Source organism: Diadema setosum, chromosome 8, assembly GCF_964275005.1.
Source record: "Diadema setosum chromosome 8, eeDiaSeto1, whole genome shotgun sequence".
Lineage (NCBI taxonomy): Eukaryota > Metazoa > Echinodermata > Echinoidea > Diadematoida > Diadematidae > Diadema > Diadema setosum.
The window spans coordinates 21,723,389-21,784,336 of NC_092692.1; the positions used below are offsets into that span (position 1 = coordinate 21,723,389).

At 38.0% G+C, this 60,948-nt stretch overlaps 4 protein-coding genes across 6 annotated transcripts; 2 read left to right on the forward strand and 2 right to left on the reverse strand.

Moving 5' to 3' along the window:
- Nucleotides 1–6,842: 6,842 nt before the first annotated feature.
- LOC140231479 (uncharacterized) lies at nucleotides 6,843–25,820 on the forward strand. Of its 2 annotated transcripts, XM_072311610.1 has the most exons (11): nucleotides 6,843–6,944; nucleotides 10,456–10,786; nucleotides 15,098–15,221; nucleotides 15,859–15,942; nucleotides 16,484–16,572; nucleotides 17,142–17,321; nucleotides 17,984–18,121; nucleotides 19,316–19,371; nucleotides 20,016–20,152; nucleotides 20,582–20,745; nucleotides 23,223–25,820. In XM_072311610.1, the coding sequence occupies exons 2-11, from the start codon at nucleotides 10,784–10,786 to the stop codon at nucleotides 23,367–23,369; spliced, it is 1,122 nt and encodes a 373-aa protein (XP_072167711.1). In that variant the 5' UTR covers nucleotides 6,843–6,944; nucleotides 10,456–10,783; the 3' UTR covers nucleotides 23,370–25,820. The 2 variants fall into 2 exon arrangements, with proteins under 2 accessions (XP_072167711.1, XP_072167710.1); XM_072311609.1 differs by lacking the exon at nucleotides 10,456–10,786 and having other exon boundaries at nucleotides 6,857–6,944.
- A 5,380-nt stretch (nucleotides 25,821–31,200) lies between these two features.
- LOC140231615 (thymidine kinase, cytosolic-like) lies at nucleotides 31,201–39,937 on the reverse strand. The gene is made up of 7 exons (XM_072311766.1): nucleotides 39,828–39,937; nucleotides 37,535–37,566; nucleotides 36,382–36,495; nucleotides 35,346–35,439; nucleotides 34,325–34,414; nucleotides 33,263–33,382; nucleotides 31,201–31,396 (listed from the first exon to the last, which is right to left on the reverse strand). The coding sequence occupies exons 1-7, from the start codon at nucleotides 39,891–39,893 to the stop codon at nucleotides 31,205–31,207; spliced, it is 708 nt and encodes a 235-aa protein (XP_072167867.1). The 5' UTR covers nucleotides 39,894–39,937; the 3' UTR covers nucleotides 31,201–31,204.
- Nucleotides 39,938–40,155: 218 nt separating this feature from the next.
- On the forward strand, nucleotides 40,156–52,025 carry LOC140232407 (cilia- and flagella-associated protein 184-like). 2 transcript variants are annotated; one of them, XR_011901484.1, is made up of 11 exons: nucleotides 40,156–40,178; nucleotides 43,072–43,198; nucleotides 43,490–43,819; nucleotides 44,319–44,672; nucleotides 45,399–45,484; nucleotides 46,043–46,196; nucleotides 47,047–47,240; nucleotides 48,223–48,435; nucleotides 49,677–49,814; nucleotides 50,420–51,655; nucleotides 51,708–52,025. XR_011901484.1 is itself a non-coding variant. In XM_072312537.1 (10 exons), the coding sequence occupies exons 1-10, from the start codon at nucleotides 40,164–40,166 to the stop codon at nucleotides 50,663–50,665; spliced, it is 1,857 nt and encodes a 618-aa protein (XP_072168638.1). In that variant the 5' UTR covers nucleotides 40,156–40,163; the 3' UTR covers nucleotides 50,666–52,025. The 2 variants fall into 2 exon arrangements, 1 of the variants encoding a protein (XP_072168638.1); XM_072312537.1 differs by having other exon boundaries at nucleotides 50,420–52,025.
- Nucleotides 52,026–53,250: 1,225 nt separating this feature from the next.
- On the reverse strand, nucleotides 53,251–58,771 carry LOC140232408 (baculoviral IAP repeat-containing protein 5-like). Its single transcript, XM_072312538.1, has 4 exons — nucleotides 58,566–58,771; nucleotides 56,983–57,092; nucleotides 55,095–55,212; nucleotides 53,251–54,143 (listed from the first exon to the last, which is right to left on the reverse strand). Exons 1-4 carry the CDS (start codon nucleotides 58,692–58,694, stop codon nucleotides 54,063–54,065), a joined length of 438 nt encoding a protein of 145 aa, XP_072168639.1. The 5' UTR covers nucleotides 58,695–58,771; the 3' UTR covers nucleotides 53,251–54,062.
- Nucleotides 58,772–60,948: the final 2,177 nt, after the last annotated feature.

Here is a 60,948-nt window from a genome sequence, read left to right on the forward strand (position 1 = left end):
ACATGGGCACGTGGTGGACTCTATATAATGCACGGTATAAATTGGGGTTTTAGAATGTCCTATTTATATGGAAATGAAATGAAATGGATTAATTAATAAAGAAGAGCTATCGGTACTAACACACTACCAGAGGTTGCACTTGATATATAGGGGGGAAAGCATCAGAGAATGATGATAGGTTAGGTGTATAATTATTTACCAAGTCGGGAGTAAGGTGAACATTACTGGAACAGTGATAAAATTAATGTGATATTATAATTATAGTGGGTGGACACGAAAGGGCAAATTTATACTGGTAGCCTGTATCAGATACGAAACAGTATGTCAAACATCATACGCTGGCGTTGAAAGGGAAAAAAGCTGCACGTAGGGACCAGAAAGTGTTAGCGTTGAGTATACTACAATATAAGACTAATAATATGCGGGCAATGCAGGAATACACTTGCATGTTTAGAAATTTACCCAGATGTATTACATTGTATAGCCACAATCAGGCTTGGCCATCACCCGGTTGACATAATAAATCAAAAGTACGTTGTGACTCTTGGTTGTTTTGACTACTCTGTGTACTTAGATAGCTTCATTGCAAGACGAGTTGTGTTGATTTGACATGTTTTCGATTACAGCTGCTAACCCCCACCCCCCCCCCCCCCCCAAAAAAAAAAAAAATCAACTTATGGGTATTACCTGGGGATTACTAACTTCAAGAATATTCCTTCTATGTAACAAGTAAGGTATCACTGGAAAGGTTTTATTTTACTTTATCTGAGGATGACTTTCTTATAAGATGTATATAAGTGGCGCTTAACTGGTTTTCAATCAAATTCTATACTTACAATGTATTGCCTTTGATGTTTCACGCTTCTTCTGATATCGCAATTTATAGGCTACATTTTTTTTCTTATGAGTTCCTCTTATAGAGACAATTGCTATTATGAGCTCCCTCGTATTTTATCAGCATATAGGTTTGAATGATAATATTGTTTGATGTGTTTATGATATCGTTTTATATGAAATCAGTGCTGGCTGGGACAGTTATTATTCTATACAAAAAAAAATCAACAACAACTTTCACGGGGAGTTGCCTCTCTTGTGGTAGAGGGCGCACTTCATCAGGCTCTGAAGGTGGGAAGAGACCTCTGCACTAAGCAAAAACCAGGGTGGTGATCGAGACACCCCCTGCAAAAACCAAGCCCAAAAACCAAAAGGGACTCATATAGGCACTACCAGAGCCTTTCATTACAATGAAGGACTCTCTACATTGTGGGCACTAACCAGTACGTATATAGCTGGTGGTATTACATTCTTCAATATCTTTCTCAGGAATTTCGTTGTTACTCGAGGAATGGCGATGACTGGCATGTAAGTTCTTACCATACACATTTTTGATAGTATATTTTCTTTATACACCTTATTTACTATACGTTTGACAAAAACTCACAGCATAATTATGATGAGCAAAAAAAAATAATTGATTGGGGTGTTGTTATACTGTAATATTAAATGTTATAGCAAAACAGAATGATCTTGACGTGTTCGGCGCATTCAAAATCACGCTGCCCGAGAATTATTATCAAGAAGTACAGAGCATCTCCTTTGTAGAAGCACCTGCACTAGTTGCCTGTTGAGAAAAGAATTTCGGATACAAGGTTGCATTGATTGTATATAAATGTTTGCAGGTTCCCTACTACATAAATTTGCACCCGAAATTTTTATATACAGTGTAGTTTACTGTCCCCATCACACAGCTATCAAGGCGCCGGCGCTCTATAGTGGAGACACTTCACATTTCAAGGGTAATTGTTTCAAAAAGAGCAGAGGATAGCTTTCATTGTGTGTGTGTGTGTGTGTGTGTGTGTGTGTGTGGTCTCAAACTGTGGAATAGTTTTTCAGCACATTAACGGCTTTGTTCATCAACATAATCTTTATAGAAAATGAAAGACAGGGCCTATCATACCTATGTTTATTGGAAATTAACGATATGGAGATACTGCATGTAAAGTGCATATAGAGCGGTTTTGAATTGATAATGCGCTGAATAAGTTCCAGGTATTATTATTATTGTTATCATTATCGTTATTATTATTATCATTATTATTATTACTATTATTATTGCTATTATTATCATCATCATTATAATTATTATTGTTATTAATATCATCATCATCATCATCATCATCATCATTTCATTTCATTTCATTTATTTCATTTCCAACAACATTTTCATACACAAAATAACACAACATCAATACAATGTATAGTAACAAAGAAAAATACGTGAAGTTAACAATACTACGCATCACAAAAGCAAATGAAAATTAAATTAAAACTAAAGTTGCAGGAAATGGAGGAGACATGCTAAAAAGCTAAGCTTGTATTTTGCAGTCTCCTCGTGGACAAAAAGACTAAATAACATCAAAAAGCAATTAGCTTATAGACATAATATAAAAGGTGCAAAACACATACAGACCTATACAAACAAACAGACAAACAGACGGACAAACACTTGTAAAGAGAAAGGTAGAGAGAGAAAAACAAAACATAGTGAAGGAAAAAGAGGAAAAGAGGAATTTGTTTTGAAAGAAGAAACAGAAAGAGACAAGAGGACAGGAAAAAGGAAAAAGACAAAGGAAAAGAGATGAAGGGTCTATACCAGCACCATCAAGGCACATCACCGAGGTATATGTACATAATGTAGGAAAGGAATAGATAACAGAAAAGAATGAGTATATCGAATAAAAAAGAAAGCTCAAAATTAAGGCTAACTAAAATATAACTCATTCAACTATAGGAATTTATATGAACAACTTCTTCAGTTTGAATGTGAATGTGTTTAAACTTAGAACTTGTTTTATCGAGAGAGTTCCAAAATTTGGGGCCAGTAAAAGAAAATGTAGATTTAGCAAACATAGTCCTAGTTAATGGCAAATGAAATGAGTTGGATTGCCGGGTAGGATAAAGATGAACAGATCTATTTTTAGTGAACATGGACTCAGACACAAATGGAAGAGAATATTGATATGTTTGTACATGAATTGTCCTAGGTGTAGAAAATACAAATCTTTTACCTTTAAGATTTTGTCTTCATGAAATAACACATCAGTGTGACTTCTCCACGATTCATTGCAGGTGTTATTAAAAGATTGTTATTAATAGTTATTAATAGATTGAAATTTCATACTCCACAAAAAAATTACTTGTGTTATATTCGTCGTTAATATTGCCTCATTTGAATTATGGAGTTTTAGTTTGGGGCAACACGCATCAGAATTTACTTGAAAGAGTGTCCCTCTTGCCTTTGTCTTCTATTTGTTAATCGTGTCCATTCCGTTTTTGTCCCGTACAGCCTTTTCTTCAGTAGTTGTTTTGTTGTCTAGTCTTGTTTCATGTTTGTTCGCGTCTGTTAGTCTTGTCCATCCCGTTTTGTCCCGTACAGCCTTTTCTTCAGTAGTTGTTTTGTTGTCTAGTCTTGTTTCATGTTTGTTCGCGTCTGTTAGTCTTGTCCATCCCGTTTTGTCCCGTACAGCCTTTTCTCCAGCAGTTGTTCTGTTGTCTAGTCCTGTCCTATGTTGTTCACGTCTATGATAGTAAGTGTATTTATCTTTGAATCTAATTCTCAGTGGGCTTCCAGACTTCTTCCTCTCTTTTTTCTCTCCTTTTGTATTTATAATGCTTCAATTAATCTTTCCATTGATGTTATTATTCCAGAGGGGCCCACATTCTACAAGCTCTGTCTTTTTAGTGGGTCTCTCCATTTTTCGCACTTTAAGCAATGTTATACAGCACATGTACTTTATTTCGATCACTTCTGTTTTTTTTACTACAATGTATAATTACTATAAGGTCCTCCTCAATTGTTTTACATCCTTTTCGATACATAATATTCTATTTACCTTATTCTCTGTTGTCAAAAGAAGTGTAACTTATATGTTGTGTCGAAAAATGAAATAAACTTTGAACTTTGAACTTTGCAAATAATACGAAGAGCTTATTTCTGTAACAAAAGTATTCTTTCCAAATGAGAAGAATGTGTGTTTCCCCAGGCGAGTATACCATAATTCAAATAAGGTAAAATCAGAGATGAATATAACATTAAAACAACGTTTTTGGGTAAACAAAATTTAACTTTATTTATAACACCTATATTTCTTGAAATAATACGGCTTATGGAATTAATATGTAGATTCTTTTTATATTTATTGACAATTTGTTTGCTCTTATCCATTGAAGTAATTTACCCAGTTCAACATTTAAAACATCAATTAACATATTAGGATCAGAATGTGACAAAAAAAAAAACAATTAGAATCATCAGCAAATAATAGAAAAGAAAGAATACTTGATGAATTCGGCATGTCGTTAATGTAAAGGATAAATAAAAGAGGTCCAAGCAAACTTCCTTGAGGCACTCCACAATTAACATTTTGCATAACTGATGTATGTCCATTAACATAAGCAAATTGCTTACGGTTAGAAAGGTAACTCCTGAACCACTCAAAGGCTTTTCCTCGGATACCATAATGTGATAATTTATAAAGAAGTATATTGTGGTCAATGGTATCAAAGGCCTTGGAGTATACATTCCAGGAAAACGCCGATTGTATGATGAAATTGATCAATAGCTTTTGAAAATTTATCTAGAAAGGTAAGTATTGCATGGGATGTGTTGTGGTTTTGCCGGAAACCAAACTGATAGCTTTTGAAACTAGATTTTGTTTTACATCTATAAAACAACGCCTCCGCCCATTCTCTGATTTCTGCTATTATGAAATCATAACCTGGGAGTGAGAACATAGAAGTAAAACCCTGAGTGGCCCATGTTTCACTAAGACCTATTACATTAAAAAAGGATTCATGAGTGCCATCCATAAATAAGCGAAAATTATCAAAATTATGATTCAAACTCCTTATATTCAGATGCATTAAAGACAAATTATTGTCACAATCATTACCTTCAATCAAAGATTTGATATTGTTAATTGAGAAATATTCTGAACTTGGATATTGTTCATTGTTATTCTGCTGACAAAAATTAACACTAAACTATCCTCATAGAAATTAAAAGGTAACTGATAATCTTTACTAGAGGGGTCATTAGTTGTCTGTGTTTCCGTGTTATTTCTGAAAATTTAAAAAAACTCATCACTGTTTAATGAATAAAAAGCAAAGTCTTCGACTCGCATCATCTAGGAGTCAGAAAGAGATAGAACGTACTCGGTGCCATCGAGCACCACTGTGCGTTCGAGCATGCATGGCAGAGACCCCAGGAGGATGAGATAAGAGAGAGCATGAAAGAATGTAAGAGGACGAGAAGGAGGAGGAAGGAACAGAAAAAGTGGTAGAAGTAGAAATAAGAAAGAAAACAACGTAAATACCCGAGAATCACAAGAGAGCAAAGAACAAACAGTAGACAAGAGCAAGACAAACACCACAAAAAACACATACCTATATAATAGACTCATGACTAAGGTACATTTCCGAAAGGCTAAACCCAAACATCGCTCTCCCTGCCCCCCCCCCCCCTCCCCCCGAGAAAAATACATTGTATGTCAAAACTGGTCAGGCAAGATAGACTCCGAATAATGCATTTACAATTCTTATTGTGGTTACAGTAAAGACTCAGTAAGTTCGAGCACTGGATGAAAGTTGCTAGAGAACCCAATGATACACTTGCTCGTATGGGCTAGGCTGAAGCTTTTCATTGGTCGAGCCTCGTCACGCCACGCTCCTCCGTCACCCAACACACAAACATTATTATCATTATCATCATCACCATCATTACCATCACGTAATGTATATAGTAGGGCCTACATCGATGACCAGCTCTCTGTCGATATGGTCGTTAAGAAGACAAAAATGGGGAAAGAGTCAAGAAAGGTTAAAAAGAGGAAAATGGAAGGAAAGAGAAAAAAATAGATAGAAAGTGAAAGGGCAGGACGACACGACTCTGTTATATAGGAGGAGGAAGAGCTAGAGAAACGTTAAAGTTATTTCACTTCCCTGGTTATCCAGATGACATTTTTTTCATTCCAATTTTCAAAGAAAAGAACAGAAAATTATACAAAAGATCAGATAAAAAATGAGAAGGAGATAACACAAATGAAAACAAAATGGAAAGAAGAGAAAAGAAAGGGAAACAGAAGACTGTTAGAGAAAAGAGGAACAACAAAGAGATTCTACAAGAACATTATTTGGGGAGCAAGAACAGAGAGTGACGTTAGAGTCACAACAGAGTCTAGCTAGCTTACGTTTCTGTTGTACCGGATGGCATTTTGAAAAGTGGGCGGACGTCTGTAATACAGGCGCAGATAGGTTGGAGGGTAGACTATAACATTCAGACAAAAAAAAAAATCACATCATCAAGTTGTAACAGTTGTAATATGCTTTGTACATCTTTTTATCTCCCTCAATATGTCGGAAGGAGCCAGTTATATTTGTAGGATGGTTTTTATCTTAAAATAACGAACGCTTTTGGGACCTTTAAAAAAAAGTAGCATATGCGAAATCACAACATCGCGATATGTCTATTACGGTACGTGATTAAGACTATCTTTCTACTCGCACACTGGCTCTCCGCCTTCGCACCGGACTGCGTGGCCGTTGTGGAGTGTAGCCGTGTGCTGTATGCACGCCGATGGTAATGGAGCCGCTCATCCCAGCCGTGGCCAGCCCAAGCTGATTGCCCTTGATCGATTTCCGCAGCACCGACGCCGGCCGGCCTGGGGTCTGTCTGCAGGTAGCAGTAGCTGCCCACCGTACGTACTTACCCATGCACCGGGATCTATCAGGATTTTAGGCCAATGCTACCCGCGCGTTTACGTACGATCTGCACCATTCTTTCACGCAGACAGAGACCAGCAGTAGTGACTCCCTCTTGCGTAGGAAAGGTGCTCTCCAATCAAATAATAATGGATGCAACCAAGAAATACAGCATGGGTATCAAGGTATTTAGATTCTACTTCTAGCTTTGTTTTGAGTAGGTGAAGTAATGATTAGGTCGTCTTTTTTAGTGTTTATCAAACGTTGTTACTGTACCAGCACTGTGCTGTGCTCTGATACTGATGTGCTTGATTATCACACATACTATAGGTCTAGGGCCTACTGAGTATTGCAAAAGTAGTTGCATGACAGGCGCAGGCATCAATAACAAGTCGAGACTCCTGAGCTGAGTCCAGGATGTGGCAGGCAAGCATCTTGCTATACCAAAGATCAGACTGTATTTATTGTCGGGTATACGTTCTGGCTTCACGGAATCCCCTCCTGATCCTATACAATTACAAGTCAAAGTATATCGAAGTTTAATAAAAGAAAAAATGCTTTCAAACTCTTCTAAACAGACAGATTCTTTTTCCGTCTAGCATTTTGCCTATATCATTGACCTGGCCTGCATCATTAGCAGTTGAAATTTGCAAGTGGATGAAGGTCTCACACGACATTGACACAGATAAGATCGGTCTGTATCTGGTCTGTATCTGGGCGTTGGGGATATGTTCCGCGTAGACAGAAAGATCCGTCTGTCCGGAGGAGTCTTTTATTTCTTTGACGTTATCGCTCGCCTCCGGATCCATGAAGCCAGACGCAGTCTCTGTGGAACATTGACCGAAAGATCCATTTGTATCTGGTCGTCGGGGATATGTTCTCTACGGAGGAGAGCGATAATGTCAAAAAAATAAAAGACTCCTCCGGACAGACGGATCTTTCTGTCTACACACGACAGTGCTGTTTGTGTGAAATGTAGATGTTAGTTTTCACTTTTGGTAAATTTAGATATGTAATATTCTTCAGGCTTGAAGGAGGTAGACTATGATTTGTCTTTCTCATGTTTCTCTTTGTGACCTGTGGCTGTGTGTGATGAACTTTTATAGGAAGAACAGTGATAGTGTGTGTATATATTGCTGTGAGACTGAGAATAATAATGTTTTCAACCTGCTCTGTGGCAAATCGTAGTATAAGCTGTGGCTTTTTTTTATGGGATAATCTTAATCATTTAAAAGTTTTCTTTTTTTCATGCAACAAGTAAAGTATTAGGAGAACTGGAAAGCTGTTATTTTGTTCTTTCTGATAATTGGCTTACTTTGTTTGAAAATGGTGTTAAACCTGTTTTTTGAAATTTGTTATTTTCTTAAAGAGAGCTAGTAGGAGAGAGAGAAGAAAAAAGGGCAAAACCTGGATGTGAGTTTTGAGGTGGTTCAAGTTGGTCGTGTAAACATGTACATGCATAGGGTCCCTACAGTACATCTGTGATTATGAGTATGAATCCCATTTGCATGCCTTAAATGAAGAGTTGTATAAATACAGTGGTATGTTGAAGAGAGTATCATTTTAGAAACTCCCATAAAGTATTGAAAGTGGAAGGTAACATTTAGTACATTTTTATTGACCGTTAGATTTTGAATTGAATTTTTTTTTTTTTTAATTCCAGTACATTACTAGGCTACCTTTGCAGACCCATGCACTGCATGTGTGTATATCATGTATATTTTGTGAAGAAAGTTCATCAAAACTTACAAACATTTCTATATACATTCTTGCCACACACTCTATATGTTATTACATCAGCTCTTATACTTTTAGATTTGTGTTTATAGATAAAAAAATACAGAAGACTGCAACAAAAAGGCTCAAGTGTGGCTGACACACAGAACTACTGAGTAGTTGAGTTTTGTGCATTATTCAAATTGTAGATAACTGTTGACTTCCAAATTTCTCAGCAGTGGCCTAAACAAGTCCCCTGAGGTTCATATTTAATGTTTTGCTGCATTTTGGGAGGTCTGTAAAAGGTATCCCCTACCTTTAAGGCCCTTTGATGAGTCTATGGAGCTACTATCTCTGTTGGTAGCTCCATGATGAGTCCAGCTGAACAATGTTGCTGGTTACCATGCCGTCCATTTCAGTTAGAGGCACATTACTCTGTCCCTGGAATGTGACGTACAGTACAGTATTTGAAGTTCTATCTGTAAAGAGAGTCACAATTCATACCCATGCACACACTCATGCAAACTTTATCTCAAAGAATCTTTTATAGACCGATATGGGTTCGTTGAGGGCAGCAGACAATTTGTGGCACTGGGCGCAGCCATGAGCTCATTTTGAGGTGTCTTAGCCGACCCCCCCTCCTCTCCCCCACCCCCCAGGCAACATGTTTATCGCACACTTGTAACAAAGGTTCGCGCACTAAGCAAGCACTCAGTACGAGACGCCCATTGGCTAAAACAACCATGCATCAGTTTTTCATTCCGCGTGCGGAAGGGGGTGGGGGAGAGGGGAGGGGGGGTCGGCTGAGACACCGCAGTAATGGCGCTACCCATGCCAAAAATACACATAGCGTGTCACAGAATCGGTCCATAAGGAGGAAGAGGAAATGGAGAAAGAATAAGAAATTTTCAAAAGCGATATCTTCATGATCTGTCCATATCAATATACTGATGCAAACTCAGACTTTTGACAGCATTAATGAAAATTTTGCATTGCCATAATATTCTTCTGAGTATGAAATATTTGTGTGTGTGTGTGTGTGTGTGTGTGTGTTAGTCAATGCCAATTCCTTCAAATTTCTGCTTGTTCCATGATCTTTGTAAATATGTATCAGTGCCATTTCAAATGCTATATTGTATAGTGTCATATCACGTAGGCCTATGTTTTTATTGAATTGGCGTATAATAGCCTTCAGCAGTTGCCAAAAAAGAAAAAGAAAACAAGAGAGAATATAATCACCACAAAGTGTGTCATCTTGATAGAAAGTCAACAAGTTTTAAAAAACTTGGATTTTTTTTTTTTTATTGCCGTGAACACTTGTTTTGTGCACATGGGATTGATTATTGCAAATTACAATGCTAAATTTGCTTCTTCTTTTTTTTTTTTTTTGGCTATTTTGTAGTAGAAAAGTAGAAATTTTAACCGTGAGAAGGTATATAAAGTACTCAAAGGAAATCCAACTGAAAGGCAGAACATACACATAGTATTAGCAGCATATAAACCAGGAGGGCCCTACAATGTACAGTTATAAAGTGATGAATCCAGAGAAGAACCAAATGCATTTCACACTGCAGATCTGTAAAGTTTGAACTTCCCAAAATTCATCTTAATACACTTTGTCATTATGCGGTGCTGAGCTGATGAAATATATTGCAACATCACCTTGCTATAGATAAAATGGGGGAAAAAAAGAGAGTGTCTTGTAACGCATGAAGCAGTTGGCAGATCAGCTGGTATTTGCACATCTGAACTTTGTTATAGGGTTCACGGTACATTTGTATGTTGCATGCTGCTGGTGAAACGTGGTGCAATCTTAGGAGGCTGCAAGTCAAACAACAAACAGTTTTCCTTTAGTTTTGTTGTTGGTGTTGTTTTTGAAGGCAAAACAAGTATTAGAAAAAGCATGGTACCCTTGCTGTGTGTGATCTTTCTGTCATGCTATAAAGAATGTCATCACTCTTTCATCATATCCTTCCACAGGCTGAATCCATGTGTGCATGAACTCCCAGCTGGTGCTTGCATGAAACCATCGATAGTTAGCCACAAAAACTTCATGCATGGCTTCCTTCCTTGCCTGACATAACATCGTTGTACCCTCACTCTCACGACCCACTCCCTTGATCCTTCCGTGCCCCAGTTTGAACATTTCACTACACTTCCTGTGTAAAGAGCTGCGTTTTTCCTCCGCTGACCTGCATAAAAGTGAAAGAATCTCTGTGCCCGCATTCATTCTGTTCAAAAGCTTTGAGAAGTCTACTTCTACCGGAGCACTTTCCCCTGACGCTTCTTGTCAAGTGCTGCAGTCAAAATGGTTTGTATCAATTCATTACGCTCTTCTTTATTTCATTCTGCTTTTCTTTTTTGAAGTCATCATTTTCTTTTTAGCTTCATTTTTTCAGTCAGATTTGAAGTCAGTATTGTATAGTCAAAATCTGAATCAGTGGAAAAAAAAGCTCAAATATATCATTATATGGAAGTTGAAGGTTGAGGTAAAGAATGTCTGTTCTTCAGTGTGGATACAAGTTTCCAGTGTTTTATGCATTGTGAGGTACTAGATATAGTCTTTGCCAGCTGTGTTATTGCTTGCCTTAACAAAATGATACTGATTTTCCTACAAACAATGCATCTTGGCCATTTCAGTAACAGCACAGATTTCTTTGTGTGTGTGTGTGTGTGTGTGTGAACTATGGAGATTTTGTGATGAAATCAGCCCCCATTTTTGGAAGTCTTTTTTCAGGTCTGAACTCATTTTCATGCTTTCATTAGGTCAAATTCACAACAGATAGTTGCACTCCCTTTGCTTCTTTGTTAAGCAACCACATTTTTGCAGAAATGTTATGTCTCCTTCATTTCATTGGGCTTTCAATAAGGTTTGTTTCTGACTCCTTGGTCTCATGGTACAATGTATACTTTGACCCCAAAGAGTTCCTAAATGTCACGGTATTCGTGTAGCATACGATAATTTAGCATGTTCTACGTGTATGTCCAGAGAATTTCAGTACTGGTAAAATGTAATGTGTGTGTTTGTTGCTCTGTGTCTATACAAATGTGGTATGTTTCATTGCCTTACCGTTGTAAATGGAAAGATGTAAGATCAAGGATCTAACTTATGCTAATTGAATGGTTAGGTTGTTGCATACAGAGATTTGATTAGTTTGCCTCAGAGCCTTTCCATTTGAGAAATGAAGAGCTGATTTGGAAGAAAAAATCTCCAGACCGAAAAAACCAGACATTACCAGAGTCTGAGAAAACCCAGGGCCACCCACACGTAAGCACTAACGAAGCTCTTTCTTAGATACTGCATGCATTTGCGGTAGTCAAGTGGAGCTTGCCAAACGATGCATGTATTCTTTCAAGTGCTGTTAACTTTGTGTGTCTTTGACCTTTGGCAGACCTTGAGTGTTATCTGTGACAATTGTTCTCTAGAGAGCTCAGCCCGAGTAAATGGGAGATTGGTCATAAATGGGTGATCACTTCAGTGCAATCTCAAATGCAGCAAATTTAGTTCAAGAAGTCACATAAAGATGGAAACAAAACAAATCATATAGTATTGATAATAATATAAATATATTATGATGATGATGATGATTATCATCATTATTATTATTATTATATGATTTTGTTTTGTTTATATTTTCATGGTATTCATCAGGATGTTCTGCATTGACAGATTTGAATCAAATGTCATATGTTTGTATCTCACAAAATCAATCAGCAGAACAGAGTGCGGGACATGGAATGAGCAATTAAGAAAGATCATTATTAGAAGTCATTGACATTGGAGAATTTCTGAAAATATGTGAATATGAGTATTAAGGTACAATGCGCTCATAAGTTACATTCAGACGGTGATCCTTAACCTCGAGGGTCTAAAGCTCTGGCGCCTTTACTATAATACGCACATTCACACGATGAGGCTTATCCTTTAAGGTAGTTTTCATTGAGTTTAAGCACTTGTCCCCATTTCTACCTGCAAGTCGCACTCGATATCATAAACCACAGAATTAGAAGTTTTTAAATGATCCCAGCTGGGATTTGACCTTGAGATATAAACGCGTTTCAAAATGGCATTGCATTTATCTACTCACAGAACGGCGATCGTGGTCTCAAACGTGTTTCAAAACGCCCTTTGAAAGACGTTTCAAAACGGCGTTTCTAAACACGTTTGAAAACACGGTTGCGTTTATCTAACCCCTGAAAATGCCTCAAACGCGTTTAGGATCGTGATCCTGCTTCAGAAAGTTTTTAGATAAACGCAGCCCTAGTGTGGGGGCAGTGGATATGGGTACGTATACACGTATCTGTACCTGAAACTCTCTGCATCATTATGCCTTTCAAAAGATTACATTGTATGTATCCCAAGATATGCCATATGAAGTATTGTTCCTGGGCCATTCATTCATGTTAATTTTCCAAGTGATTTTTTTATAACGGCAAAGTCTGAAGAATGATTTACAACACTTTTATTAATGTTCGGTGGGTGGTCTAAATAACTGAACTTCTAAAAATAGGCTATGTACTACCATCGGGTATGTTATGTTGTTCAAGCATCGAAACATTACAATGAAGTCTAATGAGCTTTTACCAGAGGAAAATGTCATCAGATTGTCTCCAATAACCAATTACCCTATAAAAAGTGACTTTTGTTATACAGTAGTCCAAAATAACATGCCTCAAATCCTTTGGGAAGGTGCTGACTGCCCTGAAGGAAAATCCTTGGTGAGGACAAACATTGCTAACCTATATATTTTGACCCAATTCCACTTCAAATAGAGATATAATCCACGGCATGTTTCTAGCCTGTGAGCCTCCCAACCAAGTGTGCTCAATACTATCCTTGAGTGTAGTCTTCATTTTACTTAAAATGTCATGAAGAGAAAAACAAAAACAGAAAAGAACTAGAACTTGAGGGACTATTCTCTGACCTCTCGTACCCCTCAAAGAAAAGAAAATGATTGGGGGGGGGGGGGGTGCACCCCAATAGTGCCAGGGGGATTGGTTGGCTCAAGGGTCAGTGACATTAATTTCAATATGAATTAACTGGCAAGTTTGAAGCACCCTATTCCCAAAAGAGTGGACTGTGCTTTTTGCCCATCTTTGGTCACGAAAATGTAGTGTAAGAAATGTTATGTGACCATGAGTGAATAGACAAGGTGTCTATGTTCATCTCAAGTTGCTATGGCCATAATGTAAAGCAGAAGAAAAGAAGTTAGGCAAACAAAATAGTAAAGAAAAGAAAACTAAAAAAAAAAAACTGACAGCCTTGAAGCCAGGCTACATGTATCATATTTGGCAGACCATAAAATATTGCAACAACCACAACAAAATTTCATTCTCTCCCAAGATCAATTTGCCTTCTCACTACTGAAAACCTCCCTGGAGTCCCATTCTTTGGTTTCTATGTACAATGTAATATTGCCGTTTTCCCTGGAGTCCCATCCCTCGATTTCTGTGTAATGATTGTCACACTGAAGAGGCATGACTGACAAATGGTGTGTTGTTTATGGGCCAAGGGGGACACTCCGCTCCAGTGACCCCTAGACTCTCCTGGCACCCCGTAACTGGGCTATGCTCAACCCCCTTCTTCCACCCTGCCAGCAAGAGATGCAATGAAATACATCTTAAAACATGTAGTTCCCAGTGAATCGTGAGGTTTGTGAGTCATGGGACATACTGTACTTATAAGAGGGAGCTACATGTAGAGGTGAACTCTGAAATATAAGATTGGTGAAGAACTCCTTACATCTTGAATACTTTCCCATTTGTTGTTGTTTTTCTGTGAACCCACATTGAACCTGCTGCACTTAATACTTGAAATCAATATTAAACTCACAGCAATAGGAACCATTTTGATATGAGCAGGAATTCTGAAATCTGGGCTTGTCATTTTAGTACTAGTTGTGTGTATTTTTCGTAGTTACCAATATAATGAATCCTGAATGCAACAGGACTGTGAGTGAGTTCCAGAAATTTCTGTCTGTTTGTTGGCTGTACAATGGTGTTATCAAATTTCAACTGACAGTGTGAGGGCATGTAGAATAAGTGAAATTGTTACTAAATTTTCCTTAAGTGTTTGTCTTTCCAGAAATTATTGACTTCATATCTACAATGTATCTATGTGATGTACAGAAGTATACCATGCATAATTTGTTTACTCATGTGTACGTATTGCAATACTACACTTGTCCATACTATTGCTCTTTTTTCTAAATCAAATGATTCAAATCATTATATTCAAAGGTACAAAAATACACTGTAGTGCATTCAAGAATGTCTCCAAATCATGTTTTTAACACATAGCAAAGACAATTAACATTCTGCAAATATTCACTTCGTTGTTGCTGTTTGTGTCTGTTTGTTTGTTTGTTTGTTTTGGGGGTATTCATTATTACAACTTAGATATTTTGCATCAAATCTATTAGTGTTAGGGGTTTTAAGTTGAACTATAATGCCAGGTGTTGACATTATCACTCTTTGTGCACATTTTAAGCAGATCATTAGTAAATTTTCTGTCTTCATGATGAAGTGTTTTTTAGTGATGTTGGGGTTGATATCATTTTGTAAAGTGTTTTATCTGTATCTTCCTCTTTTCCTTTTTTTTTTGTAATTCTTGATGTTTCAGGATCAAGGATATGTGATCGATTTCCGTAGCGACACCATCACCAGGCCGACAGATGCCATGCGCAAGGCCATGAGTGAGGCAGTCGTTGGGGATGATGTCTTTGGTGAAGATCCAACCGTCAATGGTAACTTGACTCTTCGGAATTCAAAGTTTCAAAGTGACTTATATTTCACAAACAATCAAGAAAGAACAAGAATTAAGAACAACAACTGTTATACAACATGTACAGAGTCTGTGAAATTGGAGCTATGTAGCTAAAACATAGAACTGAATACACTTGAATACAGTGGCCAACCACTTTAACAGATTGATGGAGTGGGTTAATAAGTGTGATGCATGATTAAAGTGCACTGCCACACCAAATTAACCCTTTGGTTCTCAAATCTAATTCATACAAAATAATTTTGACTGGAATCTTTTTACATGTTATAATTTTAAAGCTTTTGAAGCAATAAGTTTTAAAAGGGTCAGTGCTGTCAGCAATAGGCCTAACTGTATTAACCCATACAATTTTATACACATGACATATCATAACTTTTGCCACACAGTTTGCATTGATAATATTCCATAACCTTTGATGCAGGGTATTGCAAGAAGCACAGTTTTGATGGGATCTTTGTTTCTCCACAACTGACAGGCAATTGTTGCTCAAAGCTATCATGATCTGTGAATTTTGTACTGCAAAGTATGGTAAGAATTTGTGTTATTTTTCATGAATAATGATCTATTTTGTGTATGTGTGTGTTTTCGCTCTCTCTCAGAACTCCAAACAAAGATTGCAGAGCTCTTTAAGAAGGATGCTGCCCTCTTTGTACCAACAGGGACAATGTCCAATCTCATTTCATGTAAGAGTAAACATCCAGCACTTGCCTGAGTATCAAAGCTGTAGTCATCAAATTCCATTAATTTGTGATTTTAGCTTTTGATACATAATTTCAGTCGTATCATTTTTCTAAGTGTTTCAAGAGAACATTTCTCCATACAATGTCCACAAATAATGCGCTCTGTGATTGGGAAAATTTTCCCCCAGATCTTGGTCAACTATGTGAAATAGTATGCTAATTTTTTAATTAGCGCACTATTTGGGTTGTGTCTCCATCAGCCCGAAATCTTCTCAGTCCTATCATTTGAACCGTGTGCTGAGCCCATGGATCTCTACGTAGAGTTCTGTGGCTGACCAAGTGTAGCTGAGTAATGATGCAAAGTATGCGTGTGTCACCTTCAGGCTAATTTCCCAAACGGACTATTTTCGAGCTGATGAAGACCCACATTCAGGCTATTTTCCTGAACCGCAGAATAGCCTGCTAGTTTGAACTTTGGTCTAATAAAGACACTCCTACTGAGTTTATCATTTCCTTTTCTTGTTTGTTTGTGGCTGTTTTCCAGTGATGTCACACTGCCAAGGACGAGGTGAGGAGGTTCTCCTCGGAGACCTTTGTCACATCTTCACCTGGGAGCAGGGCGGGATGGCTCAGGTGTGTATGCATCACATGGAAGCCAGTGTGATAATGTGGTTCACAGGCTTTCTGAAAGTAGAGTAAAATGATTCATTTCATTTGAGCCTCATTCTTGTTCCTGTGTCACTGTTTGTGTGGGATGCAAAATTTTCAAAGGCTCTTTTATGCCAAATTTATGAAAGATTTAACAATTGGCAACACATTTTGGAGGATAACAGCTCCTGTCTCTCTTTTAAAATGACATATTTTTATGATTTTTTTTTAATGATTTTGAGCAGATAAAAATGAATTTAGCCTATTTCTGCTAATATACATGTGATATACTTTGTATAATTTGGAGGTACCAATTTAATGATGACAAGATGATGATTTTTACAGCAACATTCCACAGGACTTGTTGAGTTAAACCCGTTTCCCAACTGGTTTGCCGTAATGTTGGTAAAAAGAAAATAAATGAAAAATGTTTGTTCTCCATCTAAATGGGCCTCAAAAAAGAACTTGTTGGGGCTGAAGTTTGCCCCGGGTTAAAGAAGGTTGAGAAGCATTGAGTTAAACGATAGTAGTTGTATTTTTGTATTTGTGCACAGCTCGCTGGTGTGTGTCCAAACCTTGTGAGAACACTACCAGACGGAACACTGGACCTCGAGGAGCTCGAGTCAAAGATCCGTCCCAGTGACATCCACTTGACCGTCACGCGACTCATCTGTCTGGAGAATACACACAATGCCACAGGAGGCAGGGTAATCCCCCTGGAATTCTTCCAAAAGGTGAGGGTGCTGTGGCCCATGGGTTAATTCTGTACATGTTAAGTGGACATTTCAGAATCTGTGTTGGAAGAGATGAAGGAACATTCTCTGCCAGTTGTATTTTGATTCTATTACATTTACACATATGTTAGAAGCCCTACAGTGGAATTTTAGTTTAACAAGGTCTTTGGGACCAAGTCAATGTGTTTTTTATATCAGATATTTTGTTATATCAGTCGTCAATAAACAATTCAAAACATAGGAAATAAATTCATTGGGACCGGAGAAATTCTTTTGCTTTAACAGGTATTTTACTATGTTAGATCTCTTTATATTGAGTTTCCACTGTGTGTGTCAGATATTTTGGCCAGAAGTCAGAAAGGTAGTCTTAAATAAATTAGATCCATATGTTCTAAATTCATTCCAGGGACTAAAAACAAGCTCAAAAAAAGCGTGCCCTTTCACATGCACCTGTATTTAGCTAGCATTCATTATTGAATGACTGCTGGCATAGGAAATCTGTTATGCACATCTATATCAGTAAAATTTGCATAATCCATGGACTAAATTTAAAATACTTTAGTGAACTCTGACCATGATGTGCAGTTGTACTGCGTTCAGAAGAAACATGTAATGAAATTGCCGATGGTTTTCAAAGAGAGATGTGTTGATGTACTGCTCAGGTGCGGGCCATAGCTGACAAACACAACCTCAAGGTGCACTTGGATGGGGCCAGGTTGCTCAATGCCTGCGTTGCCTTGGGCGTCAGCCCGGATGTCATCACACAGTACGTTGACTCCATCAGTGTGTGCTTCTCCAAGGTAATTAACCTCCTGCCATCTCTTGCTCTTTGTGTTTTTCTGCTTTATGCCACAGAATCATGTAGTTTTACTTTAAATTCATGCTATATTGTATATCAAAACTAGAAAAGCACTCCGAGAGTGCAGACCTCCGCCAAGCAGTCACTTTCCACTAATGATCTTGCTCTTCCATAGAGATAAGTGATTTTCACCCACTGAATTCCCCAATATAGAAGCCTTTGTTACGTCATAAACCCTCAGATGCGCGGCGCGCCTCTCCCCAGCAGAAACTAGAGCACGCACTTTAGTGCGCGCATGCAAACCTCAAATACGCGCTGCCTGAACTTCCAAGTTCATTGACCCTAGCTTCCAAAATATCAAAATCCTTCATAAATTCCCCCAAAATTCTCGGATCACTACCAAAAGTTAATCGTTTGTTACTCGTGTCATTCTCAACCTTTCCTGCAAGTTTCATCCCAATCCGTTAACTACTTTTTGAGTTATTTTGCACACGGACAAACGAACGAACTAACTAACGAACTAACAAACAAACCAACGGTAACGAAAACATAACCTCCTCCCTTGGCGGAGGTAATTAGAGCCCCAGCTTAGACCAGTACTGGTTAATCAAAAGGCTGTCCTGTTAAAAATTATATATGAAATTGAAAATGGGTCTAATACTAATACATGGCAATGCTGCTTCAAAATTGTTGCCCATGAAAAGACATAAGTATATATCTCTCACCATAAAGTTAATGTGTCTTATTTTGTATGTCTATCTATTTATTCTTATGTTTGTGTATGTATGTATGTATGTAATAACATAACAATGTATGTATCCATGCAGGGCTTGACAGTAACTTCTCTCTCTGGTGGCATGTTCTGGCCACTAAAATCTTTAGATGTGAAATTTTGGTGGCCTGAAAAAAAAGAAATGTAGTGGCCCAAAATAGATGGAAAGACAACAATTTGTTTTGAATCTTCAGTGCCTGATCGGGCCACTAAAAGATTTTTTTGGGAAGTTTGGCGACCTAACATCAAATTTTAGTGGCCACGGCTACCAGGCCATCACTAACGTAAAGCCCTCATGTATGTATATAAGTCTGTATTTATCCAGCTATCTGTCCTCTATCTTTTCTTTCTGTCTACTACTATTTATAAATATTTGTTCATTCATTTCTTACACTGCATTTCCTTTACTATTATATATATCAGGGTTTGGGCTGCCCAGTTGGATCAGCTTTGGTAGGATCCAAGGATTTCATTGGCAGGTGCGTTTGTCTGCTTTTCTAGTGGAAGATCTCTTATACATGAAGAGTTCATGTAGCATTGTTTTTACTTTGATTGCAGCTCATTTGGCATTGGCCCTTTGGGAGTCTGGTGCAACAGATGATAGATACTTTGCAGTAATCACTGGTTTGCGGTGATGGTAGTCTGTGATACTGGAAGCTGCTTCATTACCAACCCAAGTGTAACTCTGACACAGTCAAAGTAAATTGTGTTTTGTTTCTGTGTTTTTACTTGATTTCAGAAATCATGTGTGTACACACGATTTATATTTTGTTAATTACTTGGAGTATGATAGTAGCAGTGGATTGGCATCTATGCACTCTGTCCCTTTTCCTGTATCTTGTGTAATATATGCTCTAGGCTATAATGATAACATCAAATAATGTGAAGTTGGAGGTATGTAAGGATTTTGTTTGTTTTCGCGAGATAAAAGTGCTCATTTTCTCAACTTGCCTATGAATGATACGTATTCAAATTAGCCTTTTGTTAGGGATCCTTTGGGATCTGTGCTGTCGACTGAGAAGAACCAATCCCTTTAGAAGCATTTGTGCATATTTTATTCAGGAAGAAAGAGTCTGATTGTGAGAAATGTACTCATGGCACCTTGATTCTCTTCCCTCAATAGGGCATTAAGACACCGCAAAGTGCTCGGAGGGGGTATGAGACAGTGTGGTGTGCTGGCCGCGGCAGCGCTGGTTGGTCTTGACCAGGGCTATGCAAGGCTCCATGTTGACCACGAAAATGCCAAGAAGCTTGCACAAGGTGAGGGAACACAGATCTGGTATTTTCACAGGAAAAGGGTACTTTTCAGGGATGTCTGGTAATTTTGTGTTATCAATGTGCATTACCCCCAATACATTGCAATCTTTTAAAACGCTTACTGAGAGATAACTTTGCCCCAATTGCTTCAAACAAGCAATCTCTTAGAATTTTTACCTAACTTAAGATTTGGAGGGCAGGGGGAGTATGTAATGCTGAACAGAAATCTATATACGAACATATGAATAAGTGATAAATCTTCATTGAAAATTTGTTGTTTTTTTTTCAGCTGAATGGCCTGATATTGAATAGAAAAGATAATATCAGCCCTAAAATTCTGTTGAACACTGTTTTATAGTATTTCAAGAGTTAGGGAAGAATGTATGTAACATGGTCAGACCAAAGTTTTTTTTTTGTATTTAATGCGTACAGGACTGAAAGACCTCGGCAGTTCGGTGTTTACGGCTGAGCCTGCGAACACAGAGACCAACATGGTTCACGTCTTGGTGAGGGAAGACATCCCAGTGATGCAGGCTGCTCAGATGGTGGGGAACGTAGCAGACGACGAGGCTAGTGTCTTAGGTCAGAGCATACAGGTGAGTTGACCCCCCTGTATGGGGTCACATAATGAAAGACAGTGCAAGGAAACCCTGTCATTAGGGAAACAGTTGCTAGGGGTAAATTGTAAAGTATATTAGCAGGAATTTTGATAGCTTTTTTCCAACCCGGCAACTTAGGGGAGCGCACCAGGGAAAGCCCGACATCGTGTATCCTTGTATTTTGCTTGTTTTGTTTATCTGTTATCACTTGTATTGTCTTGCAAATGCCGAATGAATCAACAACAACAACGATAATAATAACAAAGTCCTTATTACGAGTACATACAGAGGGAACCTCATAACAACAAAGCTAATTGTAATACTCGTAAAAAAGAACATTATTTGCAGAATTATTTTAAAGGGTAGTGCAAGAGAATGCTGTTAAATTAATTCATTGTTGTGGATTACGAAGGGAGACTTCATTTGTATATTAAAAAAAAAGAACTCAACAAGTAACATAGCATTATTGGGGTGCATGCCTGGTCCCAAGTCATCACATGGTGTTGCATTGAATCACATTTTATGAATTATGTCTAATAAACAATGTGCCATACATACATAATGTAACGTAAATAACGTGTTTGTGAATGATATTTGGTAAACAGCATTACATAAACTTTCAACGCCATTCCAGCGGGCAGTTTGATTTAACATTTCAAGGTGCTGATTGTCATCCACAGGTGAAAATGTTGATAGCAGTGTTGAAGTTTGCGCACGATGGCCACCTACGTCTATAGGTTGTTCCGTGTGTGCTGCAAACATTTTTATCATACTTTAAAAGGGGAAATTTTGGTGGTGTTGAAATTTTCGCGCATTTCGCACAACCAGAAACTAGCACAAAAGTAAAAGCACACAAATATTTTTCCATTTGTTCCAATAGTTGCTGTCTTGATTCTGCGGAATTAAAAACACACAAAAATCTTCTTACGCAGCTGAGTGCTAAAAATTAATCGGGCAAAAATATCCACTTTTACAGTGTGCAGTAATATCAGTGATGAGCGTCCATATGATTCACAATGACCAACTCAGCTATTCCAAGCATGCACAGTGGTTTAAATCGGTCAATTTGCAGAACAGTGGTTCAGGGTTATTAGAGGATTTTTTTAAAATGAAAATCTAAATTATTTATCATATGTAGAGATAAAAATGTAGTATATAATTACTTGTGGATTTATTCTGTGTGTGCGTGCATGCGTGTGTGTATGTGTGTGGGAGCCACAAGACATGGTTACTGGGGACAGGCCCGGCGATACGGTGCAGTTAACTCACTGACAAGAGGCCAAAGCTTTTGAATTCGTAGCAGTCATCGAAGCACTGTGCGGAGGGAAGGACAAAAAAATCTTGAAAGTTCACCTCCTCCTATCTCCCTTATTTTACCAACAAATCTGTTGAAACTTCACACATACATCTAATATGGATCTATCATCCTTCATATGATTTTTGGGCGAAAATGCTGATATATCTTTCGAGATATGTATATTTTTCTGTTTGAGTTGACCATGGGAAAGGGTTACGATTTTTTCCCGTCATAAGTCTGTGCCTGCATGAATATGCATTTGATTAGCATATTGCTAGTCTGTATACACCAGACTCACTGCCTGTGAAGATTTGCATTTGCACAATTAGTAGTTAGGTGAAAGTAGGAGCAAAAAGACAACCGAATTTAAAGAAAATACTGGACATGCACAACTAGATCATCCTCCTGCGCATGCGTTCTTTGCTCGTCAGCGCACGCTTAATAGCCAATCAGCAGTGTCAGGTTCGGCGCACGGCCACAGGGTTCGGTTTTCAGTCCACAGGGTGTGAGTGGGTGGGAGACAAACCCTGCAATGTGCTTCAACTGTTTCATGCAGTACGAAAATCGATACATCGGACTGCGTGCTGCTTACGCTATGGATTTTACATTGGTCACAAGTGACAGTGATCTTGATTTTTTTTCCAGACATAACCGTGCGCCAAATGATACAGAAAAGATATTTGGAACACAGTATGGATATATACTACCAGAAGTCATATACCGAAGTTTCATTTTTGGGCAATGAAGGAAAATGTGAGAAAATAACACTTGTTTGGAGACCAAATTTTCTGTTTTGGAAGCTAAGTTTCGATGTTATTTTCACAGGTTTATCCTCAATAAAACCAAAAACAACTAACATTGTGAGTTAGAAAATAGTTTCTCCTTCAATTTGCCGTATAGATTTAATCATTTGATGGCTTTTGAGGTGAGATATTGCGATTGTCCTGCAACACTTCCCCAGCGATTTAGTGTACAAAAGCTGTTTACTTTATGCAAATGAGGCTTCGAGGTCGTATGCTTTTGGTGAGTTAATTGCACCGTATCGCCGCGCCTGGGGAACATCTCCGCTGACTTCCATTTGTTTCAGGGAATCCTGCCATGATACAAATTCACCTTGAATCATCAAACTAATCACTTAAACTCTCCCTCACTGTGTCTGCCCTGTATGTGTTTGTAGGTGAAGCTGTTCCCGGAGACCAAGCATTCAATGCGTGCCGTGATGAACCACCACGTCACTGAGGAAGATGTCAACCAAGCCATTAGGAAGTTCAAATTTATCGCAGACAAGCTGGAGAATGGTGGTCTCGCTAAACCTGAGAATTGAAAATGATACCCGTCTCATGATTGTTCCCCTCCCCCCCCCCAAAAAAAAAGGAAATCTATTCCATAAATGTCAATTTTTATTCAAACTTTATCTTCAAAGTTGTTGAATTTGTTTAATTATGTGTGAAATGCACATGGCAGTCACATAATCAGCGAATCTGGGGCCCATAGCATAAAAGTTACTATTATGGTAACTTTGCCATCTGATGGTAACTTCCATGGAATTATTGATTTCAATTGGCTGTTGAGTATTGTTGCCATGGTAGTTACCATGGGATGGCAAAGTTACCATAGTAGTAACTTTTATGCAATGGGCCCCTGGTCATGCTCTTTGAGTATTTGATTCAGAAAATGTCCTCATGATAATTAACTGAAATCTGAGAAATTATATATTTTTGTAACCAAAGAGTGGGTAATTGGTTTTTCATAGATTATTAATGTGCAAGACACATGCAAAAAAAATAATAATAATAATTAATAAATAAATAAATAAGAATATGATAGTCATCGCTTAAATGAGGTTTGGTAACTCAAAATAGATTTGAAATTTCAGGAGGATGGATCAAGAAAACTCAGAAATCTTGGGTCACATTATAACTTCTGAATGTTCTTCTGCGTACTCTTCTTTTTCCCTCACATTTTTATGAGCTGTAGAATTGTGCTGTGCTGAAACACATGGGTATTGAAAAATAATTCATAATGATACATAATCTGTGATGACAAATAGGCCTGTATACTCACAGGAGGTGCAAATAAACCAGTCAATGAAAGTATGTAGAGATGATAATTTAGGGACCTGAACTTTTGATTCAATATAACAAAATTCTGTTATAACCATATAACAGGGGTGCACTGTATTTTTGGGTAGTGGTGTGAAACCAATTACTGGATCATTATATATTGTACTAAATTCAGCTTGTGTGTGTGACTGTGTATCTGCGTCTGTGTGTGTGTGTGTGTGTACAGGGTACAAGAATCTCAGTCTATTTGTTGGTAGCAAATTATATGTCATTTTGATTTATTGGTGCTTGTATTGATTTACACTTTCAGTATTCTTATGTGTACAGCACTTATACATTTGACTATTATTACTGATGCAGTATACCAGTAGTGACTTATATCCAGAGACAGCCATGTTTCTCTATATATTGCTGTCCACATGTTTGACTGCCTAAATATTCCAAATTTAGATTAATTTCAAGCTAATAAAGATGCCTTTTGAAAGAAGAAAGTGATTGGTGGCATTGAATTGTGTGGAACATCTGAAGACTGCATTTCGCTTTGTCTAAGACTTTATGATTGCAGGTCATCTAAATCTATCTTGTTAAAACTCAAAATACATTGCATGCATTATACATGTGAGAGCGATTGTACACACAAATGCATAGATTGTATATTAATACACTTATGTGTTATTTGATATTTTCTTCTTCATTTTTCGTTCTGATTGGATTGCATTTGTTCATAATTGCAGAACTTGTACTATGAAACAAGATGGAGGATAAGAAAGAGAGAGAGAGAGAGAGAAAAAAAAAATCAACTTTCAGAACAGAGCAGAATCCAGACTTTTTTTCTCAAATCCTGAAGAATTATGTCGCTAAAATCTCACAAATGTCAAGAAAGTACAGTATCAAATGTGTTTCAAGGACTTCACTTCACAACATGGAAAATTGCACATCCTTGACATTTCATAGATCTTGAGGGCTTTGCAAGGCCAAAGTAATATTAAAGCACTCTTTACTAGTGCCCACCCCCTCCCCTGCAGTGTAGTGCTACTGGCAGGAATCCAATCGGAGTGAGTTTAATCTGCATCAAGTGGATGTAGACACTGCAATGTCATGGTAACCCCAGGAATCTTTATTGATATGACAAATTTATATAGTGTCTATGACATAGTGTTTCTAAGTGCTTTACAGATAATAACACTAGTAGACATAACAATTTACTAAAGAAACATACAAATCAGTGAGAAAAAACAATCCATGAATTGCTTGATCATCATTATTGTTCTACGTGTAAGTCGGTCTTGAGTTTCTTTTTAAAAACGTCAGTGGAGGTAGAGTACAGCATTGAATATGGGTAGGGAGGGTCGTTGTTCCCCTAGAGAAGGGGGGCTCAAATGAAAAAAGTGTGGTCACCAAATTGGTCGTGGGTATGAGGGCTAAATGCCAGCTGTGCTGCAGATCTGAGACTCATAAATGTCTTTGTATGATTTGCCCCCAGGGCAGAATTACCGAAGTGTGCTCTCTACAGTTCCAGTAGATAAGTTTATATCAATGCAGAGTGCTTCTACAGTACATGCATGTGCAAAGCTGCCTGTCCTGGGCAACTGAAACTCACTGCCAGGCAAGTGATGTGAATGGGCACCATTGTACAAATTTGGATTGGGGCAAGTGGATGAAATATCTATTGTAATACCCTGCAATGTTGTGCATTTTTTGAATGACAGCCCCTCGTCAGCTAATTGTCCAAGCAAGATAAAATGCTGTAAGTAAAAAAAAAAACCAAAGGTTTCTTATGCTTACTGAGAGAAGTGCTGATGCAATAGTTAAATATCATTGCTGTTCTTTGGCATCAGTATAGCCAACTCACATACAGTGTGAGGGAGCTAACCCTTACACAGGCAATTTCTGTGTGTGTGGAGTGTGTGTGTGTGTGTGTGTGTGTGGGTGAGAGAGAGAGTTTTCTGACACAGCTTCCAAGTGACCTGTATTGAGTAGTCATGGCCAGGCTTTCATGTTAAAAATTAAAAACACACATACATTGTATTGACATACTTCATCGGAGTCACAGCGTAAATCTGTGACCCATGCTGATTTTGGGGTCAAAGACCTGCAACATGCCCATCAAATAGTCTACATAATTTGTCGGTTGAAAAAGATAAGGGCATTAAGGTGCGACTAACGGGAACCTTAACTCCCTTATCTTACTCAACTGACAAGTTATGTATGTCACTGTATACTACAGGCGAGTGGTTATACAGCGTATGTATACAAGGTAGGCAGAGCTGCTAGAATTTTCTCATTTCTAAGAAATCTCCTTAACACAGACAATAACAGAAAAGATGATTTTACCAGATGAATCACCTCATACCATACTTACAAAATCATTGTAACAATAGGGTTCAAATGTTATGTATGATGTAGTATCCTGTGCAGGTATTACAGAATACACGTAATGTAATGAATCCAGTTATGAATAAGAAGAAAACAAAAAATATTTAAGTGTAATGTAACTGAAAGCTATGTACAGTGCAACATGCAAGATTAATGGAGCAAGATTGAAAATACATGTACAGTACATTGTACATATTCAGCTCATTCCACTGCGATGTACATGTATTCACAATCACAACTACAATGTACATTAAGACATGCATTGTGTCAGTCTGAAATGAAGTACCTCGACACAAACAAAAATATTTGAAACACTTTTGTGTACACTTGTATTTATTGATTCACTGCACTATTTACACTAAAAATTTCAGCATAAAAAATTCCAACATTAATTTCCATGTTTCATTTGCATTTAAACAGAGTAAACAGAAGTGAAGAGAGCACAGTACTTGGAGCATCAAATCTGACATTCCTGGAGTACACGTACGGGCAAACCAGTTTTAAAAATGAATACATGGCACATGTAGTTGGGACCATACATATGTATTTTCTTGTTATAATGAAATCTTTTTTAAAAAGACAAAGCAGTAAGGGAAATATGTAACAGTTTTACTTGTAAACTCCTTGTACTGATGGAATTTTGTTGTATTTGCATTTATCATATTGGTTTACCTGGAAAATTGATACTTCACGTCTGTGGAGTGGCCACTCGTCTTATCAATTATGGGATGCGTTTTGCAGCATCATGAGACAAATATTTACGACTTGTGAGGATACAGTTTTATAGAGTGATAAGTAATGGCAGAACTCGACCCATCAACCAAGATCAAAAGAATCACTGGTAGGTATGTGAATTGAATGGTAATAACAATTAAAGACATCAAATTCAGTCTCCAACAAAAACATGTACAATGTAAAAGCTCAGTGCTATGAAAGGTATATGAAGTATACGACTCTTTTTAAAAGCCATGTAAAGTAGACATTGCTTCAAACAATTAAAACATGCATTTTAGTCAGTCTGTAAAAAATTACATAAAACTAGCACAATGTGCCATGCATGATCTTCATGTGAATTGGGCAACACATTGAATGGATAAGATCAGAAATTATTGTGATCATATCATCTACCACTTAATTATTTTATCAAAGTAAGGGTGTAAATCTTTGTACAGTATTAAAAATACCGGTAAGTGGTAATTCCACAACGTATCAACTCATTTATTCTCTGTCCCCAGGAAATATTGCATTTCATTTTTTATCTGTGAGAACTTGTTCTGACAAATTCGACTACCTTGGTATGATACAATATGTTGTCTAATCTTTTATGTACAGAATTTCTACCCTAGTTCTACAGACTGATATCTAAACATTTTCATAATCCACACTTTACAAAATGTCATATACACTTGATAAAGTGAAAAGGCATGTACGGTTAAAACTACTACAGACATCAAGTGTAAGAAACACTAAGGTGAAATGCTTGCATGAAGTGCACGTTTCCAAAACAAAACAGACATGCTCTCAATATAATGCCCAACAATTTCTAACAGGCCTGCCAGGTTTCCTTGATTCTGCTTGAGGGGGTCCTTGAAAAAAAAAAAAAAAATGACCATTTCTTTGTGCCCTGTCAAAGGAATACACAAATTTCACTGATGCAAAATCTAAGATTTCTTATCAAAGGTGCATACAAATTGCAGATATTTCACGATGGTTCTAAGAACATTCCTGATTTTGATGTGTGCATATTGTCAGTCCTGTTGCCATAATTTTTGGATACACGGTTCATGTATTTCCAGACAGCTACTGGCTACAAAGCATGTTGCATTTTCCTTTTTCCAGTAGTTACTGGACATGCAGAAAGCAAAAGGAGGACTTGTGAATACACATACTGTATAGCCTCTCCTCCCTGTGGGAGAAATACAGATGTATTTTAATACGATTTACCACAATATCTCCGATACTGACTTTATGCAGACAGAAACTCGGCTGAAGTCAGTGCTCCACAATGCTCCAGTTACTGCATATGCCAAATATTTCACGATGTTTTTATTTTCGTGAATTTTGCAAGATAGGTACCAGTTGCGAATTAAAAAAAACACACAAAAATATAAACTGGGATGCTGACATGACTGTGACATGCATGCATACGTTTCTCTGTTCAGTCCTGCACGTCACGTTCCTGAATTTAACCACTTGTGAAATTGTCTGGAAGTCCTGATTCACAAAGAATTAGACTCCCTAAATATATGGCACATACAGTATCTCTTGATAAAACAAACTAGACTCCTCTCAGTGTGTCAGGGTTTATGCATGTACAGAGTAAAAACGCTGCACGCTGGAACTGGTCCAACGGTCCAGGACAAGTAAAAATCACTGTCAGACCAGTAACTTTTTCAGGAATGGACTGCTAAAAAATGGAAAAACTGGGTACCAACTTGTCTGACAGACAGGTTGGACCAGTAGGAAAAATGGGTTAGTGTGCAGCCCTGACTGTATAAATTCATGTGATTCATTACCATTATTACTGTTGTAAAGTCACAGTTTAAGCCAAGAAGACTACAAGAAGATAGTGATTTGGTTATTTGATCTCTGTTGTAATATCAGAAGTTGATACATTGTATCTTACTGCCTTCTTTGCACATTTCTAAGTTCAAGGCATGTTTCAAATGAGGGAACTCTTTGGCGTTAACAATGAAGGTTAAGTTATCATGACCTTTTGAATTATTACATCATGTTGCCTATCCAAATCTCCAATGCACTTGACTGCATCGAAACTTTACAGCTGGGTTTTGTGCTGTTTCTGAGGTAGGTTGTTGGAAATTGAGTAGGACAAAATTTATGAGCCATCTGAAAGCTTCTTGGGAAACTTCAAAACCACAGAAATAAAAGAATTAACAATAAGCAACCTTATTAGGCTTTTGTGTTGATATGTCACATATATGTAGTTTGTACAATCCCTATGGTTCTCATGGAGTAGGTGTGTAAAGTGTATCATATATCTGAATCTACTCTATATTTCAATAAATTGTTGCTTTAATTTCTCTGCTTCTGTTCAAAATACTGTAACTTACCGTCATTATCCCACTTACTACCAGAGTAGAAGTAAGCACATGTATGATCTCTGGAATCAGAAGTACAAATGTTTATCATCAGTACTGTATGTCATTTGGCATTGTATTAACCATCAAGAAAACATAGTGCTAGGCTACTCCATGTTCGTAGTGAACATATAGAATAAAATAAAGCCACAGAATGGTTTCATTCAAAGTAGACATTAAAAAGGAAGAAGTTATGGACACTCGGGTTCACATTAAACAAACCAGTCCAAAATAAAGTCATATTGGTAGCAACCATGTGTGTACGTTAGATGAGGTGAACATATCATCACCTTACAAGTCTCTTGCTGACCTGCACAAGAATCTTCATATAATTTCTTTATCTGAATTAAAATTGATAATTCTCTGTGAAATCGCATGGTATGGTAAAAACCTGGTGGCGACCGTTTGAAGGGGTAACAGTTGTGATTGATGAGTTCTTGACCAAAAACCAAAGTTAAGATGCCTTTCAGTACAAACCAAGGGAACATTGGGAGGGGATGACATTATTGCTTATCATGTTTTATAATATATACCGGTATGCACATCGTGTTTTAAAAAAAAAGTCTTCAAAAGCTTAAATCTCTCATTATATGTTCTCATTTTGTGGAAGTATTGACCATTCAGTTTTGATGATTTCCCCTTTTCCATGAAGGTCAAGGATATGGCAGGATTCCTGCTCCATTTAGACAATATTTTAGCTTCATTCTGACCTATCACTTCTCTCTCAATAGACCTGAAATAATGCAGCTGTATCACAATATGAAAGAGGTAGATACCATGAAGAGAATGACATGATGCATTTTAGTCATATGAAAATCAATGTCATCCACAGAAAGAAACAAACACAAAGTTTCACAACAAATAACACAGACAATAACCAAAGACACAAGGGATGGATGTTAAAGGGGAAACCCTGACTAGTTAAAAGTTAAGAGTAAAACATTTTATCAAAATTGATTTAAAAGTTAGGGAATGTAAAAGATTTTGAAGTTTTGCTTATTATGCAAAAATAGTTATTCAAGTACATGTAGTTGATATGAGTGTGCAAATGAGTGAGCTGATGTCATCACCTTACAATTTTTCATTGTTGTGTACAAAAAAACTGAAGATTTTTTTTTTTTAATGTTACAAAAATGTAAAGCATATTGTTATTCCAGGCTGAATGGCTTCAAAATAGTGATCAGTCAAATATACTAGGATTTGAGACTGGAGCATAACTGAATTTGCAAAAAAGAAAAAGAAGGAAATTACAAAAAAGAAATTTGTATACACACACTGTAGTATATTGCAAGTTGTGAGGTGATGACATCAACTCACTCATTTGCAAATTCAATTTGACAGTTCAAAAACTGTTTTGCGGAAATTAGCATAACTTTACAACTTCATAACTTCCCATACTTTCACTAACTTTTAACAGGCCCAGAATTCCCCCTTGAATTGTTATCTCAAAAAAGCAGTGCTATGCACTAGTTTCTCCCTGCACTGTATATAAAATATTAAAATACATGTACATGATTGTGAAATAATGCTATTGACATTAAAAGTCATTAGGCTAGGCGCTTTTGAAGAACATGGACACTTGATGTATTAAAAAAAAAAAAGAAATCTAAAATTCTGGGAGTTCATGGAGACATGCTTGATTCTCCGTCACTGCTTGGTGAAACAAACAGCCGTCTTCCCTGCTTGTTGCATTTCTGAGAGGCTTCTATCGTAACAGGCGTCTGTACGCTGTTGTCTTGGAACTTGCTTGGGCTGAGTTGATGGCAGAGTCTGCAGACTGCCATGTACTTGTCGGCACCACCTATCACCTCAAGCTAGAGTCATCCCATGCAGAGAAAATGAGGGAATGAAAGAAATAACAGAAAAATAATGAATATATATTGATAAAGAAATCAAATTTTAAAAGAGAATATATAGATAGAGATATCATTTTTAAAGAGAATCGATACAAGCTGTATAGAGATAAGAAAAATCAATTTTTACAAGAACAGGTCTGCCAACATTCCCACATCCAAATCAGGGAGATTCCACACAGCAGTTAGGTAGATATCTGTGTGTTACATGCATGTCAATGGGCAAAAATAATTCCCAAATCAGGGAGATTTCAATATTCTCTTATTTAGACATGAACAGATTTTGACATTTTCAGGGAGACTCCTACTGAATCAGGGAGACTTGGCAGCTCTGCAAGAATACATAAATGGAGAAATCCATTTTTCAAAGAAAATAGATATATAAATGAAGAAACCAATTTTGTTGTCAGAAAATAAAGGGTCATTTTCACAGTACAACTGTAAGGGGTATATTTCAGGGATGCCGCCTTATTTTCTGTTTCCAATGTGCATTTCTCTCCCTATACAATACAGCGACTGTATAATCTTTCAGAACAGTAAAATGAGAGATAACTTTGCCCCCAAATTGCTTCAAAGAAGCAATGCATTAGAATTAGCAGAACACATCAATGAATGCGTTAGGGAAATCAGACAATCAGTTCAAAACTTATCCTTGCCGTCACTGGATGAGGAGGCTACTACAGTTTGTGATGTCACATGCATAGAATGATAACCAAAAAGAAAATAAAATGGAATTTCATTAAATTTGTTTTTTGTCTTTTTAAGTACACATTCCATTGACTTGTTACTGATGTATGTTAAGTGAAAGGGTAATATTATTCCCCCTGCCTTCTGGAAGAGGCAAGTCAAGTGCTCTTTGTTATGTGAGAAGAGTGAAAACACGTTGAATTTTCTTTACATTTTCTCCATATCATTCCATGCATGTGACATCACAAACTGTAATAGTGTTCACATGCAGCATGGGACAGCAATGAAACTTCAAAACTTATAACTTTTGAATGGATTGTCCGATTTTCCTAAAACTTTCACTGATGTGTTCTACTAATATTGCTGCATTCACTCAATCCACACATATATTGATGTGAACTTGTCCTTTAAAGATGCAAACAAATTAAAAGTACTTGATCTGGTACGCTCTCTTGAATGTATGTGAAACACAGCACACAAATGTGTAGCTGTACGTCAATGCTATTTCAGACCTAATTCATATTGTGCATTTCCAGATCACTGTTCTTTTGTCTTTCTGGTTTTTACAAAGAGACAAGAATACATTCAGTCAAGGAAAGGATGTCAATACAGCTATTCACATGTTTTGGCCTGTCAATACATTATTCGTGGAACTCCAAGAATATAATAACATCTACAATCAGTCATAACATCCCATAATTGTATGTGTGCTCATCTAGGACTACCAGTATGAAGGGTAAGGTATGTGTGAGCACATGTAACACATAAAAGTCAACAGTCTGCAGAATTTATCCCTTCCTGCATTTGTTGACATGTGTGAAGCTTACTGTATGCACATCTGTACCCTTTTGGGTGGTGGTGATGGTGGGTACTGTAAAAATGGTTATTTTCCCGCGAGTAATTTTTTGCACTTGACTGGATGAGATGAATTTTGCATGTTTTTAATTCGTCGGAATGAAGACATTTCTCAATGGAACATGCGAGGTGCAAAAATATTTGTGTGATTTTATTTTCACCCTGGTTTCCGGTTGTGCGAAATGTGCACAAAATTCCACTTATACAGTATGGGGTATAAGTGATAGTACAATGTTTGTTTGGAGAGTTGGGGGTCAATCTTGGGCCAAACCACGGACCACCTACCTCGGTTTCATAGCCCAGCCTCTTTGTGTAGGATGCCTCATTATAGCAGCGCATGCACACAGCATTGAGTTTGATCACGCTTTCAGCCAGGGGAACAAGGTTTAGGATATCACCAAAGCCCTGAAGTGAGGAAAAAAAGAAAAGAAAAAAGAGTTATACAACATGAAATGTAGGATAGGCATTTTGATAATAAGTACTTTACTATGACATCTTTATTACAAATGCATTGTTGGCTTTTTTTTTCCCCAATAGTTGCACTACCAAATGAAATGGTAACAAAGAAGTATTTGCACTGTGTATTACTGTATAAGCTGTTATTTTCGCGTACAGATATTTTCGCAAATTAGAAGGTGACAGACATTTTTGCGAGATGTTGATTTCGCGAATTGACACCAACGCTATCTTGCATGTATTGTTACTCTAGTGTATGGCGACATTTTCTCGTGTTGTTAAATTCGCGATCCAACCTATTCGCGAAATTCGCGAAAATTAAACCCTCGCGAAAATAACCACTTATACAGTATTTTGTTGTGACTTCATCAGTCAAACTTGTTCATTTCTTTTGTATTTGATACTGTCTGTGAAAATTGATAGAAGTATTAACAAAGTATAGAGAAATGATAAAGTAATGAGAAGGAAATCAATAAAAACTGGTCCAAAAGATATCAGAGAAACTGCTCTACATCACTTAGATTTAAATACAAAATCATTAGCAAGACTATGGATGCCAAATCAAATCACTAAACCATGACACACTTACAATGTGCATTTCGGAAGCTCTTTTATTTTTATGCAAATCAATGAAGACAACTGCTTTTAATGACTTTATCAGGGATTCAAACTTTGTGAACAGCACTGCGGTATTCTGAGGGCTTAAAAGGCTATTTTTGTTGGAAAACCCGTCTTTTTACCTTTCCCACAATAAACATACATGTAGTTGCACTATTTGGCAAAAAATAAATAAATAAATAAATAGAAATTAAAAAAAGTAACAGTTGGGTTGTGTTAACATCTACAGCAAATGCAAATCCTTACAAATGATCAAATCTTTAAATCACAAACCTTTCTTTGGAAAGTTCCATCTAATGCAGCAACGATGATGACCTTCCCAACATTGGCCATCCTCTCACAGAACTTGACACAATCTGGGAACTGTCAGAAGTGAAACAAATAAAACGGGAACATTGATCATATAACATTTCTTTTAAATTATATATAGTTATTCATGTTACAAGGTTTGGGATTTCGGGGTATGCCTATTAATGTTCTTTAACCCGTTGAGGACGGTTTGATTTCCCATAGATGCTTGCCCGAGTAAACTTGGGACTTGTCCTCAACAGGTTAACAGAAGCTGTGTTGCACATAAACAAGCAAATAATATAAAATATCAGAGCCATATGTTCAGATAAATACTTTAAATTTCTTCTTTTTTTTTAAGCTGAAGCAACACACAATAAAAATGGACTAATTTTGGTCTTACCATTGGGTGTGCATCAAGACAAATTTCTCCCAAAAGCTCATTACTGTCTCACAGTGCATATGATCAACATCATAACACAAATAGTCCTGCAAAATGTCTAAAAATCTGGAGAACTTTGGGCTCATGAACATAATTTATCATTATCATTGCATATCATTATTTTCCCAAGCACATGCGGCATAGGGCTTGAATGTGTATTACTCAGAAGAGTACATCTGATCTCAGGAAAGTTGACCATATACTGTATACGCCGAATATTTCGCGAGGTTTTTATTTTCGCGAATTTCGCGAGTCAGGTGCTATTCTGATCCCGATGTGATTGTGACGTATGCGTGTACACTTCTCCGTTCAGTACAGGACTCCACGATCGCGAATTTAACCACTTGCGAAATCGTCGGGAATTCCTGATTTGCGAAATATATGGCGTATACAGTAGTTTCTCTGCGGTACATTGCAAAAATCTTTCAAAGATGAAAGAGGGAGGAGGGAGAAAAAAAGGTTTCATCATGAAATCGAAAGATGAGTACTTCTGTGAAGTTTAGAGACGAGTACTTTTGTGATATTCTGAAGAGAGTTGATGACCGTAAATGTGAGTTTACTTACAAATTGTCCTTCATCGATGCCAATCACCTCAGCTTCTTCGGCAAGTTCATAGATGTCAGACAGACAACTAGCAGCTGTGGCTTTGCACACTTGACTGTGGAATAAGAAAAATTTACCAGAGCTGTTAACATTAAAATTAACAGGGTTCTAAAAGAGCAATCTAGAGGATGCTTTCATTGTAGGTGAAGAAAAAAAAATCTGCATGGGAAGTTTTTTTTTTGTTTTTTCTCCCAGGGAGCTTCCTGCAAACTACATTGTAGAGAAGACTTGACAACTCTTTTAAATATGTCTACACCAGTTTGGCTAGCATAAAAAGACAATTCAATTAACATCATCTGGCCAAAACATTACTTTGTCTATCCACATCAAGAATACTACGTTCTGAAATATTTATATAATTACTACTCGAGCCTTTCAGCAGTGTAGTGTAAAAATATGTGCAATGTAGATAAAGTATTACAAGCCGATGTACTGTTTTAAAATGCACCAGTTCATTTTAGACTCATCACTGCTCAGCTGTATTGTATAATAACAACTAAATGCTTTATCATGCAAAACTTGCAATGTTGGTGGTTCACAATGTTACGTTTCTGGCATATCCTCATTATTAATCTGTGCATATACGGTAATGCACGAGAAAAGAGAAGACGACATTGAGCGATTTTCACTGTGGGCAATGCTGCACACTGGCACTGGTCGAACGGTCCCTGACCTGTAAACATAAGTGTCGGACAAGTAACTTTTTCAGGAATAGACCAGTAAAGCATAGAAAAAATGGGTTAGTGAGCAGCCCTGCCATAGGGACTTTGCCCATTGAGGACGGACTGATTTTGCTACAACATGCATTTCCCATAGACACCTGCCCGAGTATACTTCATCCTCAACGGGTTAAAACACACACACAGACGCCACACAAACAAAAACCTTTGCAGGCATTTCCATCTGACTTCTGTATGAGAAGAGTCACTGAATCACTAATCAGTGAAGATTGTAGACCAAACCTAATAATACGTGTAGAAACAATCATCAAACTCACTTGTCATGTGTTGCTACTCCGTGCTTGTCATATCGCGTGTCTTTGTCATATTTGATGAGAAGACAATCGTAGTTGGCAATCTGATAGCGCTTCATTCTCCTGATCAACTCAGTTCTGCAGAGGATGAAAATATGTGTTGGAACAGACTTAGCAAAGAAACTTTACCATATCAAAGCAAGGGGGATATACTTGCTTACCTCTTTATGTGCCACATTCGCATGACCGACTCAGTCGACGGCATGCCAACTTCACAATTGACATATTCTGCTTAAACGCACAAACCCGCCCAAACCGATCGATAAATCGTCAAATGCCGCAGTACAATGAAATTGTGTACTGCAATTCCATTCCTGTCGCATATAGCTTGCACTTTATGTGGTGATGACTATCAAGGGGTTTTTCCTACTGGATTTGCGAGTGGATTCTTAATTTTTATCACTGTTTGTATGCAAAAGTCATGTCTGTACAATAATGTAGCTACTGGTCAATTGAAAGAAAAGCAATCACATATATTTGCTATACAATTTACATCAAAGCAAAGCTTGGCATTTTCTGTACAGCTTTGCTTCTTACATGTACATGTCCCGTAACAAATATCCATAAAAGTTACATAGATTTGAAGAACAAAACTTATTCACAAATCATGACTATGTTGTAGTCTCAGATTAATGTGGAACACATTGGGTTTATATGCCATGTCACATAAGAGCACGAAATATAAAAAATGTTCACAAGTCCCCTCTCAGATTTTCATAAATTGATCATTATCCTATAACCGGGTACCTTCTTTCTCTCCATGCTTTTAATGATTCTAAATGTTATCATGACATTGAAATATTCCTGCAAAAGAATATTGCAAATTACAAATTGTTAGTCTACTCTTGATCAAGTTCTTTGTGGGTTTTTTTTTCTTTTGTTGTTGTGTTTCTCCCAATTCAGAACTATGTACCTGTACAACTAAGGAAGATGAAATAATGCTGAATGTACTCTGCATTCTGCTGAGAGTAATCAACTGGATTTCATGCTTTTCATCCCTTTCATATGTATTTTCATTACCGGTACTATACACACGCCATACTTTAGCCATCATTTCCCTGATATGTAGAGAAAATATTTTATGAGGGGATTTGCACTGGATCAGCTTAACACTTACGTTTTGCCGGAGAACATAGGTCCAAAAATGACCTGTGGATGGAATAATACAAAAATTTCTGTAAGAATGATTTTTAGTGACTTGACTGGACAGAAAAAAATCATGACAATTGGCAAAATTGAGATAGGATGAGTTAGTTTGATTTCAACAAGACAATACCACATATGCAAAGTTCAGCATAATTTTCAAGTATGTTACATGTATATACCTGAGGAGAAATTGTGTGATAATTCCTTATACATAAAATATAATAGTCATGTTTTACTATTTGTCAGAGATGCTAAGTAGTCATAGAGGAGCTAGGCATGGGATTTTGTGGCATGTCAGCAATATGGTATGAAGCTTTCACATTTTTAAGCTGTATTCATGCCATCTGGAGTACACTATAAATAGATCTACTTTTGTACAGAGTATGAAATTTTGGTTTATTCTGATAGAAATGAAATATTGTCTCAAAATGTTGCTTTTAATGGCAGTTGGAAATCATCGGTTTGTTTGTTTGTTTCGTTTTGTTTTTGGGGGGTGCAAGGCAGGAGTCAAAGCTTGACAAGTGTGTGAGCATGACAAAGACCTCTGAAGCATGAGTCTCATGTATGAGATTTGGTAGGTTCTTTAAAAGAAAAGTAGCTCAGGTTTGGATGACTTTAAATAACACAAAGAATCAAAACAGCATTTGAACAAGCAGTCTGAAATCACAATACCAAGTCTACATAACAGCACCCTTGATGCAGAGACATAAACTTCAATTTAATATCTCCTGTCAGCTTCTTCTTCTGGTTCAGTCTGCCTCCTTCAAACTTGAAGATTCTTGCAAACTTTGGATGTGTTTGAGTGTGTGTATGAAACGCAGTGGTTGAGGTGCATGGTACAGAGTATATACACGGTGCAAGTAAAAACAGTCCGGGACTTATCCACTGCCTTCAGAGAACTTGATCAGTAACTAATCCATGTCTTCATATCAAATAGCACCTCACGATGCATATTTCAGAAGACAAAAGTTTCATCCCATCAAGCCTCTGGAATAAACAAAATAATTTATGAAATCAATGGAGAGCAGTACAAGGAGCCCACTGTCATCACCATCATCTGAACGGAAGGGAAGGATAGTCTTTTGGATGTACATTTGTATATTGTCTACATCTCTCACAGTTGAATCCACAATGCTGAAGACTTTACACAATTTAAAATAAATGAAATATTACTGCATTTTTTATGATGTCAGACAAAGATAAAGTCTTTGTATGCCCAAAATATGTCCAAATTGTTTAATGAAAATTGCTTGTCTAAAGGGGCCCTGAAATCCAAATGCACGTTGATTTGTGTTGATTTATGATACCCTAAATATCACTTTTGCGGTGAAACGAATAACATTCCATATAGTTTTAATGATTTTTTCTTCTATTTTTCTTCGGATTTAACGTTACTTGGGAACGCCCACAAAAAATCCTTCCAAACCAATCAATATTAATATTCTTGAGATGACCTCATCTGTCAATCATTGCTAAACCCCAAAGTACTGAAATGTTTAACAAAAGACATTGGAATGCACCTTCAATTCGACTCGGCATAACTTGCATGTTCCCTCGCCATGTCTTTTGGGGTTTGTTAGTCACATTAATATGACAGGAAAAAAATTCAGCACAAGAACTTCGTCTTAAAAAAAAAAAAAAAAAAGTTGTTCTTAGCCTATAGTATAATATATTAAATAAGAACGGCTTTATGACCCCCCCCCCCCCCCCCAGTGTCTGGGCAGATATTGAGAGGTTTGTGTCCGACACATAGAACAATATCTACGACACCCGTGCCGTGTGGAGCTGGAGTACGTACACATGCATCCGCTATCCTTCCTTCCTTTTTGTGCAGCCAATGAGCCATCATGGCCATTAGCATTAGATAGATATACATTGTAAGCTTTGTTTCATTCAATTTTCTTATTTCAAGGAAATTGTCCACACACGGCATACGGATAGAACTGACATGTTAGATGCCCGTTAGATTTTACTCTGTGCTTCAGTTAGTATGCATATATCATGTTGGCTTCAAGCAAACTCTGTATTTAAGTAGGGTCTAGGCCTACATTCAATTAACGTAACAAGATGGGCGATGCATGGCACAATCACAAGTTCCCGCCGTCGACCACACAACGGAAGAGAGCGGGTACCGGGTCGCGTTACGTCCCTGGGCTGGTTGTGGGCAAGCAAGCACTGCACAAAGCCAAACGATAGTGGGTAGACTACCGACGTTTGATTGGTGCTGCATGAAATTATACCAATTAGATCCTAAATGCTCTTACCTGAATCTGCCCCTGTTTTCGACTGTTCGGCTTGATCCCGTCTATTGATGTTACACACGACATCATGATTGATGCTGAGATTACAAAGAATCCGACAAAATTCTCAACACTGCGTTGGAGCGCTGTTCACAATCGCAGAGACGCGGGCGGAATTAAATGAGATCTAGTATAATGCCGCCGCGCCGCCCGCCGCTGCTAGCTAGCTAAGCTGCCCGTATGTGTGTAACAAATTAGAATTGCGCGCGCTCAAACTGGACATTTTCCCACTACAGATGGCGCTTGCAAAGTAATGAATATTCATATTGAATCGCATATTCCTTGACGACGAGCGTCAACATGGCTGACGAAGAGGTAAGAAAACTTTCTAATAACACTAGAAATGTTCTCTTGCAACGAAATTGATCACCATTCCGATTTATGATACAAATTTTTGTCCTTGTATATTGAATAACGCTTTATTCACCCAATGCTTTCAAATGTGAAGTGTGCATAGATCGTTATGTAAAGTCACAATCAAGAAGTAGTTCTCGGCAAGATTGGTCAGTCCCATGTATTGCGATATATGTAAGTATGGTTGGGTGTCCAATACATCGACACCCTGATTTTTCTATCTAACGAGGTTAGAACAGAAGGATTCTGTAGAAACATAAAATATCTCACAATTTGCCTGCGCATTTGCGATACACGCCTGAAGTGAAGGTAACGCACTAACTGCTTCGAACGCCATGAACTCGTGGCTGGGGCGTGCCGGCGGGTGGGTGCTCAATTTAATCTTGACAGCATCGCCACCGAGCCGAGCATCTACCATAACAATACTTAACCAGATGTTAGTAATAGAGCCTAGGCCCCTACATAAATTTACATTCAGTTGCGCAGGGATTTTGAAACCGACACCCCCAGCCCTTCTCTCTATTGAAAATACGTGTGAAGTGCATGTAGAGTAAGAACCGCAATCTTCGGACGGCCTCCAATATCCGGACACTTACCACTTATCACAAGGCAGCAAAGTCGACTGTCACAGCACAAGCATATCACATCATTTCACATTCTAGCACACTCGTTCACCACACGAAAATGCCTGAGTCACCTCCAAAAATCCATCTAAAATCCCAAATTTTGCCGTCAAAATCGCGGAATCGCCGTGATTTTTCCAAAGCGTGCACAAATTCGGGCCCGTGTTAAGAATTGGGGTCGCCGAAGAAGCGCTAAAAATTGAAAATTACGCCATTTGGTTGCGAGATTTTTCGTTTATCGCAAGCTCAGAGTGTGATGGTATCCTCAAAAACACAAAAGAAAAACAAAATCTCCGTACGTGCCGATGCAGTGAATGAATGTACAGGGGCTGAATGCAAGTGGAGAGTCCCCAAACTTCGGACACGAACGGGCGCCGCAACATCCCCAATGCAACCTTGCGTCAACAAGGTATGGCGCGCGCAGATTTTTCAGCGGCCTTGTATGCGTACTGACATTGCACACGTGTCCGGATTTTGGAGACGCTGTCCGAATTTGGGGGAATTGACAAGGTGATAATATTTGGGGATTTTGTGAAATTTTACGATCGGTTTAACAAAATCAATATTGCGAAAAATTAGTTTGATATATGTGGCAAACATTATTATTGATTTCATTTTGTGGAAAATTATTTGAGTTGAATAAATATTGCAAAAAAAGCTTAAGTGTCCGAAAATTGGGGCTTTTACTCTAGGCCTAGTCAATAATACTTTTCAAATGGCAATGTGCATTTATAATCTACGATATTATTGTTTTGCTCTTGATCTTATTAGCACTGGCCAATTAGTGTTAGCAGGTTTGGCAGTAGAAATATTTGGACATCTTCAAATCCCCAGTGAAGAAAACCACTGCGCATAGTCTCATCCAAAAAATCAAAATCCGAAGAGACTGGAAGATTACTGTGTAGCAGCAGTTGAGCTTCCAGGTCTATATCCTCTCCTGGTTAATCTCTAGTCTATCATCAGCCCACTTATTGGTGGGTGGTTTCTTGTCCAGTTCAAAAGGCAAGGCAGACAGGCTGTTTGTAATTACTGCTCATCACAGATCAGGGTTGACTATTGCGAATAGGGGGACAGGAATCATTGGTCTTCCCAGTGTCAATCAAGCTTAGTCTTAAAAGCGTTGATAGATGGAGCTTACAAAGTTTTAAATTTGTACCTGTGGCCCCGTGTACAATAGTTGTGTCTGCCAGTACAAAGAAGTCATGCTCATCAGGGCAGGGTTTATTCTATCATACTCCTGTATGATCTTGTACACTTGTACAATACAATGTATGTGTATCATATCTCCTCTTCGCCTTCGGTACACAAGGGATGATAGGTTGAGGAGTTTAAGCCTTTCTGTAAAGGCAGGTGTCTCAGAGAGGGGTGAAATATTTGTTCTTTATGCCATAAATAGTGGATGGGCGTCAGTTTCAGTGTAAAGTTTTGATGTGTTGGACACCTACCATACTGGAAATTGAAGATAGACTTGCATGCACATGGCCTGGGTGGTGGCATTTGCAGACTTTAGTAAACTTCCATTGGTTCCCCTATTTTTGGCACACTGGCACTGTCATTCACAACAGGAAAGTCCCTTAATCACCTCCAAAATTCTTTTACTTTAAAAATCCGAAATTTCACTGTCAAATATGCAATAAAATATAAAAAAGGTGCTCAGGAAAGTCTCGTGTTTACCCACTGAGGACGAGTTCCTAGTATACTCGGGCAGGTGTTTATGGGAAATGCATATTGTAGCTAAATCAGTCCATCCTTAGTGGGTCAACAATCGGGGTTGCCGCAAAAGCACTAAAAATCAAGAAATAGATTACACCTAGTTGAGAGATTTTTCGCTTATCGCAAGCTCAGAGTGATGGTTTCGGCAAAAACGCAAAAGAAAAACAAGACCTCCATACAATTTATGTGCCGATGCAAATGACCAAAAACAAAACAAAAAGAACCATAAAGTTCAGGGGTTGAACGCAAGTGCCGACTTGCTAGAATTCGTCCACCAACGTACTGTTATAGATATGATTTTGTATGCATTATTTCGGTTGAATAAATATTGCAGAAAAGCTAAAGTGGCCGAATTGTGGTCAGCTTACTATCATAGCTGGATTTGGACTTGATCAAGCAACTCCCCAGTTCACTGTTCTGACATATTTACTGGTGCCAGTGCCCGGCAGTGGTGGGTGTTAGTGGCGAATCTCTCTAAAGAGAATCACCTTCTTCCTCCTCTTCTTCATCTTTGCCAGGCCGCTGCACAAGATTCTACTCAGGAATCAACAGAGCCAGTTCCTGCTGCACCAAATGCCCCTGCAGAAGGTGCTGGTGAAGAGACTACTACTGCTGCGGCTGTGCCAGAGACATCAGAAAGCCAAGGTACAATATCACATATATTTTTTTTTTCTATTAGTATGATAAAAACAGCTGGTCATTGTTATTGATTGGAAAGTGTTTGACTTGTTAAAATGGACTGCTATTGTTGTGATTTCACTTCTTTTAATCCTTAAATCAAAGCATGCTTCTTACATGTATTCAGCAGACAACCCAACAGAATGCTATAAATTTGCGCATGATTGCAAGTTCTGTGATTTGTAAATATTGCATTTGTGAGTAAAGTTGTGTATTTTAATGGTTGTGCATCTCATATTTATACCCATAAAATTGTAGCACCTGCAGCAGAAGATGAGACACCACAAGCAGCCAGTGAGGCACCAGGGGAAACCCCTGCTGCCGAAGTAGAACAAACTGATCAGCCTGCAGGAGATACACCAGCAGAGGCTGTAGCTGGGGAGGCACCACAAGCTGAGGAGGGTGAGACAACACCTGCAGGGGGTGAGGGACAAGAGGGAGGGGAAAATGCAGAAGCAGCTGAAGGTGGAGAAAAAGGGGAGGAGACTGCTGCACCCGATGGAGAGAAGGTTGGGGAAGAGGCACCAGCAGAAGAAGGAAAAGGAGGAGAGCCAGGGAAGGATGGAGAGGAACAGAAAGCAGCTGAAGGTGAGATTGTTTCTGTTCTGTAAAACAAAGAAAAACAACAACCAGACCGTGAGACAGTCTTCACATATAACTTCAGATACAAACAGAAAAATAAAATGAGATGGGACATATTCATGGAAAGTGTCAGTGCCTTTGCTCCCTTATTGAAGTTCCAGTTAATTATTTCAAGATTATTGAGTATGATTTTGGAAGCGAGAAGAAACTTTAACCTGATGTAAAAGTGTGTGTTTGTTAACAGGATTTCCTGACACTATGATGCCTCAAAATGCATTCATCAGTGTGGCATTTCAAAACATTGATAATGAGTTTAGAGCATAACTGTTGACACTGAATTCCAGTTAATGCCCTGAAGTAATTAGGGACTAAATTTTGAAAAAAAAAATGCCAATGCACTCGGTGTATAAGTTGCTTCACTGAAATGCACAGACACGGACACGCTTGAATGTCCTAATCATGGAAATTGTTGATTGCATCTATGCATTTACTACTCATTTCACAGGAGAGGGTGAAGAGGACGGAGCAGTGGGAGAGGCGAAGCCAGAAGGGGAGGGGGTAGAGGATGGTGAAGCTGGGAAAACAGAGGAGGGGGCAGCAGCAGAGCCCACAGGGGATGATGCTCAGGCAGCCGAGGGGGAGGGGGGTGAGAAGCCCGAAGGAGAAGGAGACGGAGACGAAGAAACAACGGTAACGGGTGAGGAGGCCCCCAAGTCCCCCCTCCCTCAGAGCGAAACATTCCAGGAGGGGGACAGGCCTGAGACCCCCACAGTCCAGGTCGTGGAACCCCTGTCGAGGGAAGGGACACCTCCGCCCACAGAACCAGCGCAGATTGAGCCTGGCACCCCGGAAAGAGAAAGTGAGACACTGCAAAAACTTTTACATACATTTTTTTTTCCCATTCTGACTATTACTGTTCATTTCTCTTCAAAAGTTGGATGCTAATTGGCTGACACTGTGAATATGGAAATCATTGTTCTATTATGATAAGTTGTTTACCAGGTATACAAGGAAACAGATATATTCAAGAACTCAATGGTTGATAGAGACTAGTATACCTTTACCATCTCTTGTCACTTGAAAAACTGTTCATGCTCTTTCCAAGACAGTTTCATGCACCATTTCTGTCATGGTCTGCCTTTTCAATAGTTAATTTCCTTTGATATTTCCATTGAAGCATAGATCCTGTGGCTGTAAAAGGGGTTACTTTTATGACTTACACTTAGTGATACATTATATCATTTGACGTCTACATTAAGTTGACTAAAATTGATTGCCATACCATATTCTGTTTGACATGAATCCAACTGATTTGTGGTACATACTATGCTATTGCACAATTATTTTCATAGTTTGTCTTGTTTAAGAAAAACTTCTTCTTCATGTCAAATTAAAACTTTGTTAGAAATACAGTAGCAGGGTACTGAAAGTTAGTTACATGCAGTGACAAATCATTTGCTATATGTTATGTATTGTACAAATACATATCACAGTTTGAACGTATTGTTCATATTGTGTATGTACCAACTATTGTTGGCACAGAAGCCATGAAATCATTTCTGGATTCAACTAATATTTCCTCTAGTTTCACCATTGCCTGAAGAGGAAGCTCTCCTAGAGGAGGAGGAAGAAGATCTCATGTCACGTGAAGAGCTCCTTGAGATGTACCAGGTAAGGTGCATTTATGGAAATGACCAAGAAAGATGTCTGTTATATATTGGGCTTAGGTCTGGTACTTTGTAATTAATGTTTAGCTCTACCATGGAGCTACGGTAGCTCCATGGCTCTACACTGCTAACTTTTCAAAGATAGATATGTATGCATTATACAACTCCTTGGACATTAAAAACTGTGGTCCAAGTCTAGACCTGCATAGAACGACTACCATTTCTCGGGGTAGGTGGATTGGAAGCATCAACTTTGATGAAAAGTTATTCATTGGAATGATGTTCATGGTTTGTGATGTCATTGTGTCCTATCCAAACCAGCTCAACAGCATTTGCACGCTAGATAGGGAAAGAGTGCGATCTTCATCTGCACAAATGTAATGTGATGAGTAGTCAACCAATCGGGTTGCAAGAATTCTTCTGAATGTTGTATGATATACTGTGGCCATGATCAATGTGTGTGATTGTTAAGATTTACTTTTGTTCATTTCAACTGGGTGATGATGAGATTTGTACGGTATCATTTTCAATACTTGACCATGGGTTTGCATGCTATTTGTAGGCGCTGGCGACAGAGCGCGAGCAGTTAAACCAGCAGAACGTCCAACTCCAACACAAACTTGCTGAGTACTTCCGAAAGAAGAAGACAGATGACCAGCGACAGGAAATGGACAAGAATGTCACGGACCAGGAGCAAAGATACCTGAAGTATATGTGTAAGTCTTGAGGCTCTTGAACATGAGACCATATCTACAGTATTGAAGTGTACTCCTACTGTACAGAAATAGTTTAGAATGTGACCATAATTTCATGTAAGATTTTCCTAAAAGAAAGAGTTCATAGTGTTTGTCTCTTTTTTTTTTTTTTTTTTGTCTGTCTGTCTGTAGCATGGTACAATGCACTCCCATTAAAACGAACATGTATATAACAAAATTCCAGTTACATCGAAGTAAAAATTCAGGCCACAACATTATCCACTTTATGTATTTTTTTTTTTTTGTTTATTTGTTCGATAATAACAAAATTTTGATATTCATAACAAAAGGAAACTGCCGGTCCTGAGAACTTCGTTATAACAGGAGTCCACTAGCTGTAATAAACATATTATTGTATATTTCTATTAAATTGAAAATAGATGTACCTTGTATAAATAAATAGGTTACATAAACAAAAACTCAAAAAAGTGAGAGGGATGGAGAGAGAAAAGGTTGTGGGCAGTAAAGAGAGAGGAGATATAAATTCATTATTTGCATTTAAAACAACCTGTTTAGGCAGATGAGATTTCATGCAGTGTAGTGTTTATTAAGTGTACTCTCATCAAAATGAACACAGTTATAACAAAGCTTTTGATGCAACGAAGTAAAATTCAGGTCCCAAACTAGTCATCTATATATCTTTGAACACTTATTTTTTAGGCTATAATGAAATTTTTATATAGTGAAAGAAAACTGCCAGTTGTGAGGACTTCGATATAATGGGAGTCATCTCTATTATTCACCTGCTGTTCCACTGCGCATTATTAAGACAGTTGAGGTTCTCTTGTTTTGTCTCTTCTGCATCCTACAGCAAACCTGGAAGAGCTGAGGAAGCAGGAGGAGGATGAGAGGGAGCTATCCCTGCTCCATCTGCAGGACCTGAAGGACCGCAAGCAGGAGAAGCAGGACTTCGTCGAGAAGGAGGACGAGCAGTTCTTGGAACTCAAGCGCCAGGTGGCCCTGACAGCCATCAGCAGTCGCACGGGCAAGCCTCTGGCACCTAGGGTAAGTACTGTTACAATGTGTTTGGCTGATGATGTGTCTGTGATTATTCCATTTGTTTCTTTGCACTAAATCTCATTTGTAAGATCTTCAAATTTCTGTTCAATTTTATCTAGTATGATTTAATTGGTGACACGACATTTGCTCCTGAGACAATTGTTCCAGTCTTATTTTCTCCATGGACTTAGGGTTAGGGTTGTGATAGGGTTTTAGGTTTAGTTTGATGTGAGGATTGGGTTAGGGTTAGGGTTATGTTTGTGGTTAGAATTTATGTTTGGCTTAGCGTGCAGATATTTCATGGGAGCAAATGTCATGGAACCCATTGAATGTGATCATACTGTCTTTTATTGAAGCTGCCATATGGAATTGCAGTGAAAGTGATGATTAAATATTCTGTTGATTCTAATGTAGTTTGCATCAAAGTATTCACTAGTTGTGTAAAAGTCCTGACAGTATTTGAGGATTATATGGAAACATTACAATGAGACATAGAGTTAACTGTGTGTTTACATTGGGTACTTCCTCAAAGTTGCAGCAGGTCTGTTATGTTCAAATCCTGTACAGTGTTGTGCATAGTCAGACTTCCAACTGGAGCTAATGTGGATGTTGTGGCCATTGAGTTTGCAATGGCAAGTTTGTAAAGGGAGGGGAAATTATTGCAGTGATTGAAGTTCATCACGTATGTTTATTGTTTTCTTTCAAAGTTTTTGATCCCCGACTTTGCAAGTGTATTATCTTGAATGTGATGAAAGAGAAGTAAAGAGATTGGAATGCATTACATGTATATTCATGTATTTTGGTGATTTGCAGTGTCCAGTTTTGTTCATCAGCGTTTTTATTATCAACGGGATTTCAAAATTTGTCTCACCATTAGGATTGGCAAAAGAAATGGAAAAACTGCAATGATATACAATGTACATTAAACATTCATAGTGATTAAGTAAGGGTTTCTTCTTTGAATATTTTCTTCTTTTTTTCATATCAGGATGTGGAGGTTTACATCAGCAATGAGACCAAGAAGGAAGAGGAGGTGAAACAGGTGCGACTGGAGAACATCAAGCTGAAGAATCGCCTCAAGAAACGGGAGCAGCAGCTGAAGGCCAAGGAGGAGCTGGCAGAGGGACTCCACCTCATCGACTTTGAGCAGCTCAAGATTGAGAACCAGACGTACAATGAGAAGATTGAGGAGAGGAATGAGGTGAGGGGAGACCAGCAAAGGAAAAAACATTCCTTTGACAGTGATTGCTCTTTGTGAAGCAGAATATTGCATATGGCGAAGATTTTGCAAGGTTTTTATTTTCGTGAAAATTAAAGACACATGAAAATAATGACTCTGATCCCCATATAAATGTGACGCAGACGTATACATTTCTCCGTTCAGCACGGTACTCCACGATCACGAATTTAACCACTCGCAAAATGGTCGGGAAGTCTCAATTCACAAAAATTTAAACTCGCTAAATGTATGGCGTATACAGTATTTCAGGAGAAGCCGTGTAGATAGGAATCTGGGGTCCATTTCATGAAGTTATCACATAAAAGTCTTTGCATAAGTCTCAGAATGGCCAAAGTCACTCATATGTAATGTAGCTATGTGAAAATTTCAAAGAAAAGTAAAATCCATTTCATGAAATCTCTCGTAAGTGTGTTTTATGAGCGAAAAGTTTACCGTAAGACTTTCATGAAACAGGCCCCTGGTCATCATTTTTCTTGTCGTCGTTGTCTATTCCTTTTTCTTCTCCTCCATCTTCTTCGCTTCCTCCTCCTCTTCCTGCCTCTTCTTCTTCTCCACCTCCTCCACCTTCCTCTTCATCCTCATCTGCCTCCTCCTCCCCCTCCTTTACCTTGTCTTCTTCCTCCTTCTTGACCATGTTTTTATCTTCTCATGAGTATCCTATGATCAGTAAAGCCTTGAATGACATACTAGAGACAGGCGTGTTCACAGAAGGAACAGATCAATTTGGTCTGCCCATTGCAAAAACCTTGTCTGTCAACTTTTTTTGCTTCCTTTGGATGTGTCATAGCAATAAAAGGTACTGTCACACTACGTAAAATTACGCAGTTTCACTACTCCGTATTTTGCTTTGCGTAGTTTGGGCAGTATGTGTGAACTCAAACTTCTCGAGAAATTACCAGTGAAACTTTCTGCGAAACTTTGGTGTGCACTTCATTGGGAAGTTTCTCACTTATCAACATTTTACAGTACAGCTAGAAAAAAAGGAACAAGTCACTTTCATGAACTCTATTACATGCAGTGGGCTCTACATTGTATGAGTTTGTGAACTGGCTTTGAAGAGGGAGGTGTGACCATGTTCATGGACCTGTTCAGGAGAGAATTAATGTCATAGTAGTAATGGTATTGCAGTAGCAGTAATAGCACTACAGCAGTAGTAGTATTGATGGTTGTCCTATATATGTAACTCTCAATTCAATTGACAGGAGCTGCTAAAACTTCGGAAGAAGATTACAAGCACAGTGCAGGTCCTGACCCACGTGAAAGAAAAGCTGCAGTTTGTGCAGGCTGAGAACCAGATCCAGAAGGGGAAGCTGAGGGAGGTGGAGGAGCTAGTGGCACAGGTACTAAACACTGCCAAGTGGTGTGATGCACTAAACATTGTGATATACCTGCACCTCAAACTTACATTGGGTCAAACTTCAAGAGGATATGGTAGATTTTGTAAACATAGAAGATTTCTGCATTGTATGTCAGATTAGGGAAGGCGCGGAAGAATCTTGTATGATATGGAATAATTCTTATGGTAGTAATATATGTTTGAGAATTGAACTTGTGCTTGTGCTAAATGACTGAGGATACTGCATAAAATATGTGAATGAAACATGCCAAGATGATTGGCACTTTAGTACTTCAAAGCTCTTTCTAATAGTGTGCAATATTCAGCGATTGTAGCTGCTCTTTGTGCAAATATTGTAGGATTACACAATGCACTTCACTCGTGCATCTGCTTGATAATATGCAGCAGGTAAAAATCCATATTTTCAGAACCAGATATGGAAAGCATATTTTAAGATCAAAGTTAGGTTAGTGTTCCTGTATAGTCATTTAGGAAACTTGCCAGATACTATGCGGAAGTTTCATCTCAAGCAATATGTTTGTATGCATGTCTGAGATAAGCAAATCTCACTTTATTATTTCACTGTGTGTGTGTGTGTGTGTTCCACAGAAACGCGACATCCTCTCACGCACCAAGAAAGCACGGGACAGCCTGCGCATCGACAACCAGCGGCTGCGCCAGAAAAGCGGCCTCCTGGGCAAAAACTCACTGCTCATGGACTTTGAAGAGAAGAAGGACGAGGGAGACCAGCTGCGTGCACGAATGGAATACCTAAAGCGCCATCACGCTGAGCTTACCCTCAACCTTGCCGGGGTCAAAAAGAAAATAGACGCAGTAAAAGCGGGTCGGAGTTGAAGCAGAAACTTATGCAAGGCCCATCAATTGTAGTTTCTTTACCTTCGCCTTTGGACTATTGACTTGGGATATTTAGGTCCATCATTGTTTCTGTAAATATGTCAGAAACTTGAGGGTGCTGCGGTGTGCACATTATTCTTACAACAGACACACACGGTGCAAGACACTGTTACGGTTAAAGCGTTTGTGGATGACAAGTTCTATCCAGAACATTCATGTGTAAGGGCTCTGCCATTTATGGACTGCAATAATAATCAAATCATCCGTGAGCTATGAATACCAGTAATTATGTGAAGGAATCTTCCAAGCTTGTCTGCAGATGCCACCAACAACCAGTGTGTGGCCTTATGAGACATCACCTTGTTGCAATGGACACACATTTGAACTGCCTTGTGTTCATCAATTATCAGCCTTGCATATTTTGCATGTACAGTACAGTGTATTTTAATTACAGTTTTTATACAATATGTCACTCCCTTGGAATCAGTTTATATGCTTCCAGTCGTAGAATTCCAAGGCCACTGCTAGATATGACTGGTAACATGTGTGATTTGTGAGGTGATAGCTTTTCCACTGTCAAACAAAATTTGCATATCCCCCCCCCCCCCATTGTATTCCATTCCATTGCCTCAGTACTTTCTCTAGTCTTGCAGAAGTACACAAACATAAGTACTGATTTTCAAACAAAAGTACTGATTTTTAAACTGTTAGCCGACTATTCCTGTGCAATGATATCAACATAATTTAAATCAAGTTTATTTTCCAGAAAACCCTGCAACCTTACCTGTGCCTGCAGTTTGCATCATTTCTTAAAAGGATGCATCCCAAGAAAATTCTGTTCTTTTAATGGAGAGGGATCGTTTCATGTAAAATGTACTGTATAATGCTAAGAACACATGGCACTAATACTGCATTGTATGTGTATACTTGAGATGCCAAATATTTCGTGGGCATATTTTGCGAATCGGGAGTTGTAAAACAATTTTGCAGGTGGTTGAATTTATGAATAAGGAACCTATCAGCAGAACACGGTAAATGGTAGGCTAGGCATCTGTGTGCAGCTGCTGTTTGCCCATGTACATGTATGAAGTCGTGTATTGTTCTCATATAAAAGTAGTACAGTACTTGTGTAACCTGAGGGCAATATTTGTGTGGTTTCAAAAACACAAAAAATAATACCCCTGCAAAATACTCAGCATCTAGACTAAAATATTATTGTACAGGCGTATTGTGGAATTGTAGCTCAATATTCACCCCAGGATTATAGAACATGTCATTTTAACTAGAAATGTTCCAAATGTCAGAAGACATACAGTTTCAAAGGGATAATTACATGTATACATGTATATATACATATATATATATATACTGTATATATATTTACATGTGAAGGTGAAAACTGTCACATGACGACAAAGAAGGGGTATTGCAAAGTAAAGTTGCAGAAGGATATGTTTCTTGAAGGATATGGTTCTTTATTTACATCTAATCATTTACAATATACAATGTACATACAACATACAAAACTACAGACACTAAAATCCAAACTGGCTTCTAAATTTCGTTCCAACACTGTGCCAATGTTATTACTGTGTTAAGACACACTGGGCATTTGGAGCACTTGATAAAACACTGTATAGAGCAATTTAACCATAGAAAGTGAAAAAAAAAATGTAGAAGGTTGAGTTATTCCATGCAAGAGCTGATTTTAGACTAAATACTGAAGGAAAACAAGGGCGTTATGTTGCCCAGTCTGCGGAGTTCATACACATGTGATGTGTGCATATTGCTGTAAATTCCATAGCCTTGTAAAATTGTATACATGTATAGCACAAATATGTACAGATCTATCTTACAGTACATTAAATACCGTGTATTTTGTATCTACACAAACAGTGTACCATACTTCTCATCCTACTATTGTATGTGTACTTCACTTGGGTTACGTGATATGAAGTTAAATTTGTGATTGACTTAACAATTGTGAAGCAAAGAAGAGAGGGAGAGAGTTCAAGACATTAAAAAAATCAATATACATGTAGTCATTACTGGACAGAACTACCACTTCTCATATAAATGTACATGTATGTCACTCTCAAAAAAAAAGTTTTGGGGAAATACTTACAGACTGTACATGTACTAATTGTGCCAAAGAGTCGTAACTGTGTGTCCGAGTGTCCCAAACTCTGTACAGGATTATCACATGGCAGAGCTGACAATGTGGGGACAAAGTGATTGGGAAGATGCTATGGGAGAGCAGAGTGCATTTCTGACATAGCCCATGAGCCTACATGTCCAAGATAACTTGTCAAGTTTGAGGAAAGATGAGACTAAAATCACTAAATTCCAGTAACCACAAAGTTTTGAATGATTCTGCCTAACAATGATTAGCTGATGTATTTCACATCAAGCAGAAATCTAAGAGCATAATCCTGTTGAATTTTCTATCTCTTTAGAATAATAATCAACACACTGATGCCATCCTAGTACACAGCAATGCAGTACTGTATTCTGAGGGCTGAAAAGGCATATTTCTGGGGGAAAAAACAGTACAGTTGTATTTCCATGAAACCTGCTGTATTTTTGCCCCCCCCCCCCCAAAAAAAAAAAAAAGAAGAAAGAAAATACTGAAAAAAAAGCAACAGTTGGCATATCCGTCAGCACAATAAACATAACATGATTATAATAAACCCATATCATATTCTGCTATATCTTTACAAAATACAATAAGGTTTGTCTTTTCTTGGTATATTACAAGGTACATTTGATGTAGTCACAAAAGCTGTGCAGTAAAGTGGAATTGTGTAGGGGGAAAAAATGATTTGTATGCTTATGAAGAGCTCTTGTGGGTTGGGTGCTTAGATATTGTCAAGGTAAAATAGTTCTTGGAAGTACAAACTTCTCAAAACATGGCTGTTCATCAGGAGCTTTATCAAATATTTCAGACATTCATCAAGTGCACAGTGCCTGTCTTAGCCTTCATCTCCACACACAGAAACAATCTAAAGATAACACCATGATATATTATGCATTGGGATTTCAGTGAAGGATTTAATTTTGAAACTGAAAGAATATACATGTACACATCATACAAGTTCAATTCAGTTTCAGGAAATGAAAACTTTCACAAAAACAACAGGTCCACTAGTGTAAAAACAGATGAAATGTATATGTACAAATAAGCAAATACATCTTTCTAAAAGTTGACTATTTCTTGGAGGCACTGAAGGCTTTTCTAAGGGGGAATTTACTTTGGATTTTTCTATTTTTTTATTTTTTTAGAAGAACCCTTCCTACTGAGGTGAACGAGTACACGTATCAGTTGTACACACTTGTGAAAAATAGACTCTAGCTTGCTGATTTGTTGTGCTACACGAGTGGATCTCCAATCTGTCCGTCATGCAAGTAGCTCCATCTGCTTGCGGACCTCAGCAGCCTGCTGCAGAAACTCCTTGATCTTGAGCTCAACCAGATGTTTCTGTGAAGGCACATAGGGAAGTCACAAGACACAAAACAAAGCAATGATACACTGAGCTAAAACTTGGCCCATGGGGCAGTATTACACAAAGAGTCACATGTTCATGACTAATAGACTCTGCTTCTCACAAATCACAATCTGATGTGAGACATGTCCTCATCTGCAAGCATTTACTTTGTATATCTTCATGAGTTTCACAGAAATTTGACAAGTCTGCCATAGGGCTGCTCATTGAATCCTGCATATGTACACTGCATTTACAACATTTTGTGGAAATTGGAAATGAATGCAGTAAGGGTTCTATAATGAAGAGGGAGACTTCGCACAAGTCAAAACAGGAAACACTGCATCAAATTCAATCATTGCTATATTAAGGGCAGATCAGAGATACACTGTAAAGACATTTGAATATCTAATAACTCATCAACATAGCATCCAATGGGCACCAATGTCGCAAAGCCACTATGCTTGCACGATGCATTTTTTTTTTCACATATCAATAATTTATTTATTCTTGAATTCAACATTTTTCTCCATGACTTTCCTTCAGATATGCCGTGGTCTTGTCATCTACACACTTTAAGCAGGCATGAAAAAATGAATTCCTCCAGATGAATTCTATAAGAATTACAGTTCAGCCATTTTGTATAACACAATAAATTTTGTTGGAACAGTGTCAGAATCACAGCCAATGCACAGTAGTAGGTATCGAAACGATGACATATTAGATAATTTACTGCCACTCAGATGGTCATCAGTCATTTTGTAAGATGCTCCCATATCAAACAAGAATATCTCAAATGTTGCCGTGAAGACATAAGTTATATATATGTATTTCAAAAGTATCTAAACACAGTCTTAAAAGATAACTAAAGCTTGGTTACATGCAGCAGACAGAGCTGAAAACTGAAGTCTGCTCCCTGGATAGCTCTTCCACAGAAAGGCACTTACCACTCGTGTCTGCTGGCGTACTTGCATACTCTTCAGGAAGTCCATCATAGTACGTTCACTCTCGGGCTTCCAGCTCTGCAGAAAGGGGCATTTGGGTGCATGCTTCTTGTGCTCACTCCTAAGTAAAACAACAACAACGACAATAACTAGGAAAATCAAATAAGCAGATACTGTACTAGGCTAGAAAACTCACAATTTACAAATTACACAATAGCTGCATTAAGTCACTCCCAAAATTACTGGCTTTTGAAAATCAAGTTTCGCAAGACGATGTGAAAAATGTAAGTTCTTGTGTGTGGACACATGTATCAAGATGCAAAACTGATGCAGCTTGATACTTGTATTTTCAACTCTTGCGATAATTTGCCCAACACTGTGTGTGAATAGCTTGCAAAGAGAAAATCTTCTTTTTTTTTTTTCTTTTTACCCACAATGCAACTCCCCACACCAGGTTGCATCAAGGAGGTTTAAGAGATGGAGTTCTAACTGGCTGTAATTATTCAAACAGTTGTCACTTTTCTATTGATGTACAAAAGAATTACACAGGTGAATCTGTGCCTTTGATGACGGGATTTGATGCCGCCGTCTTGTTGAGCAATCTGAAGCTTCATTTTGAATATTAACTTAATGTTGGCTATATTTTGCTTGTTTATCTATTAAATGAAACGAAATATCACTTAGTGATAAAGCACATTAAACAAAGGTCAATCCCTTCCAGAAACATGTGCAAAAGTGTAAATCAGATCTGTATCATGTGAAAATATCTAAAACAGTACCCTCCTGGAAAGCCGGTTTTATCACTTTTCCACTTAATTGCGACAAATATAACTGATAAGGAATAATCTTCAAGTATAATTCTTTATTAATAGATATATCAGATTAGTGTCCGGGCATGGCCAGTCAAGTAATTTTCATTTTTATTTCATCATTTTCGCCCAATTTCCATTCGGGCATCCCCGTGTCTTTACCATTATATATCACCTATCTTTTACAAGTAGCGATGGCAAAAAATAATTACCATCACAAAGTCATATCTTCCCTAGAAAGTGGCTGATGATTATGCAATGAGACATGAGTCAATTGTCTTCCTATCTGCGCGGCAGATCCAGTTTGCCACATGCTTCAAATACTTCAGAGTGCGGCATCGAATGTGACTTCAAAGGAAATACGACAGTTGTGACTCCATTTTCTTGAACCTCCTTGGTTGCATTCACACACTCTGGTGCCTTGGATCACGCTCCATTCATTTGTTTTGGAGCGCTGGCAGTCTGGAGATTCAAGTGATTTTTTTTTTTTTTTCCATGTGAGAACGGTAGCAAGTAAATTATATTCACACATCACAATGCAAACACATATAAATCCTGAGTATGAATGCCACTTCTACAAATGGTATCTTCTTCATGTCTATGTGTGTTTTTGTGAACAAAGTCCTTCATGATACTAAAACTGCAAGACCTGAAGTTACAAGTATGTAATTAAAATGTTAGGAAGTGGTACAACAGTGGATGATGGCCTAAAAGAAAAAAAGAAAAGTGAAAATGTTCAATAACAGCTGTCTTCATTGAGAGCCTATATTCTGTGTTTTTAGTGATTATTTCATGACATAGAATGTTTGTCATATATAAATGTTGAATGCTCAGTTACAATTAAAGGAATATTCGTATAAAAATTGTATGTATAGTTTTGAATTCCTCATTTTGGTTGTTCCTACACCAATCAATTTGTATCTTACTTCATACAAATTACAAAACTATCACAATGTAAGATAATCTTTCGCTATGAAAATAAGAAGAAATTATGATTTTGATTCAGGGCCTTTTCCATTTTCATTACTGAACAACAGGCATCATATTGTAGGAGCCTTTTTCCCAGTGTATGACTTATTTACCATGGGTCATCCATTGGTTCCCATCCATCCAACTCCTTCAGACACATGAAGCACTTGACTGCATCTGGTTCAGCCTCACTGGGGATGTGGTAGAAACCTGCCTCTGCAAGCTGGGAGCAAAAGGGAGGGAATGGGGAAATGAAATAGGAAAACTGCAAGTTCACTGGATTTGCAATATGATGTGATGCTTGGAACACATTACTGCACAACAGGCATAATTACACACATTATGCATATTCTGAAGCTCTGATTACACTGAACAGGTTTGTGTGATATGTATACATTTGTCAATCATGTATCATGATTTTTTTTTCAATCTCATTTCACCACAGGGAAGGAATAGCACAGACTTAGGGCCTAGAGGTATTTAGTGGCCATCCACCTACCTACACACACAAAATCATCAGTGCGTTTATTTTCTAGCATGCGCATGAAGCCTGCACAGAAAGGAGGAAGAAGTAAAGAGAAAAGTACTTCTTACGTTTATAATCTGAAATACATTGTTCTGAAATAATTTAGATCATCCAATGGCAAATAAAATTAGAGACATCAGTTTCTACTATCCTATTTAGTGAGCAGGACTACAACAGTACATTAACAAGCAATTAAACATTTTCAAGAGTACACCATACTATATCATTGCCACAAATACATTGTCACTGTAGATGTGCTGAGAACCAACTGGAGTAGAAGGAAGTTGGACAGACACAGACTATGCTAAGTTACTCACTGCATTGACACTGTATCTGTATGTCCATGCATCACTGGGCTTATGAATTATTTTTGTTTGCTGCACCTCACAAGTTTTCATTTGTCATTTCTGAAAATGTCTCTGTATTTCGTCATTCACTCAATCAAGTTTATCTCAACAATGGCAATGCCATGGTTGTAGAAACCCTCCCAGGCTCCCTATTTTTATCCTAGATCCAAATAGCATGCTACTCAATGCTACTGGAAACAAGTTCAGCCTGCTACTTTGTTCGAAAACTAACAAAAATCCTAACCTACTTGTTAGACACAAGCTGAGAGACCACACTAGCACTACTTGCCATAACCGCAGCAGCGACCCCATACGGACAAATACGTACTGCGCCCCGCGACCATGGCGACGGGGTTATACTTGCCACAACATTTAGATCTACTAGTAGTCCATGACAGAGTCCGTTAAGAGCGATTGGCCAAAGACTATGATAGTCACGATAGTGGACCAGTCAAGTCGCAACGCAACGAGCACCGAGATCAAGACTTGCTTGGAATCACCTCCCAGCAACAGTAATCAACAGCTCATCTCCAGAAATTTTCAGAAGCAAGATAGAAAAAAGCCACCTTCGCGTCGTTACGACTAATTAGGCCGCGCCCTCTCTCCCCGCTGCACTATACCACCCGGTCCGGCAGCGTATTGATCCAGATCCAGACTGGTGAGCGAGTGCGACCTGCAAGCTGCTGCGGTGAGCAGAGGCAGCCCGCCCCGAGCGCGAGCCGGGCTGAGCGGCCAGCGGCAGCGCGGGCGGCAGCAGAGCTCAGTGTACTGTGTGCGTCAGTCAAGCCATGTAAACTTACCGGTAGGGCGGTAGACAACTTACCTTACTTGGCGTGCATGTACAATCTTCTTGAAAAGGCCAGTCCTTGAAAGAATCCAAACGGTTTTCTTCAAAATGCATTGCAAATTTTTCAAGCATAGCTGGGTTTATTTCTTGATTTTCATCCGCCATTTCTGTGACTTGTCGCAATCAGATTCTCCAAATTCGTGTCTTCCGATCCGAAATACCTATTATACAGTATTCAAAGCTACCGCTCGCTGGCTCGTTCAATACATATTTTAGAGAAACAGAAAATATTGTTGCGTATTCTTATAAATCAAACAAAAATTATATTTTTAAATTATGATATCTGATAATATTCTATAACCATGTGTAAATTTAATGAAATTAAAAAAACAAACAAACATTGTGATGATGTCACTATTGAGCGAAAGACTTTACAAGCGTAACGATCGATCGTTACAATGTCTAGTATCGATTCAATTTGATTTCATGAGTACACGAAAGAATGCCTATCATCGCATTTTGAAACAGGTAGAGCACAAAATTTAATACATTAGGGTTCCTCATAGAGCTGTAATACAGCTCTATGGGGTTCCTACATATCGTCTTTATAGAGTTGCCTATATATACCAGTATTAGGAACACACGCACTTCTTTTCACCAAGATATTTCTGTTGGAATTGAATAAAAAAAATGTTGTTGGTGTTGTTCTTGAAGTATGTTATACTAACTTTCGTTTTCCATCGGGCCACTTGATGTGATATCTGCACAATCAATACGATACATGTAGGCCATACGCAGTATTCTGTTCCTCATCAGAAGTAGGTCATAGTTTTATTTTCCTTGTTTTTACACTAGCAATAAATCAAATACAAATGAAATCTATTGTCTCATCGGGTACGTTCATTTCTTCTAGTTTTCAGATCTTGTTTGTTTGTTAGCAATGTGAGTGTTTGTTTATTTGTTGTTATTCTTGTTATTTGTTTGCTTGCTTTTTGGGGGAGGGTTGGGTCCATCAGAGGGCAGATATTAGGCCTCCACCAAATCAAACTAGTAATGAATTGAAATATGTTATCAATAATTCTCTAAAAAATATTAAAAAAAAATAAAAAAGTTGACGGCCGGGTATAAAAGCACGTCCAAAGCTCTATCACAATTTCAAGTTCAATTCAATTCAATTCAATTCAAATTTATTCCAACTTCGACAGAATATGAACAACGGATAAGAAATAATGTAGGCGATACACTGTGAAGGAACATAATACGTCAATAGCGAATCATTACACTTTGATATTAATATCAAACATTAATATTATAACAAAACATCGTAATATATCACCAAGGAGAATAACCTGCACTGTACAAAAACTGGAGTCTTTAGAGAAAGAATGCGTCGAAAGTTATCAACGAACTTTAGAAGGCTACTATTGTCTCTATACTATCACGTAATAACGACATGTTACACTCAAATCCCCACACGATCAACTTATATCTCAAATTTTAAACGTCCTTGTGAATATATGCCTGAACACTAGAACCATAGCTAACCATTACTGTCTAATTGGTTTAGTATTAAGCCTAAAGAAACAAAAAACACATGCAAACTTACTTCATCCGCCGTTTTATAAAGAAGTGGACATTAGACAAATTCGTTTAAATTTCATGCAAACAATGGTATATAGCCCAAGTATAATATTATACTCCTTTGATAGTTTCCACTCATCATTAATCTTGTACTAATCTCACCACGGGGAAGAGTTGTATATCTTGCAATGAGCTTTATTTTTCAGTCTTTTAAAGCGAGCTATAATACATTTCATTGTGTAGGAAAAAATCAATTGCCATTGATAAAAATGATAACAACTGTCGATTCATTTTTATTCATTTTCTTCCCTTTTATATGCCTGTAAGTATCACTAAATACGCTTGATACACGTGATATATACACAATGTCATGTACGTTATATTCTTCACTAGTGCACAAGTGCATAATTATAGTAAGGCCCTAAAACCTGTCCTCATGTCAATAACATTTTTTACGTATTTCACAAGAAAATATCATATTCAATTACACGACACAAAAAAAAAAGTTACAAAAGCACAAGTGAAACCTTCACCTGAATGTACGTCTTGATATAAGAATAAACGCATAACGGTCTGTTCACATCGGTATTGGACTATAATCTTACAAAGTAGGAGAAATCTGATGGAACCTTTATAAAGGCAAGAAAAAAAAAGAATACAGTGCAGAAGCCGGATTCTAGCTGATGCCCCCTAACCAGGCTGGCTGTCAATTCAGACATGTGCTGATTTAAGGCAAGTTTGATTTAATTTTATAATGTATAATGTTCACATTCAAATTGTACTCTTCGTCTATGTCATTGCTTTGAAGTCTATGCAAGGTCACTATGTGCCATGTAAA

What these genes read in the sequence shown, in the direction of transcription:
- LOC140231479 (XM_072311609.1), top strand. Translation starts at nt 6,909, where the DNA reads ATGGATGCAACCAAGAAATACAGCATGGGTATCAAG. An exon ending in AGCAGGGCGGGATGGCTCAG is followed by an intron (nt 16,573 to 17,141) that starts GTGTGTATGCAT and finishes ATTTGTGCACAG; the next exon opens with CTCGCTGGTGTGTGTCCAAA. An exon ending in CCCTGGAATTCTTCCAAAAG is followed by an intron (nt 17,322 to 17,983) that starts GTGAGGGTGCTG and finishes TGTACTGCTCAG; the next exon opens with GTGCGGGCCATAGCTGACAA.
- LOC140231615 (XM_072311766.1), bottom strand. Translation starts at nt 39,893, where the DNA reads ATGATGTCGTGTGTAACATCAATAGACGGGATCAAGCCGAACAGTCGA. An exon ending in CCTATGTTCTCCGGCAAAAC is followed by an intron (nt 36,496 to 37,534) that starts GTAAGTGTTAAG and finishes CATCCTCTGCAG; the next exon opens with AACTGAGTTGATCAGGAGAA. An exon ending in GGCTGGGCTATGAAACCGAG is followed by an intron (nt 31,397 to 33,262) that starts GTAGGTGGTCCG and finishes GGATGACTCTAG; the next exon opens with CTTGAGGTGATAGGTGGTGC.
- LOC140232407 (XM_072312537.1), top strand. An exon ending in TGGCACCCCGGAAAGAGAAA is followed by an intron (nt 44,673 to 45,398) that starts GTGAGACACTGC and finishes TATTTCCTCTAG; the next exon opens with TTTCACCATTGCCTGAAGAG. An exon ending in AGCTCCTTGAGATGTACCAG is followed by an intron (nt 45,485 to 46,042) that starts GTAAGGTGCATT and finishes TGCTATTTGTAG; the next exon opens with GCGCTGGCGACAGAGCGCGA.
- LOC140232408 (XM_072312538.1), bottom strand. Translation starts at nt 58,694, where the DNA reads ATGGCGGATGAAAATCAAGAAATAAACCCAGCTATGCTTGAAAAATTT. An exon ending in GAACCAATGGATGACCCATG is followed by an intron (nt 55,213 to 56,982) that starts GTAAATAAGTCA and finishes TGTTTTACTTAG; the next exon opens with GAGTGAGCACAAGAAGCATG. An exon ending in TACGCCAGCAGACACGAGTG is followed by an intron (nt 54,144 to 55,094) that starts GTAAGTGCCTTT and finishes GTGCCTTCACAG; the next exon opens with AAACATCTGGTTGAGCTCAA.